This window comes from Salarias fasciatus, chromosome 3 (genome assembly GCF_902148845.1).
Source record: "Salarias fasciatus chromosome 3, fSalaFa1.1, whole genome shotgun sequence".
NCBI classification, from domain to species: domain Eukaryota; kingdom Metazoa; phylum Chordata; class Actinopteri; order Blenniiformes; family Blenniidae; genus Salarias; species Salarias fasciatus.
In genome coordinates this window covers 4,658,452-4,714,017 of record NC_043747.1, presented here as the reverse complement: position 1 = coordinate 4,714,017, position 55,566 = coordinate 4,658,452, and the positions used below count along the sequence as shown (strand labels likewise).

Sequence of the window (55,566 nt, the reverse complement as noted above, 5' to 3'; positions counted from 1 at the left end):
ACAGAAATCAGAACCAAGAGAGAGCCTGTCAGGTAGAAATGTACTTAAAGTAGGGCTGTCAAGACTATTTTAAATCTCACTAAATTGCATTTTTTTTAGTGTTGTTTTGCATTTGAAGTCAGTTGTCAACCCAGAAAATAAAGCATCCATCAGTCCAAACCATCAGTTAAGAAGTTGAATTTAAAGTCGTCGTTGAGGTTTCAGAATCAAACAACTCCCTTTTTCACCTTGTTGGATTTTCTTTGAAAATAAATCACCATGTAGACCAACTTAATACAATGTCTGTTAAAAATACAGCTTTCAAACCAAAAAAATACCCCTAAGCCTAATTATATGATTAATTGAGATTAACTCTGGCAGCCTGAATTTAATTTTTTTCCATTAGTTTTAGATTTAAAACTTGAAAAACGTTTCAAATCTTCTGAAATTATCAAGTAGTTTAACATTGAGACCCTGTAGGTTTTCTTCTGTTCTGAATTCCGTTGTCTCGATGTGATGAGTGTCCTCGGCGGTGGCCGAGAGGATCCTGGGAGGAGTGAGGTGAATCAGAGCGGCTCTGAACGAGTGGCCGGACCTGCAGGAGAGCTCGGTCGCTTCGCTACACGAAGCCGACCGACAGAACAGTCAAGTAGCTTCTCTTACACAGGATTTCTGATGGAATTGAAGTAATTACAATACTTTGAATTGTACTGAAGTTTTTTGAAGTTCTGCCCTGCATGAATAAACTGTTTAAACACCGCTCTCCTCATTGGATTGATTTTTTTTGTCTCAGCTGTTTAAAATCTGAAATGTTTTTGTAACGATGAAAATGGAAGCCTTCTGTTCAGTGGGCCGAATTGGACGCTCTGGAGGCCCAGTTTCAGGTGGAGAACCATATGTTGGACACCAACGGCATGCTTCCATTTCCTGTACTGTAGATTCCAGCTTTAATTGACAGAAAATCTAAATCTGCAGCTCATAAGTTATTACTTTGTGAAAGAAATCTATTATTATCTCATTTATTCCTAATCTTAACTGATAATGGATTAAATTTTCTTTTGATATCTGCAATAATTTATTCCAGTGTAAGCATAACAAATCCAAAATAAAAGATAGTTTCACAGTTGGATTAAATGGTGGTAAAAATAAATATGAAGCATCGTTTTTATGATCATTTGTCCCATTTTTAAAGAAGTGAATGTGTGTCATGATGGACTAAGCAGGGACTGACTGTGTGAAAAAAAATTAAATATAGATTACAAATCTTTTTAAAAGAATATTCAACTTATTCAAATGTTATTTTAGTGTTTGGTGACGTTACTGCGTTAGATGCAGTACCAAGCTACACCAGCAGGGGGAGCCATTAGTTCTTCAGCTTCCTTCACTGTAAAACTGCATCCAGCAGGGATTATAGAGAACTGACATGTTTCATGTCAGGAATAGCTAATGTTTTGTTTTGGTTTAATTTTTCAATCTAGAAGAACCATAATTTTGTAAATATAAAAAGTTTTCTGAGTGACTGATGGCTCATCAGCGCGCGACACTTCCCTCAACATCTCAGGATGGATTTCAGCAGAAGAAGAGAAGAAAAGCTCCCTGCAGTCAAAGGAATCCGCAGGTGTTTGTTGTGTGCGCCGTGACTTCCTGTGGTTTGAAGACAGTCGAGCCTCACTCGTTCACTCTTTACCGTCATGTTTCATGCTGCTCTCCGGGCCTCAGCGGCCGGTCTTGACGAAGTTCATAGTTCACTTCACAGAATTTTGAAGTGGCCCAGTTCAGCTCATAGCCTATCATTCAAAATTCTGAACTGAGTTCACAGTTCCAAAAATGAAATAGCACAACCACTTCCAGCCCTTCATGGTCCCTCAGGAGGGAAACGAAACATAAACTTCTTATTTCCAGCTGATTTAGTGGTCCCAAAAGCATTTTACTATCATTTAGATCTAAATGACCACAAGAAAGTAGTAATTTTAGAAAGATTTACTTCACAAATAAGCAATGTATGAACTGTGAAAATGCAACTTCTCAATCTAATCTCCAATGAAAAAGAGAAATAAGCCAAAGAGATTCTTATTTGTTGCCACCAAGCAGAGCTGCTGCTCGCCATCTGGGGTGCCTGTGCCACTCTGTCCCACTCTGTCTCACTCTGTCTCACTCTGTCATTAGTGTAAAACATGTCCAAGTTCAAAATACACTGGTAAAAAAAATAAATAAAAATACGTAGTTTGTCTAAAAATCCAATGCAGGTAGTTGGGTGGCTATTTTCCCGCCCAGTGCCCCCGTTAGGCTGAGTGTGTAGCAGCGCCCCCCTGTGGCCGCATGGAAGCAACATGGCGGCTGGCGAGTGTCTGTAGTCTGCAGTGTGAATGGAGGGAGGAGGGCTGTCGACTGAGAACCCTGGACTGAACTACAGAACGGGTTCAGGAGGAAATGAGAATTTTATGAAGGGTATAGAGAGCCAGGAAGTAGTGAAATGCTGGTGTGTGTCATGTAGTGTGTGTGTGTGTGTGTGTGTGTGTGTGTGTGTGTGTGTGTGTGCTAAGTCACAAACAGATACTGCAGAAAGCTATTGAGCCAGATTTGAGCTAAACCAGGACACACCTGCAGCAGCTCAGACATTGATTTTACAGAACTTTTAGAAGAAAAGGTGAAACAATACACTGACATCTGCATCATGCTCGCTTCATGTGGTTATGTTTTCATGAATATCACAAGTCATAAAGTATTGGAGTGAGACAGTCACTGACGAGTCTCAAAGTTATTGCTTTGTCTCATGTTGAGGTTTTCCTTTGTGGCAGTTACACTTTCATAGTGGCAGCTTAGTCAAGTCTTCTTTCAAATCTTTGTTTGTCATTGGCTAACTTTGATTTTTTTTTTTTTGTCTCTGCTTGGATTGGTTTCTGAGACACATGGTTTTGCATTTGAATGAGTAATTTTACAGTTGCAGAAAGTTGTGAAAACAACTGCGGGTCACACTTTGGACTCTGGTATCACAGTTTGACCATTTCTACTTTTGAACAATCAGAACTGTGGCTTGCATTTCCATTGATGGGATATTATCTCAACTCTTGACAATGACACAGCTCCAGGCGGCTGAGAAGAGTGACTTCTGCCTTTACCTGGACGAGGTGTGAGGATCTCAGTCTCCATCAGTACTGAACCCGATCCAGGGAAACCTCCACCTCTCTGGTGCCGCTCGCTGTCATCGTCCCCGGTCCCCGTGCCTGAAGTGCCAGACCCGAGCTGGGCCACCAGCCTGGCAGGACCAGACAGTTTTTATAGAGGAGCCTTTCAACCTGTCTCTGCATGTGGCTGTAATAAAGCTGGTTTGGAAGACTCACCAGCGCCTCTTCTTCCTCAGAAGACGGAGTAGCATTGGATTTGGAGGAACTGTCCCGTCCTACTTCTACAGGTCCTCTGGATGTTTATTCTGTATTCTTACCAGCTGTCAGAGCTGTCTGCTAGGCAATGAGGAAAAACAGGAACAACACAAGTTTGTTGGAAACAAAAAATTTTTTTATTCAAAAAAACAAAAACAAAACAAAAACAAAATACAAACAGTTTTTTACGCGATGAAAGAACGTCTTTCATTGTAGAAATGAGTGCACACCATTCAAACAGCGGAAGAACGTTGGGGGTGGGGGTCTGGAAACTCAGGAATGCAGCAGTCTTTAGCTTGGACATCATCGTGCAGGCTGCATGTTATTTAACTTCCCCCGGTGTCAGACGATGGTTAAAAACAGCAGCCTGATCTTTCTGCATCAGTTCCTCATGAGGTTTGAAGCTTCAGGTGCTTCCTGAGCCCGTCTGGGGGCTGAATAGATCACACTCAGATCGGTGTCTCTGTCTGGTGACGGGCTGCTGTCGTTTTCCGTTTTTGGACGAATCGTCAGAGCTGCGTAGTCCAGATCATCTTCGCCTCGTCCCTGTGAATCAGGACATTCACGTCAGCACAGACACTATGCCATGCTCGCCATTGCTGCACAGAGTTAACGCACCAGAGAGAGAATAGAGATGAAAGAATGAAGCAGAGAAAAGCAGCCGAAATACCTGGTGGTGTGGATTCGGGCTTGATTCGCCACGACCTGCCGTGAATAAGAAGTATTCAATATCATGTAGTAATGTTGGCACTGGTGAATTTTCCTGCTATTATTTTCTATGAAAACATGTTTGAAAAACAAAAGCACCTTTTTGGAGTCTTTTCATCTTAACAACCAGATAAATGATGGCCATCATGAGGAGAACAGTCACAGCACTCAGGATCCCAACCGGCAAGTACTTTAATGTGCTGAACCCTTAAAGAAAACAGCTTTTTAGCACAACATTCAATGCTGTTTCTGGTTGAATCATGACATAAGTTAAAAAAGGAAGAGGATCTGATGAATGGAACATGTAAAACCTGGATTTGTGTCATTATTAGGGTCTGCAAAATGAAATGAGGATTCTTACCGTGAACTTCTAAATGTGTTGCTTCAGTAATTACAGGACTCCTTGAAATGTAGTATCCACAGAAGTACAGTCCAGAGTCCGATACGTTGACTGTCTTGATGGTCAGAAATACCACAGACATGTTGGAGCTCATTACAAATTTCTCTTTTGGAAATCCTTCACCGTTCTTCATGTCCTTTTGTGATTCGAACATGGAGGCGATATCGTAGAGATGTGATGTATTGGTCACTCTAAACCAGGTTATTCGTACAGGAATAGTGGAAAAGTTGGAGCACAGCAGTTTGACGTCTTCACCAGGCTGCGCCTCCACAGACCGAATCTTTAATCCCGAGACAAGGCTCCTGTCTGAAACATCAAGATAAACTTCACACATGGAAGCAAAAACTGTCAAAACTGTGTGTTTGTTCATTTCCATCACTTACCGAGGAAACAGAGAAGCAAAGACGCCGTCAAGATCACGCTCCTCATTGTGCAGGTGACACTGAGTCTGTGATGGTTGCAGCTGTGAGTTTCAGAAGAAGGAAGTGAGGGAAGGAAGTGACGATTGTATTTTCACTAACCTGCTGCAGTAACAATGCTCTGATAGTAAACATGCTACGTCTTGGTGTAGCATACGATGTGCTATCATGCTAGGATAACTCCAATGCTCCACAGACATGCTGCACTGTGTTTTCGTTTCAACTTGTAGTGATCCCACACTTTGCGTCCCAAAATGCTTACTATTATTATTATTATGGTAGAAAACATTCACCCGCTTGCCCCGTGTGGCAGATAACCCCGCTATTTACTCGCCAAACAGAAAATTCATCTGCTGTTTGCGGCTGTTAATTTCAGACGTTGGTGGTAATTGTAACTTTTTTGCGCTATTCCCCTATCAGTTGATGATTTCGTGGAGCACCCAACCTTACCATCTAAAATAACTCTTATAGGTAACACAAAATAAACACAGGACACTGAAAAGTTCTAACTTACCGCTTGTAAACCAGTGCCGTGCAAAATGCCGTCGGCAGACAAAGACTGGAGTATTTGTCTTCTTCTGACCCGGAAAAAGAAATACTTTCCACTGCTGCCTGGCCGATTTCATCTTCAGGAAGCCAAATACAACTGCCTTTCCAGGACATCCAAATAAATATTTTCTGGGAGCCATGTTCTCTGGATCTAACACCAACACACTCACACCAGGCACAGAGAAGGCAGGGCCGAGGCTGAGCATGACCATATAAGGAAGCCCGGATCACATCTACGTCACAACGGTCCCGGCTTGAAAAAAACAGAGCGTTCACAGCCAGTCAGAACATTTTTCAGGGCTTGCGGGCAAAGACATGAACCGCATTACTTGACACTTTGGTGTCGTTTCACATTGGTATCAGACTAATTAATAGTGTTTACAGGTTTAAAAAAGAGGTCCACTGATCAACGTCCCCTTTAAAAAAATTGATCATGTGATACTATGTGGTTATATTTCAGCAGCATTTCAATTCGAGCACGCATACCAACAACATCACTTGTGACCCCTGTGTGACCCCAGAAGGTAATAAGTTCTGATATCAACACAGGCTCAGCTCCTCTTTTCTTCTCATGTCCGTTCCTCATACAGCTGAGTCCAGCTTGAAGATTACGGGACTGGCCTGTAGGACATCGTGCTGCGTCACTGACAGCCTTGCGACCATGTTGGTCGGAGGAGCTATGTTCGCCCTCCAAAGGTTGCGATGTCTCGATTCTAAAATTGAGTTGATGCCACTGTAGTGTCTCCTCTAGTCGAGGGACTCACTCTTAACCTCCCGCCGGTCAGTAAGGTTGCTGAATATCTTCTCTTGATTGAGTGTCAGAGGTGCAGTGGCCTCGCTGTCCTCCTCCGAGAATCATTCGAACATCAGATCTACTAGCGTGCGGTATGGCGGTATGGCCTGTTTTGTATCAATTGCCCAGTAGCCGAGTGTTTGCCGGGTTGCTCAGCTCTCGGATAATGAGCCAGATCCCCTGTTGGGAGGCCACGCCCACTGTTGGAAATATTATGTTTGATTGTCATTGCTAAATGCTTTCATTGTTCAATGTTGTCTTGAACTGCACAGGAAGCTTAAATTAACTTAGCAGGATGATCGATTTGCCTGCAGTCCGCTAAATGCTGACTGGCGCGTCTTATCTATGCTGACTGAGTTGCATCTGTTGCATTGTTTCCATTCAAGCAGGATACTGAAACCAATGTTATCCCAAGAAACATATGTAAGTCCCATTCTTTCTCTGTGAATAAAAGCCGAGAGACAAACTTTCATAGGCAGAGAAAAAGGAAGCTACCATACGGTGAGCTGTTTCTCCCCTTGCAGGTTCTTTTTGCAAGTAATTTTGACTCTGCCTGATTCATTCTGCTCCCTTCCCCTGGCTTGTTGACATGCCAGCCCTGGCTGTTTTTTGCTATGTGGTTTATGCTAGCTTGCCACTGTGATGGAGGCACTATTCACTTCCCTCAGCTTATGACGCATAAGCGGTGGCATATTAGGTGTAAGAAGAAGATTCTTACTGTTGCGCTGCCAGTGGTGCTCTCCTCCAGGATGAAGAGAGTTCGCGGGCCTCCATGGTGTCAGAATCACGACTGGGCGGAGGTTGACTTGTAGGAACCGGCCCACTGTTCACTTGGTTTTCCATGAGGGGAACCATCATCCTCTGGGCCAAGTCACGCTGACCCACCCTTGGCCAGAGAGCCTCCCTTACACCACGCCACAGACACGCCAGGAGAGCCATTTGCTGTTGCTGGTGGTCCCCTTTCTGGCCAGCTCGGGCATAGTTCCCGGGCTGTCTTGACTCTCCCGCATTGAACCCTGCCCGTTGTCTGAGGTCAGGTCTAGCAATCCAATCCTCACAGACTCTGCCTATACGTTGGGAGGCCTGTCTCGGTGCGGAGCTGCTGTACGGAGCCTGTCAGATGGGCCATCCTGAATGCCAGAGCGCTGTCCACCCAGCTGCAGCATGACAGTAGGTGGATAGTTGTTAGGTGGTGCAGCATCCACAGCGAGGACCCGGTGCTTTGCCCGGTCCCCATGGTCTTGGATTCCTACAGGCTTCTCTGGAGGGAAGTCGCCCTCCATCGACCTGGAAGGTGTCAGTGGCAGCACTAACAACATTTCATGATGGAGCTGTGAATGGCACAGCAAGGGGCCACAACCGTTGGCTTTCTCAAGGGGGCTGTGAGACTCCCGCCTTCTGGCGATCAGGAAGGGTGAAGTAGAATTACAGTTATGAATGTAACTGCGTTTCTATGAATCCCGAATGACTGCCAGAGGGCTCTGTCACTCAGAATCCTCATGATCACACGACAAGATTCTGGAGGAGCCAGACCTGTGTTTGCACCGGAACTTATTACCGTTTTAGGGTGACCCAGGGGTCCCAGGTGACATTGGTGGTATGCATACTTGAACTGTGCATGCGCAAAGGGAACATTCAGTGCTTTCAGCTCCACCTTCTAGCGGTCATTCAGGATTCATAGAACCGTAGTTTCATTCATGACTTTAGTTTTCATCAATGTAAATGAAATATCTAAATGAACATTAGTTACAGAAGTTGACCTGGCCTGCAGAATGATAATCTACAATTCCACTTGAACATTTCTTTGTGTGCTCTGTAATATGATGAATATGGACCCTCCTCTCACTGATTTCTGACTGTCAGTGTAACCTGTAGTGTTAGTTTCTGTAACTGTTAAACAGAGAGCTGGTGTGAAGCTCTGTACTTGAAGTCTTGAACTGAACTTCTCACCTACCTGTGGTCGATGTCTTTCACACCAACCTCCTGCAGAATGGTAGCTTCATGCAAATGTGTGCAACTGTCACACAGCACCCTCCCAAACACAGCATTTATCAGCTACAAAGACGAGTGTAGGAAAGACAAACCAACATGCACATTCATCTATGTAGTTGTATAACTTTAGCTACTAACCAACAAACAGAAATGAAAAAAAAACAAAAAGGTTACAGTGGCACCACAACCAAAGAATTTGCAGATTGAATTAAAGATACAAAACTAGACTAAATGACACATTATATGTTTTAATGTGCTAAAATTGGTAATATGTAGTACTTCCTCAGTTTGATGAAACATCCACTTTGAAAGCATTATTGTCATCCTCTCTGGTGAAATGTAACCAAGCTTTCAGGCGTTAGTGCTGCTGTGTGTGACCACAGTGGAAAATGTTTCTGTGGGTAGAGTGTGGTTCATTTATATTTAGCATGCAAATGTACACAGACACGTGAAATAATATATGCACAAAACATCCAGATGTAAATGGACATGCATTTGTGGGATGAGCCGCAGAATTGATGCATGATTTGCTCAATGTTCTCTGACAAAGTCGAAAAGCTTTGATAAGACTTATGGCCGGAAAGCAGAGTTGCAATGAGAAATAATCTGGAAAAGTCAGATATTCTCTCTGTGTTTGATTTAAATCAACAACAATGAAAACAGTTAAAATCAACATTTTCTTTATTAAAAGGTTACATATTGTTTTGGAGACAGGACTACAGAGCAAACCTCCACCAACAGGTAAGATTTTCTCTCTGAACTTGCTGCTCTGGTGGCTTCATGGCTTTATCTTGTAGCAGCGTACACCACATTTGGCTCCAGCTCTCTCTCAGCTGTTCTCCTTCTTCCACGGTTTGTCTGGAAACTCACTGCTGCATAGTTCAGGCCTTCAGACTCCTGACTCTGTGAATGAAAGCATTTGCAGTTGCTCACCTGATATAAGATCACTCATCATACGCTCCAGTGTAAATCAAATTACCTGAGTGTTCTGAGAAATCAGTGTCTTATCTTGAGCTGAAAGACCAACGGTACATCTCTGAGATTTGGACTGAATTCTGGCACTAAAAGTTAGAATGAAAACAAGAGAAGTACCTGTGTGAAAGCTTCTGATTTTGAAAACCAAGGCAATGATGACCACGATCAGGAAAACGATTAAACCTCCCAGGAGCATGGAGGTTGAGTTCAGTGAATCAGGAAGTGTTTCTACAACAAAGACATCAAGACCAACAGGCTTTTGTTCAGAATTCAGCTTGAAAATGATTTAACAGTGTAGACCAGGGGTCGGCAACCTTTTTGTCATGGAGTGCCAGTTTAAAATGTTCTCATCAGTGTGTGTGCCATTATCAACTAAAACGCAAGTTAACACAAAATACAAAAAGTTTTCCAACATACCTGGAAATGTATTCCATTCAGATAAAGCAGATACAAATATATCTTTAAAGATATTTTTTCTGTTACTCCAAAAAGTGCTTTCATAAACTTTGTGTTTTGTGCTCTGCATGCTCATGTTTCGAATTAACTGGTGCCCGTGTTAACATGTGACCAACAGATGAATGAGACTTGAAGTCGATCTAGCGAACGTCGGTTTTCTACAGTTACAGTGAGTGTATAAGTTAAAAGTCTTTTCTGAGTCTTACTTTAACAGCTGCTGTTATCAGCATGTGTTTACACAGAAGTCCGCCGTCACTCGTTAACACGGGAACCAGTTAATCCATAACACCGGCGGGGCGATCGCTCGTTTTTTGCTATGGAGCTCTTTAAACAACTCGCTGTAGAGCGATTTGCTTCCATTTCTTCTCTCCAGTGTTTTTTCTCTCGGGGTTTTTATTAAAAAGATGTTTTTCTGCTTGTTTTTGACAGTCCTGTTTCCTGTTTACTGCGCACGTCGTCACGTCACTACATACGGGGGCGCGCATGCGGAACAAATAATCCCCCGTTTTTTTCGCTCCGCTGTCAGGCAGCTTTTATTTGAGACACGGAGCGGGTTATCGATCGGTCTACACCACCTCGTACAATCGGCTCCGAAATACAATCCGCTCAGAGTGAAGCAGATCCACTCGGACGTCTACATGACACATCCGCTTTGCCTTATAAGCCATTATATGGGTGGCATGTAAACGTGCCCAGTGTTAGTGGGTGGCACGCGTGCCAAGGGTTGCCGACCTCTGGTGTAGAGGATTCTCACCTTGCATCTTTAAATAGGTGCGATCAAAGATGACCATGTCGCTGTTCATTTTATGTCCACAGAAGTACAGGCCAGCGTCTGATAAATCCACTGGTTTGATGTTCAGGAAGACGTGACTGTTGTTAGAAGTCATTGTGAATCTTCCATTTTGAAATCCAGCAAAGAGCGTTGCGTTGCCATCAGAACTGAGCATAGATGAGATGGAACTGATGTTGTATTCAGTGTTGGCCAACCTGTACCAGAAAATGTGAGTGATCATGTTGATGAGGTTGGAGCACAGCATTGTGGCTTCTTCACCAGGCAGAACCTCGACGGTATGAAAATCACCAACAGAGGAAGAGATCCAACCTGGAACAAACAAGTTTTGCTGTTGAAAAGCTCAGTAAGTTCATTCTGTGGACTTTTTCTGTGGAGAAGGAAAGTTTGAAGTTTTCTGTATTTGGCTGAAGTCAATAAAAGTGGATGTACTCACAGAACATAGAAAGTAAAGCTGAGATCAGGGTCAGGGTCTCCATCGCTCCTACACTGAGATATTTGTAGCTGATCTGACTGAAGTCTCTCTGACAGTGACTTCCGTATGAAGAGGTGGGGTCGTCTCTGGGTGTCAGGTTGTCTGGGCACTTCTACGGAAATTAAGACCCTAAAAGAAAAGGATAGAATAATCATGTCTGATAACTCTTCTGAGAAACTAAAAAAACGTTTTCACCAAAAGATGAGTTGCAAAAGATAAATTCCTGCCAGACCATCCTGAAGAAATCCTAAAGCAACTTACCTGACAGGTGCTGATGGAGTTATTGTCTGGAAAGTTTGGATGTGCATCACAGCACAGCTGGATCTGAAGCTGAACCCGCTGCTGTGAGCTGACATGGTTTAAGATGTGCAGCTTCCAGAGCAACATGCTGGAGACATGAACTCTGTTTACCAGTGTTTGGCTTCACTGTGATGCTTTCAATCAGTCAGTAAATGTCCTTCCTTCATGGTGATCTGGGAAACTCCATTAAACAAAAAGATATTGTGACTCCAGAGAATCCAGGAGACTGAAACAGAGAGCAGAGTCACTGACTTCACTCTGCCTTCCTGCTTCAAGGCAGCAAAAACTTCGCAGAAGTGTTGTTCTGTCAGATGTGTCAAGAAGGCATCGTGATGACAACAGGAAACACAGCAAATTCTCACCAGTATTGAAAAAAAAAACTGGACACCGGCTGTATGCATGAGGAAATAGCTGTAGTTGTAGTAAAGTTGTGTGGCTTAACACAAATATAGTTGTTTGCATTAGGAAAAACATTTAACATGCTGACTGCCAATAAATAAAAACTATTTCGTATGGGATTTTAAAAGACAGGAGAGAAACGTGTGAATTGTGCAGCTCGAGTTGCATGTGGTTGGACTGCAGACACCTTTCTGTGGCTTCTGCTGTGTCTGACAGGTTGTTCTCACCACAGAGGAAAATGATGGAGGAAGAGGGAGAATTACACTGTGTTGGTCATTCACATTGACATGTAAATATAAAGGAAGGGAAGACATACTTGCATCTTTAGCAGAAGTTTTAATTTTTCAAGACTTGTAGTTAAGAAGTTTCTTTAAAAAGTCTTAAGAATCAAATCATGTGACGTTTGTGGTTGTTGACACTTTGGTTTGTCATTGCGTTATCTACTCAGACACTTGTCGGCTGATCACAGCTTGCTGCAGCATAAGAATTTGTTCTCATACCACCTCGTGCAGCTACTTCCTGTATCTTCCTCCCTGACAGACTGGTTCATTCTTCCTGTTTGTGTTTGTCTGTCCAAACATCTAAGCAGGGCCACTGTTGGAGGTCCCCCGTGGCCCTCCAACATGGTGTGGAGGTCCCACGGGCGAACCACATGTCTAGTGGGAGGCCTCAGCCTGCAAGCACCCCTTAGAAAGCGCTCACCAGCGTGTGACTGCGTGCCGAGAAGCGCCCAAAGCCCTCGTGGCCCGTCATGATGGCCGGTACAAACACCGCAAGGGTGGAAGAAGAGCGGCCGCTATCCAAAAGTCCTTGTAAAAACTCCAGAACCCCGCTGACGGTGCAGGAGCCAGGGTCCAGTCCCTTCTCTGAACACCACGACGCAAAGAGGTGCCACCAAGACCTGTAGGCCTTGACAGTGGAGGGGGCCCTGGCACTCTGGATAGTGGACATCACTGGGGGAGATCTGGCCCGGCTCGTCTCACCCCTTCAGCACCCAAACCAGGAGTCTCATGCCCAACACAGGGCGGGACCGAAGGGCGCCCCCCCATGGAAGCAGAGCATCGGGCTCATCAGGGATCGACCAGGGATCCCCGACCGCCATTTATACCAAGTGCGGGTACCACCTGGCGCTTGGGTTGTCTGAGACTTCCACCAGAATGTGAAGGCCCTGCAACTTCACCCTGTGCAGCAAGGGAATCAGGAGGCGGGTCGGAGGGAAGGCTTATAGAAGGCCCGAAGGCCAAATGTCTACCCTGAGAGGGGGTCGATCTGACGACGTGAGCGAGAACCAGAGTGGGCAGTGTGCGTTCTCTGCACTGGCGAAAAGGTTAGCCACGGGGTGGCCGAACCTGCACCAGATCCTGGTTGTCAATCGGGGTGATAGGCACCACTCGTCGGGCAGTGGGCCTCCCCGAGACATGCTGTCAGCACCAACATTGCGAGCCCCGGGCACGTGTCGCGCTCTCAGAGAGGTCAGTGCGGGTGAAGGGGGTGTGGTCCCGAGCAGCGTCGAGCCATCAAACCTGCCTTTAACCCTGGGCAGCGGGAAGACAGCACCAGACAGTCCCACTGTGCGGGAGCTGTAATTCACGGTCCTGGCACTGTCAAACTCCCCCCGACTCTGGTGCGGCCAGGCAGCGCACGCAGGGGGGCATCACACATTCCAGTGGGGGCCAGCCTGAGACGCTTAACAACGGTCGCAGCAATACCAGCGGCGCCCCTTTTCTGCGCTTCACAAATGCCGGCGGTCGAGCGCACCACAGCCGGTGTTGATGTGAGAGAGCTCGTGCTAAGCGCGGCCCACCTCCGCCGCGTAAACGCGCTGTGTGCAGCTGTGAACGGCACCGAGGGGGGCCGCTCTGTGCACCTGGAAGGGAGAACGAGCGGGGAGCCGCGTCATGCCAAAGTTGATTTGAGCCTGGGATGCTTGGGCGCGGCTGCAGCGTCCCCGGCTGCCCTGGAGCGTTGCCTCTCATGACGGCAGGTGACCCCACGGGGAATGGCCATAGAGAGAGGGGAGAGGCCACAGCTGTGCTCAGCACACCCCTGCAGAGTGAGCTCGGGGTAATGACAGGAATGTGCTCTTTAGAGATTCAGCGGGGCTGACGGCCTTTATTGACATTTTTAGAAGCAGAGGATCGAGTGAGAGGAGCCCTCCATGCTGCTGAGGTCTCGTTCCATCTCGGCTGGTCAGCGCCCCGGGAAGCAGCTCCCGAACGGCAGTCGGCTGGACGTCTGGCCAGGCACCACGGGATCCCAGGGGCGGACCTCCTCCGGCCTGTGAGCCATCGGTGCGGGTCTCTCTGTCTGCGCCAAGGCTGGAGGTGGGGGCAAGCTGCAGTGAGCCTCTGGCCGCCACCTCCAGGTGGTTGATGATGACCTGGATGTCGGGACCGAAGAGGGAGGCTGTAGAAAGAGGCAAGCCCAAAACGCCCCTCTGGTCCCGCTCTGCGAGGGAGGCGAGGCCAAGCCACAGGTGTCTCATACCAAGCTGAGCGCTGGCCATGGCACGTCCTCCGTCGATCGCAACAGCCCGGCACATTCTCATCAGGATCTCCGCTGTATTCTGGACCTCTGCGATGTCCTCTGGTGACAACTCTGAACACTCATGGCAAAGCTTGTCAATGGAGCCCAGGAGGAAGGTCATGTTGTTAGCCAATGCAAACACGTGATTGCCAAAGGAGATTACCAATAGCGAAGCCCATAGGTGGGCTAAGCACCCCATGAAGTAGAACCAGTAATGTTAATTACTCTAACAGTTAGAGTGTAACTGTTAAACAGAGATCTGGTGTGAATCTCTGTACTTGAAGTCTTGAACTGAACTTCTCACCTGGCTGTGGTCTCTGTCTTTCACACCAACCTCCTGCAGAATTATAGCTTCATGCAAATGTGTGCAACTGTCACACAGCACCCCTCAAACACAGCATTTATGAGCTACAAAGAAAAGTGGACTGTATCTTGAGATTCACTTCTGTGAGGATTGAAAATGTCACATTCATTCAAAGTTAAGTTTGATGAAACATCCATTTTGAAAGCATTATTGTCGTCCTCTCTGGTGAAATGTAACCAAGCTTTCAGGCGTTTGTGCTGCTGTGTGTGTGTTACCACAGTGGAAAATGTTTCTGTGGGTAGAGTGTGGTTCAGTTATATTTACCATGCAAATGTACACGTTAAAGAATGTATGCACAAAACATCCTGATGTAAATGGACATGCATTTGTGGAATGAGCAGCAGAATCGATGAATGATTTGCTCAATGTTCTCTGCCATAGTCTTAAAGCTTTGATAAAACTTATAGCCAGAAAGCACTGTTGCAATGAGAAATAATTAGGACACTCAGATATTCTCTCTGCTTGATTTAAATCACCAACAATGAACAGGAACTACACAGTTAAAATCAACATTTTCTTTATTGACAGGTTACATATTGTTTTGGAGACAGGACTACAGAGCAAACCTCCACCAACAGGTAAGATTTTCTCTCTGAACTTGATGCACTGCTGGCTTCATGGCTTTATCTTGTAGCAGCATACACCACATGTGTCTCCAACTCTCTCATGGCTGTTCGTCTTCTTCCACGGTTTGTTCTGTGCTGGAAACTCACTGCTGCATAGTTCAAGCCATCAGACTCCTGACTCTGTGAATGAAAGCATTGGCAGTTGCTCATCTGATATAAGATCACTCATCATAAGCTCCAGTGTGAATCAAATTACCTGAGTGTTCTGAGAAGTCAGTGTCTTATCTTGAGCTGAAAGACCAACGGTACATCTCTGAGATTTGGACTGAATTCTGGCACTACAAGTTAGAATGAAAACAAGAGAAGTACCTGTGTGAAAGCTTCTGATTTTGAAAACCAAGGCAACGATGACCACGATCAGGAAAACGATTAAACCTCCTTGGAGCATGTAGGTTGAGTTCAGTGAATCAGGAAGCCTTTCTACAACAAAGACATCAAGACCGACATGCTTTTGTTCAGAATTCAGCTTGAAAATGATTTAACACTGCAGAGGATTCTCACCTTGCATCTTTAAATAGGTGCGATTAAAGATGTCCATGCTGTTGTTTATGTTACATCCACAGAAGTACAGGCCGACGTCTGATAAATCCACTTGTTTGATGTTCAGGAAGATGTGACTGTTGTTGGAAGTCATTGTGAATCTTCTATTTTGAAATCCAGCACAGAGCGTTGCGTTGTCGTCAGAGCTGAGCATAGCTGAGATGCGACTGATGTTGTGTTCAGAGTTTGCCAACCTGTACCAGACAACCTGAATGAGCTGATTGGTGAAGTTGGAGCACAGCATTGTGACGTCTTCACCAGGCAGAACCTCAACAGTGCGAAAATCACCAACGGAGGAAGAGATCCAACCTGCAACAAACAAGTTTTGCTTTTGAAAATCTCAGTAAGTTCATTCTGTGGACTTCTTTTTTGGAGAAGGAAAGTTTGAAGTTTTCTGTATTTGGTTGAAGTCAATAAAAGTGGATGTACTCACAGAACATAGAAAGTAAAGCTGAGATCAGGGTCAGGGTCTCCATCGTTCCTACACTGAGATGTTTGTAGCTGATCTGACTGAAGTCTCTCTGACAGTGACTTCCGTAGCAAGAGGTGGGGTCGTCTCTGGGTGTCAGGTTGTCTGGGCGCTTCTACGGAAATTAAGACCCTGAAAGAACAGGACAGAATAATCATGTCTGATAATTCTTCTGAGAAACTAAAGAAACGTTTTCACCAAAAGATGAGTTGCAAAAGATAAATTCCTGCCAGACCATCCTGAAGAAATCCTAAAGCAACTTACCTGACAGGTTCTAATGAAGTTATTGTCTGGAAAGTTTGGATGTGCATCACAGCACAGCTGGATCTGAAGCTGAACCCGCTGCTGTGAGCTGACATGGTTTAAGATGTGCAGCTTCCAGAGCAACATGCTGGAGACATGAACTCTTTTCATCAGTGTTTGGCTTCACTGTGATGCTTTCAATCAGTCAGTAAATATTCTTCCTTCATGGTGACCTGGGAAACTCCATCAAACAAAAGATATTGTGACTCCAGAGAATCCAGGTGACTGAAACAGAGAGCAGAGTCACTGACTTCACTCTGCCTTCCTGCTTCAAGGCAGCAAAAACTCAGCAGAAGTGTTGTTCTGTCAGATGTGTCATGAAGGCATCGCGATGACAACAGGAAACAGCAAATTTTCACTGCATTTAAAACAAAACTGGACACCGGCTGTATGCATGAGGAAATAGCTGTAGTTGTAGTAAAGTTGTGTGGCTTAACAAAACTATAGTTGTTTGCATTAGGAAAAGCATGCAACATGCTGACAGCCAATAAATAAAAACTATTTCGTATGGGATTTTAAAAGACAGGAGAGAAACGTGTGAATTTTGCAGCTTGAGTTGCATGCACTCGGACTGCAGAGACCTTTCTGTGGCTTCTGCTGTGTCTGACAGGTTGTACTCACCACAGAGGAAAATGATGGAGGAAGAGGGAATATTACACTGTGTTGGTCATTCACATTGACATGTAAATATAAAGGAAGAGAAGACATACTTGTATCTTTAGCAGAAGTTTTAATTTGTCAAGGCTTTTAGTTGAGGGTTTCTTTAAAAAGTCTAAAGAGGGGAATCACGTGACGTTTGTGGTTGTTGACACTTTGGTTTGTCATTGCGTTATCTACTCAGACACTTGTCGGCTGATCACAGCTTGCTGCAGCATGAGAATTTGTTCTCATACCACCTCGTGCAGCTACTTCCTGTATCTTCCTCCCTGACAGACTGGTTCATTCTTCCTGTTTGTGTTTGTCTGTCCAAACATCTAAGCAGGGCCACTGTAGGAGGTTCCCCCGTGGCCCTCCAACATGGTGTGGAGGTCCCACGGGCGAACCACATGTCTAGTGGGAGGCCTCAGCCTGCAAGCACCCCTTAGAAAGCGCTCACCAGCGTGTGGCTGCGTGCCGAGAAGCGCCCAAAGCCCTTGTGGCCCGTCATGATGGCCGGTACAAACACCGCAAGGGTGGAAGAAGAGCGGCCGCTATCCAAAAGTCCTTGTAAAAACTCCAGGACCCCGCTGACGGTGCAGGAGCCAGGGTCCAGTCCCTTCTCTGAACACCATGACGCAAAGAGGTGCCACCAAGACCTGTAGGCCTTGACAGTGGAGGGGGCCCTGGCACTCTGGATAGTGGACACCACTGGGGGAGATCTGGCCCGGCTCGTCTCACCCCTTCAGCACCCAAACCAGGAGTCTCCTGCCCAAGACAGGGCGGGACCGAAGGGCGCCCCCCCATGGAAGCAGAGCATCGGGCTCATCAGGGATCGACCAGGGATCCCCGACCGCCATTTATACCAAGTGCGGGTACCACCTGGCGCTTGGGTTGTCTGAGACTACCACCAGAATGTGAAGGCCCTGCAACTTCACCCTGTGCAGCAAGGGAATCAGGAGGCGGGTCGGAGGGAAGGCTTACAGAAGGCCCGAAGGCCAAACGTCTACCCTGAGAGGGGGTCGATCTGACGACGTGAGCGAGAACCAGAGTGGGCAGTGTGCGTTCTCTGCACTGGCGAAAAGGTTAGCCACGGGGTGGCCGAACCTGCACCAGATCCGGGTTGTCAATCGGGGTGATAGGCACCACTCGTCGGGCAGTGGGCCTCCCCGAGACATGCTGTTGGCACCAACATTGCGAGCCCCGGGCACGTGTCGCGCTCTCAGAGAGGTCAGTGCGGGTGAAGGGGGTGTGGTCCCGAGCAGCGTCGAGCCATCAAACCTGCCTTTAACCTTGGGCAGCGGGAAGACAGCACCAGACAGTCCCACTGTGCGGGAGCTGTCATTCACGGTCCTGGCGCTGTCAAACTCCCCCCCACTCTGGTGCGGCCAGGCAGCGCACGCAGGGGGGCATCACACATTCCAGTGGGGGCCAGCCTGAGACGCTTAACAACGGTCGCAGCAATACCAGCGGCGCCCCTCTTCTGCGCTTCACAAATGCCGGCGGTCGAGCGCACCACAGCCGGTGTTGATGTGAGAGAGCTCGTGCTAAGCGCGGCCCACCTCCGCGGCATAAACGTGCTGTGTGCAGCTGTGAACGGCACCGAGGGGGGCCGCTCTGTGCACCTGGAAGGGAGAACGAGCGGGGAGCCGCGTCATGCCAAAGTTGATTTGAGCCTGGGATGCTTGGGCGCGGCTGCAGCGTCCCCGGCTGCCCTGGAGCGTCGCCTCACATGACGGCAGGTGACCCCACGGGGAATGGCCATAGAGAGAGGGGAGAGGCCACAGCTGTGCTCAGCACACCCCAGCAGAGTGAGCTCGGGGTAATGACAGGAATGTGCTCTTTAGAGGTGCAGCGGGGCTGACGGCCTTTATTGACATTTTTAGAAGCAGAGGATCGAGTGAGAGGAGCCCTCCATGCTGCTTAGGTCTCATTCCATCTCGGCTGGTCAGCGCCCCGGGAAGCAGCTCCCGAACGGCAGTCGGCTGGACGTCTCTGGCCAGGCACCGCGGGATCCCAGGGGCGGACCTCCTCCGGGCTGTGAGCCATCGGTGCGGGTCTCTCTGTCTGCGCCAAGGCTGGAGGTGGGGGCAAGCTGCAGTGAGCCTCTGGCCACCACCTCCAGGTGGTTGATGATGACCTGGATGTCGGGACCGAAGAGGGAGGCTGTAGAAAGAGGCAACCCCAAAACGCCCCTCTGGTCCCGCTCTGCGAGGGAGGCGAGGCCAAGCCACAGGTGTCTCATACCGAGCTGAGCGCTGGCCATGGCACGTCCTCCGTCGATCGCAACAGCCCGGCACATTCTCATCAGGATCTCCGCTGTATTCTGGACCTCTGCGATGTCCTCTGGTGACAACTCTGAACACTCATGGCAAAGCTTGTCAATGGAGCCCAGGAGGAAGGTCATGTTGTTAGCCAATGCAAACACGTGATTTGCAAAGGAGATTAGCAATAGCGAAGCCCATAGGTGGGCTAAGCACCCCATGAAGTAGAACCAGAAATGTTAATTTTCTAACAGTTAGAGTGTAACTGTTAAACAGAGATCTGGTGGGCATCTCTGTACTTGAAGTCTTGAACTGAACTTCTCACCTGGCTGTGGTCTCTGTCTTTCACACCAACCTCCTGCAGAATTATAGCTTCATGCAAATGTGTGCAACTGTCACACAGCACCCCTCAAACACAGCATTTATGAGCTACAAAGAAAAGTGGACTGTATCTTGAGATTCACTTCAGTGAGGATTAAAAATGTCACATTCATTCAAAGTTAAGTTTGATGAAACATCCACTTTGAAAGCATTATTGTCGTCCTCTCTGGTGAAATGTAACCAAGCTTTCAGGCGTTTGTGCTGCTGTGTGTGTGACCACAGTGGGAAATGTTTCTGTGGGTAGAGTGTGGTTCATTTATATTTAGCATGCAAATGTAGTCAAAAAAGTGCAACAATATATGCACAAAACATCCAGATGTAAATGGACATGCATTTGTGGGATGAGCAGCAGAATTGATGCATTATTTGATTTAAATCACCAACAATAAACAGGAGTTACACAGTGAAAATCAACATTTTCTTTATTAAAAGGTTACATATTGTTTTGGAGACAGGACTACAGAGCAAACCTCCACCAACAGGTAAGATTTTCTCTCTGAACTTGCTGCTCTGCTGGCTTCATGGCTTTATCTTGTAGCAGCATACACCACATGTGTCTCCAACTCTCTCATGGCTGTTCGCCTTCTTCCACGGTTTGTTCTGTGCTGGAAACTCACTGCTGCATAGTTCAGGCCATCAGACTCCTGACTCTGTGAATGAAAGCATTGGCAGTTGCTCACCTGATATAAGATCACTCATCATAAGCTCCAGTGTGAATCAAATTACCTGAGTGTTGTGAGAAATCAGTGTCTTATCTTGAGCTGAAAGACCAACGGTACATCTCTCAAAGATTTGGACTGAATTCTGGCACTACAAGTTAGAATGAAAACAAGAGAAGTACCTGTGTGAAAGCTTCTGATTTTGAAAACCAAGGCAACGATGACCACGATCAGGAAAATGATCAAACCTCCCAGGAGCATGTAGGTTGAGTTCAGTGAATCAGGAAGCGTTTCTACAACAAAGACATCAAGACCGACATGCTTTTGTTCAGAATTCACCTTGACAATGATCTTACACTGTAGAGGATTCTCACCTTGCATCTTTAAATAGGTGCGATCAAAGATGACCATGTCGCTGTTTATTTTATGTCCACAGAAGTACAGGCCAAAGTCTGATAAATCCACTGGTTTGATGTTCAGGAAGACGTGACTGTTGTTGGAAGTCACTGTGAATCTTCCATTTTGAAATCCAGCAAAGAGCGTTGCGTTGTCATCAGAGATGAGCATAAATGAAATGCGACTGATGTTGTATTCAGTGTTGATCAGCCTGTACCAGACAACAGGAATGTGCCGATTGGTGAAGTTGGAGCACAGCATTGTGACTTCTCCACCAGGCAGAACCTCGATGGTGTGAAAATCACCAACAGAGAAAGAGATCCAACCTGCAACAAACAAGTTTAGCTGTTGAAAAGCTCAGTAAGTTCATTCTGTGGACAAACAGAAGGAAAGTTTGAAGTTTGTTGTATTTAGTTGAAGTCAATAAAAGTGGATGAACTCACAGAATATAGAAAGTAAAGCTGAGATCAGGGTCAGGGTCTCCATCGTTCCTACACTGAGATGTTTGTGACTGATCTGACTGAAGTCTCTCTGACAGTGACTTCCGTATGAAGAGGTGGGGTCGTCTCTGGGTGTCAGGTTGTGTGGGCGCTTCTACGGAAATGGAGACTCTAAAAGAACAGGACAGAATTATGACTCATAAAACTAAAAAAATTTTTTCTCCAAAAGATCAGTTGTGTGTCTACAGAAGGTGTATTGGTCTGACTTTCTACATCTGTCATGAGGAACTCCATCATATGTTCAAATACTGAAACATGGACAGATATACTGTCGACTTTATGGAGAGATAAATGTTTTTTGACCAGTGTAGGTGACACTAACTCTGTGACGCTCACCTCATTTAGTTTTCCAGCGGAGCAACACATCTTGACACAGCCATTTCAGTCAGATCAATGTAAATCCTTCCAGATCATCCTGAAGAAATCCTAAAGCAACTTACCTCACCTGACAGGTGCTAATGGAGTTATTGTCAAGAAAGTTTGGATGTGCATCACAGCACAGCTGGATCTGAAGCTGAACCCGCTGCTGTGAGCTGACATGGTTTAAGATGTGCAGCTTCCAGAGCAACATGCTGGAGACATGAACTCTGTTTACCAGTGTTTGGCTTCACTGTGATGCTTTCAATCAGACAGTAAATGTTCTTCCTTCATGGTGATCTGGGAAACTCCATTAAACAAAAAGATATTGTGACTTCAGAGAACCCAGGAGACTGAAACAGAGAGCAGAGTCACTGACTTCACTCTGCCTTCCTGCTTCAAGGCAACAAAAACTCAGCAGAAGTGTTGTTCTGTCAGATGTGTCATGAAGGCATCGCGATGACAACAGGAAACAGCAAATTTTCACCAGCAATTAAAACAAAACTGGACACCAGCTGTATGCATGAGGATATAGCTGTAGTTGCAGTAAAGTTGTGTGGCTTAACACAAATATAGTTGTTTGCATTAGGAAAAACATTTAACATGCTGGCTGCCACTAAATAAAAACTATTTTGTATGGGATTTTAAAAGACAGGAGAGAAACGTGTGAATGTTGCAGCTTGAGTTGCATGTGGTCGAACTGCAGACACCTTTCTGTGGCTTCTGCTGTGTCTGATAGGTTGTTCTCACCACAGAGGGAAATGATGGAGGAGGAGGGAGAATTACACTGTGTTGGTCATTCACATTGACATGTAAATATAAAGGAAGAGAAGACATACTTGTATCTTTAGCAGAAGTTGAGAGTTTCTTTAAAAAGTCTAAAGAGGGGAATCACGTGATGTTTGTGGTTGTTGACACTTTGGTTTGTCATTGCGTTATCTCCTCAGACACTTGTCGGCTGATCACAGCTTGCTGCAGCATAAGAATTTGTTCTCATACCACCTCGTGCAGCTACTTCCTGTATCTTCCTCCCTGACAGACTGGTTCATTCTTCCTGTTTGTGTTTGTCTGTCCAAACATCTAAGCAGGGCCACTGCAAGTCATTTAAGGCCTCAGCACAACTGCTTTGTGGGCCCCCCCCCTTACAAAGTGGGAATCCAGAGTCAGTTTGATTGGTTAATGTCACTGGGCCTACAGCGGCCTACGGTACGGGGTGTTGCTTCAACTGTGGGATTGTAAGCATGAACCACTTTCTGGAGGTGCTCTTTCCACTTTGACTTCTGAGTCTCTTGAAGTGTGTGCAGCAGACCAAGCCAAAGTTCTACTGAAGCGTTCTGCTGGATTTGCTTGAGGGTAGAAGGGAGAGGTACCTGAGTGGTGGATGCCAGAGTAACTTTGGAGCTTGAGAAATGGCTGTTTTCAAAGTCTTTTCCTTGATCGTGGTGGATCTTTGGGAACCCAAAATGCATAATAATGTCATCAACGATGTTGTTTGCTGCTGTTTTCCCAGATTTAATCCTGGTTGCATATACTTGGACATATTTTGTAAAATGCTCCACGATTACAAGTATGTATCGTTTCTCTCCTCATGATCCCATCTTCATCGATCTGCAGCCGAGGCCATTCCCTGAGGAGTTCTCTGACCTTGTCAGGTTCTTCTGGCTTCTGTTTGTGACGCAAGTGTGTGTTTTCTCTTCAGGGTCAAGACTCTGCTTATGACTGGGTCTGATGTTTCTGTTTAATATCCTCTTTTGTCAGTGCTTTAATCGGCACAGAGGTGTTGCCTCTTCAGGTGAAGCGTCTGGCTGCAGGTGACAGCAGAGATCCAGTTGATTTCTCCTCTCTCTTCATCTCCTACACTCAGCATGGCTGATTGATTCCAGGACTTCCTGCTGACACTCCTTCATACAGTCTTGCATGAGTTCTTCAATGAGCCTTGGTCTCCTGGACAGAAAATCGGCATCCCTGTTGGACGTTCCAGGTCTGTATTTGAGAGTGAATCTGTTATCTGCCTATTCTGCCCCCCAGTGGTGCCCTCTGACATATGTCAGTGAATTCTTGTCACTGTACACTGTGAAGTGAGGTTTGTGAAACAGATATTCTCAAAAATGATCTGTTATGATCCATTTCTTTAGGTGTAACTTCACATCACACTGCTTTTGATGCTGCAAGACTTGCTGTATACATTCTCTATCGGCGCTTTTCCACGACACTTGAGTTTTTATACAACAAACAGAAACTGTTTCTCCAGCAGTGTATTGACAAGCAAAATGAAACCATGAAGCATTTATCAGCATTAAAAAAAATGTTGATTTGGCTCAAAGTATGTACAGTAGTAACTACACCTCCCCCAGGACAGAGGAAAGCACAGAGCAAGGGTATGGGTCACACACCAAACACACACCTCCTGCTCCACCGCACAACCAAGAGCACCAAAGAGTGTTTGGTTGAAGGAGGTATTCTGGCTGGTCTTCTTCCTCAGCAGGGCAGCGGTGATGCTGGGGACCAGCAGGAATGCTCTAGCAACAAGCAAAACGCAAATGGATAAAGGAGTTAGCATCTATGGTTAATCAGCTAGCTCTGCCTGCACACACAGGAGACCACGACATTACTTACAAATGATCTTGTTTGGGCTCTGTGAGCTTACCACCAGCTACTCCAATAACCGTAAAAAAAAATGTTTTAAGTATCAAACACTCACCAGCTCAACACAGCGGCGTTCCAGTCCACGCCTCTCTCCCTCCCGTTGCTCGCCTGTCTGCAGCTGCAGATGGCTAAACCAGCTCCACCGGAGGCTTCAAGGTCCGTGGAGAGCTGGATCAGCTGGTCTCTAACAGTCAGTTCTGCAGGCCCTGGTGCATCCTGATTTGGTTCCAACATCACATGTGGTCCCCCGAGCACTCGCTTATTCATTTGTCCCCATTCCATCTTCATTGCTTTGTTTCTTGGGATAGTGACAGGTCATGTTCTAGCGATGTGATTGCTGCTCTCAGATTTTGAATTTTTTAAAGGGAGACAAAACTGCTCTTGCTGTCTTGCTGAACAGTCTTTCTACCATGTGACCTGAGGGGACAGTGCCTTTGGATGTATCTCTCTGTGCCAGTAGTTTCTGTCATTGACTCAGTGGGTCTGGGGTCTGGGTGCATGGCTGAGACCAGAAGGTCAGACTCTGGATAGCTTCACATGTGGCTTTGTTACCTTGGTCCACATTTTCCATCAATCTATCACGCTTTTGTCTTTCCTTCTATTTGGCTTTATTTTTCATGTGCCACTCTCCACGTCATCCGTCTCATTCACTTCACTGACAGCTGCCACTTTCAATGTCTGTGTTTTTGCATTTGTTGCCAACTTGTTGTTTTGCTCCATTTCTAAAGTGTAGATAGATTGCTATTCTCACAGAGTTTCATCTGCAATGTTTAGGTCTTGTAAATATGGTTTCAGATCTGTTCGAATGTTGTCATCATGAATGACAGTCAGGACTGTCTGAAGGAATTGATTTTGGATCAGTTAAGGGCTGTACTTCAAACCTGACTCCACTCTCTCAGAAGCAAAGACAATTTGTTGCCTTAGATCCATGGCACGCACCAGAAACTGAATTGGGGCTTATTTGTGGTCCTGCACTGCATGAGTAAGGAAGTGGTACAGCTCTGTGGCATCCTTTTCAGAGTCCTGAGAATCTGTGTCAGTCCTTGTAAATACTCTGCTTTCCTGGGACGATGGCCTGTGCAACAGCTCCCACAATCTCCCACTCATCATACCCCTTTTTAATGCTCTTTGTCTTTCTAAGCCAGCTTGTCCTTCTGGATTGGTTCTCCAATTTGTCCAGTAATTTTCAGATGTCTTTTGTTGACTGGGTAAACAACTGCAGGATTTCTAATGGGGGTAATATTTAGCCCCTTTCCCACTGGCCAAAAAACCTGTTTAAACCCGCTAACAATCGGCTCCTTATGGCAGTGGGAAAGGGTTTAATTGGCATTTAGACCTGGGTCGTTCGACCCTGCAATCGACCGGGGAATTTATCGGGTCGCTGCTACCGGTTTTTAGTGGGAGGGATACATCCGGGAACTTATGTGATGACATCGACGCAGCGCGGCTACGTTAACGCGCTGCTTCTTGTTTCTGGACACAGCATGAGATTTCCTTCGTCAACATGACCCAGCATTGGCAAGACAGCGAGACCAGAGAGCTTCTCCTGATCCGTGGGGAAGAGGAGATTCGTCTACAGGTAACAGGGGCTGTGTTCCGCTGATTTGTTTACTTTAGTTTTGCTCCGTCGCGCTGATGATGTCATCATCGTGGGACACCATCAGCGTGGGAAAACGCAGCGACGCGGCTCGCCAGCAGGCGGCTAGACCCGGGTCTGCAGGCGGTGGGAAAGGAGTCTTAAGCCGATCGTTAGCGGGTCGAAAACACAAGTCGACCTGCTAGTTGCAGTGGGAAAGGGGTATTTGTTTCCATGTCCAATGATAACTGCTTTCTTTCAGGGTTTCGTTTCTGTCGGTGTGGTGCCAATCTTATTCACTGTGTGGTGCTGTGACTCGGGATCAATACTGACAAGTCTTTGAATTTTAACTGATCAATTTGATCATTTACCTCCAGCAACAGAGAACGTCCGTCATCCGAGTGTAGTAACCAGAGGTGGGACCAAGTCCTTGTTTTGCAAGTCAAAGTCGAGTCTCAAGTCTTTGCACTCGAGTCCCGAGTCGAGTCCCGAGTCGAGTCCAAGTCCTAAACTTTTTTCCTCGAGTCCTAAACAAGTCATTAAAAAAAAAAAAAAACAACTGGTGAGGCACTGTTAAGGAAAGTTTTGACTGAGACTCTTTTTGAGAAACGAGCTTGTAGATTGGGTATTTTCACCATATCTGTCAAACACAACATAAAGGTGCTGTGCTCCACCCGCCCCCAATGACCAGTCACCACTGCTTTTGAGAAGTGCTTGAGATGATGACTATAACTGATTTTACTTTTGGTGTGGCTGCCTTCAGATGCTTAGAATTATTTCACATTGTAGGTGATTGTCATGTTTTTTATAAAATCCTCTGGCCTCAAACTTTTATATGAGTGAAAAACCCAACAATGCTGAACTTCATGTTGAAATCAGCTACATGTCAGATATATCATCTACTTGTCAACACGATTTACAGCTCAGGGACAGCACAGAAACAAACCACTGAACTCTATTCATCACAAATAGGAATAAGGTCAAAGCATTTCCAGAATAAAAGAATAAACCTCGGGAGGACAGCTGGAGTTACTTTAGACCACATGCTGTTACCAGAACATTATATCTGTGACTGGACGAATCTTGGCTTCAAGCCTAACTATCCATTTCCACACAAATAGAACATTTTACACAAAGCAACTCCAGGAGTAAATGGAAAAATAACAAAAACACAGTTAGGCAGCCCACAACAGAAACACCAATGATCAGTCTGTCTGATGACTCTGTCAACTTTGTCACAAAAACCTGGTGAATCAGCAGCAGAACAACAAGAAGCCTTATTGTCTTACCTTTGTTGTTGGGAGGCTGGAAACATTTATTAGCATCATTATTATTATTATTAGCTTTAATTATTGGAGCAAAACTCTGCCATGAGTGGATATTCCAGGTTATGGCATGACCTCTTCCTCTCCTGCTCTCTGGTGTTTCATGGAAGTTTTAATTTTGCTGTGCTGTTTACTGCCTCCTGTACAACCTGCGTACGACCAGTCATTCTGTTTCCTTCTTTCATTCATAAAATCTGAGGAAAGACCTAATCACAAATCAACATTTCAAAACGAAAAGCAACCAACATCAGAGGAGGCAGTCTGTTAATCCACAGAATCACCATCAGACGTCCTCAGATAGCTTTAGACTGATCAAGCTAATGTACCAACTCCACACATACTGACATGTCGTCGTCCTGGTAAAGATGGTCTGGCACCATGAAAGAAATATATTAAAATACTAACTGCACCATCGACACAAGAAAAAACATTACTGAACATCCAAGGTGTGTTAGACACAGAGAACCATCAGTCTCAGGAGTGTTTCCATTAGTTTATGTGTCCAGGAGCAGAGATCAACAGAAATGAACAAAGCTGCAGAACAGGTGACTGAGAATGAAGAGGTGACGTCTGCACAAAGAAAGAAAGAAAGAAAGAAACAATAAAATAATAGTACGGTTATCTCCCAGGTTACATATTACTAGTTACAATGGAAGTGCAACGTGTACTAATTTGATCAGGAGACCCTGGTTCGGCTCAGAGTGGAGACCCTGGTGCTGGAGGTCCCAGTGGAGACCCTGGTCCGGCTCCCGCTGGTGGTTCAGTGTTTTCTTGTGAAGCAGAGAGAAGCCTCAGGCTCTGCGGCGTCTGAAAACGAGGCTCTGCTCCACGATGTCCCAGAAGAGGTTCAGCAGTGTGACTGTCTGCCATGTCCACAGAGACAAGCTGGGAGGACGGACAAGAAGGACATATGTAATGTCTTCATTAGCACTTCAGAATGGCAGGACAATGTTTTTGGGCACTTTTAAAAATGGTGATGTTACCTTGTAGCCTACAAATCTGGACCTGTAGGACTTCCAGTCCTCACAGCTGCAGTTCTGTTGGGGACAAAAGACAGTGTCTGAGTATGTTTAGCTCTGTTTTCTATGTTCAGCGTTAAATGTCCAGTGAGATTTCAACCAAGGGGCAGATTTAAAAAAAAAAAAAAAAGTCTGCACTAAAGTGTGCACATTTAAACCTATCTTAAAATAAATTGTGTTTCCTTAAAGGGGCACCACGCAGTTTTAAATATTAAATTATCAATTATTCACACCCACACACGTTTGTACCTTTGCCTGATGGGCAGCAAGAGCTATTTTTGCAAGATCGCAGTCGCTCCTATTTTCCTGTGCAGCGCACTGAAGGCACAGCAATATGAGTGATTCGGGTTCGAATCGCTCTGAGCCTGACGTAATGCGCGCTCCCGCTGAATCCGTGTATCATTCGTTCAATTGATATTCAATTAAGAATCAAAAAACAAAATATTGAAAAATGAGTTGTTTTTCCTTTTTTTGTTTTTAAAATGAAAACAAATAAATGAAAATTGGTTTGTTTTTCAATATCCCGTTTGTTAAGACAGATCAAATAAAGGAAAGTTGAAATACGGCCACAGAGCAGACTTTAATGTGATTTTTCAATTTCTTCGATCTCCGTGACCCGGAAGTTCTATCGTCTGTGTTTTGGTTTTTGCTGGCGGAAAACGTGGGCGGGTCACGTCAACCTGTAGTCCAGCACACACTACAGAAGGATCAGGCCGAATTTTGCCCCGATTTTCTCCTCTCGACCGAAGACAAGGTCCGGGAGTATGCTAATGATTCGGGTCCGATCTTCGTGTAGTGTGCGGTGTGTTCAGAGAGATTTTTTTCCGGTCGGAGCCTCTCGGGAGGCGTCGGAAGGGGAGATCGTAGATAATGAACATGTTGAATATTTCTGATCGCAAATCCTGTGGAGTAAGGAGCTCTGAGAGGCACTGATCAGCTGAGAGCTGACCTGTCCACACCCTCGAAATAAAGCTTCCTGATTGGCTGGTGCTGCTGCTTCAAAAAAAATAATCCCCTCTCAGCTGTCAGAGATGGAGACATATGTGAAATATATTCACTATATGACAGTGAAAGAGAAAAGTCAGAACTCCTAAACCCAGCAGTGCAGAAAGTGAGAGGTTAATCCTCAATAACTGGATCGCTCCTGGATGAACTGTATTTCCTCCATTCAGACCCAAACTCCGATCTGCATCGCAAGTCCTACATTAACCATCACGGAAGAATGAGGAAAAAAATAAATGAAAAAAAAAACAACAACTTTCCGTGCCTTCAGAGAGAAGAAGCGACGCATAATGAAATTTACCTAATCAAAGCTCAAAGAGATTTTATTCTGGTATAAACTATCCAATCCGGGGACAAAAAGAATGATTTAAGAAATTTGGTGATTCAAAAAAGTACCACAGACTGCTACTAATAACTTTATTCTACTGCTCCACAAGTAAAAAAAAAAAAAACAACAAAAAAAAAACACACATATTTTAAATCATTCCTTTTGTCCCCAGATTGGATAGTTTACACCAGAATAAAAACTCCTTGAGCTTTGATTAGGTAAGTTTAATTATTCGTTTCTCCTCTCTCTGAAGGCGGTGAAAGTTTTTTTTTTCTTTTTTTTCCCATGATGATTAATAGTGGAGATGAATTCAAACATTGGGATTATTGCAGGACTGGTGATGCAGATGAATGAGCAGATCGGAGTTTGGGTCTGAATGGAGGAAATACAGTTTATCCAGGAGCGATCCAGTTATTGAGGATTAACCTCTCTCTTTCTGCACTGCTGAGTTTAGGAGTTCTGACTTTTCTCTTTCACTGTCATATAGTGAATATATTTCACATATGTCTCCATCTCTGACAGCTGAGAGGGGATTTTTTTGAAGCAGCAGCACCAGCCAATCAGGAAGCTTTATTTCGAGGGTGTGGACAGGTCAGCTCTGAGCTGATCGGCGCCTCTCAGAGACCCACACACTACAGGATTTGCGATCAGAAATATTCAACATGTTCATTATCTACGATCCCCCTTTCCGACGCCTCCCGAGAGGCTCCGACTGGAAAAAATCTCTCTGAACCCCCCCCCCGCACACTACACGAAGATCGGACCCGAACTCATTATCATACTCCCAACAGTCGGACCTTGTCTGCTTCGTTGGGAGGAGAAGATCGGGGCAAAATTCGGCCTGATCATCCTGTAGTGTGTGCTGGACTTAAACTGGCCCACAGGGTCCCGTGACCCGCCCACGTTTCCCGCCGGGCAAAAACCAAAACACAGACCATAGACATATACACTAGACCCCTCACGACTGGCCTGTACGTACGTCAGTCTGTCCGCCATCTTGGGACTGGCATTTCTGAGCAATTCAGGAACGATGCCGCATCACTGCTCGGCTTGGGGTTGTACAAACCGACAAAATAAAGACTGTAAACTGCGTGGAATTACCTTCCACAGGTAAGAGAAAGTGTGTTTGTTGTTGTGTTTAGCTCACATAATATTTGCTTTGGAGATAGCATTTTTTACACGGTTCCACTTGACTTATTTATTCCGTTGCTAAAGCTATGCTAACCCGCGGTTTAAACTAACGGATTCTATTTATGTTACAGTGCTTGGAGTATTACATTTTGAAATAAATTATTTGCTTTCAATGAAATGGTCATATATGACGGCTATTTAATCACTTTTTCGCATTTGAAGGTTTCCCACCAACAAATTTGTGAGGAAGCAGTGGGAAGCAGCTCTCCGGAGAGAGGCTTTCATTGCGACTTCGTACTCGAGGCTCTGCAGCGAGCACTTTGAGGAGAAGGACTTCGACAGGACAGGTCAGACTGTCCGGATCAGGGATGGAGTATTACCATCTGTATTCAACTTCCCAGCTCATCTCAAAAGAGTAAGTGCATCACTAGGTGATGAAGTTAAAACAAGACCACACTGTTTTGAGAATTATTTTGTGTGAATGTTGGTGGTGGTCAGGAGGGCTGATGACGCGAATTAGAAGCTTCCCTTCTGTCAGTCTGCCCCAGGGCAGCTGTCGCTACAATAGTAGTTTACCACCACCAAGTATGGGGTGAATGAATAATGCACATTGTAAAAAGCGTCTTTGAGCAAGCGTCTTGAGTGTATGGAAAAGTGATATATAAAATCAATGCATTGTTATTAGTATTTTGTTAAGCCATTTGATCAACTCTTAAGAATTAGTTCTATGACATTGTGTTGTAACTAGATACAGCTTTCCAAGTGTGATTGCTTTCATTTCAGACCGTGGCAACCAGGACAAGCTGGACATCACAGCAGGCAGCCACTGCAACACTTCAGAACCAATTAGTGGAGTGTTCTCCACCTGTTGCCGAAGGAGAACCTCAGCCCGACCCCAGTCTGGTGAGTAGAAACTATTGTGTCTGGCTGGGCTTCAAACAGCTGTGAGCAACATGTCACAAATCACTCCTTTAAGACATGTGCACATGTGGCACTGAGTAATTTCAGAGGAACCAAAAGTGTTTTTATAGAGCTAACTGATAGAAAAGGACTTGAATAAAAATAAAACATCCTGCCCCCCCCCATTAACTCCCCAAAAAATATGAATTAATGGAACCAGTCAAAAGGACTCAAAACATGAACAAATTATTATGCGCCGTCACAGAAACGTTATTGTTATATTCTGTCGCTGATGTTTCAGGTAAGGAAAATTGGAACCATAACTATAAGTAAATAAAAGTAAAATAACATGATCAAGCCTTTGATTGTGACTGAGATCTGAAATTGTTAGGATCGTGATTGTGAATATAAATGAGTGAGCCCGTAGTAAACAGTTAACAGCTCCAACCGGCACCATATCACCAGCAATATTGCAAAGAAACTGTCTTCTAAAGGGGTTTAGATTGGCAACTGTGGGCAGGGAGGAGGGCTCCAGCTGATGACTGGGTTGTAAGGAGGTGGAGCTTTACGTGAATGAATGAATAAAGGGACAAACGATAACATTCATAAGGCCCGCCCCCATTGCAGGTCTAACCAATAGTACTGTAGTTTCCAGTGGGTTGAGTGAATACGGCTGAAGATGATTTGTCTAACGATCTGTTACATTGTAAGAAGAATGAGTCAAATTGAAAACATGATCTCAGTTGTCGATTTCATTATTATTATTTTGAACATAGAGAAGGACAGAGACAACAATAAATATTAGTTATTAAAATACAGTTCTAGGTTAAGTTTAAAAAGGTGAAACAGTTCATTGGGGAATAAGTTAGGTTAAAAAGAAATTCATTGATTGTAAATACCTTTTTTTGTAAATTGTTCACTGGATGTATTGTTGTATGATCATATGCTCGTAATTTGAATGTTCTTGATGTATATAAGCATTAATATGTGTTTTGAGGAGCCTGTGGTCACTGTAGAGTGAGCCGTCAGCTGCGCCGCCACAGAAATGTTATTATTATATTCTGGCGCTGTTGTTTCAGGGAAAATAAATTTGTGTTACACCAAAGATCGACTCCATCGGTTTTTAAAAGTGTAACACACAAGCATTGTATTATATGCTATATTATATATATGGATTCGGATTGCAGATCAGTTGATTGCATGTTGCACAAGCAATAAATTAATGTGATAACACAGGACTCTGAACATGTAAATACTTTTTTTTTTCCACTAGGACCACTCCTATGCACTACCCACATGTCCTGGTGCTTTGAAAGCCAGACTCAGCAAAGCCATGGCCAAGGTAGAAAGTCTGGAAAGAGAAAAGAGGAACGCCAGAGATCGAGAACGGAGGGCAAAGAGCACAGTGTGTGGTCTTCTGGAGGAACTGAGAGCCAAAAACCTAATAAATGAAGAGCTGAAAGAGAAGCTGGACTTGTACTCAGGTAAAATTACTACAAAATTTTTGAAAAGATTTCACAAATAAAATGTAAAACATTTCCATCTGTGTTTGAAGTTCCTAGTTTTTATTTTGACGGGCGCTTGCTTTTTTGTCTGTGGTAATTCAATTTCAGATCTTCCGGTTCAGCTACTGTCAAAACAGAGCCAGGAATACACTAAAGATCAGAGGGAGTTTGCCCTCACTCTCCACCTACATGGCCCTAAAGCATACACATATCTGCGGGAGTCCCTTCACTTGAATCTCCCACATCCACATACATTGCAAAGGTATTTATGTCATTTTTAACTCTACTGTCTATACAAGCAGTGTATATAATTTTATTGGTATATGAAATTACTAGATGAAAGAAGGACTTAGCCACACATCAATATGGATCCTGGAAATTCTGATTGAGCATTCACACTAATTCCTTTTTTGTTTCACCAAGGTGGATGAGTTCTGTGGATGCCAAACCGGGCCTTAATAAAATGATGCTGGACATGTTAAGAAAGAAGCAGGAGGAGGATCCCACTAAATATGGACGTGTGTGTCTCATGTTGGACTCCATGTCTATAAGAAAACATGTCCAGTATGATCCTCATAGACAGAAAATGTCTGGCTTTGTTGATATGGGGGATGGAGTGAATGAGACAGATGTTGCTACCGAGGCTCTGGTTTTCATGGTGGTAGGCTTACAAGGCCACTGGAAGGCCCCAGTTGCCTATTACTTGACCCATTCTTTGTCACCTGTGACCCAGAAGGTACTGCTTGTTCATGCATTGGAAGAACTACATGAGGCTGGCATTCAAGTGGTGTGTGTCACTATGGACGGGCACGCTTCAAATATCAATATGTGCAACCAACTTGGGTGCCAGCTAAAGGCCAACTCCACTGAGCCCTTACAGACATTTTTTCTGCATCCAGCTACTGGAGAAAGGGTGTATGTAATGTTGGATGCCTGCCACATGTTAAAACTGACACGCAACATGATGCAAGCTTACAGCCCAATAATGAGCAGCACTGGCCAGATCGACTGGGGGTACATTGTTCAACTGAACAATGTTCAAGCCAAAGAAGGACTACATGCTGCGAATAAAGTGACGGACAAACATGTAAACTTTGACTCCCAGAAGATGAAGGTGTCCCTGGCTGCTCAGACACTGAGTCGCTCTGTGACAGCAGCTTTACGCACACTGAGGGACATCGGATATTCAGAGTTTCGGCTCTGTGAGGCAACAGCTGAATTCACTGAGGTAATATTACATTAAAAGAAACTGCAACGTACCCATTTTGTGCCCATGCTCTTAAAATGATTCCCTTTTTCATTTCTAAAAGACGGTTACCAAGTCATGGAGAAATGTTATTTATTTTGGTCATGATTCTGATACTGTTATTAACCAGACTTTTTCTCTTAAGCTCATTGACAGGCTCTTTGACATAATGAACAGTCGTAATCCCCGTGCTGATGGTTTTAAAGCCCCCCTTGGTGCTCTTAACTGGTCAGAGAGAGTAGAGTTCTTGGTGAGAGCCAGGAATTACTTGATGGCTCTGACGATGAAAGATGGCACCCCCCTTCACCAATCAAAGAGGTTTTTGGAAATATGAGGCCTATGTTCACACAATAAGTTCAGAAATGTCTAGTTCAGGACATTCTCTCGACCGGGCAATAAGAACAAAAACGCATATTGCGTTGAGTTGGACCAATTACCTCTATTGCTGCTGCAAGCATCCTGTAAGGATGACGATTGGTGGTTTCAAACATGATATGGATATAATATCTATATATTGCCCGGTCTCCTTCTCTTCTCTTGTTCTGCATCAAGTTCATGTGATGCTGTGTTCACTGGTTCCCATCTTTTTCTAGTGTGTTGCTTCTTGCTTTATGCCATTGTTCCACGTGGCATTACTGTCATAAAATTAGGTTAAAAAAAAAAGGTTCTGCAGCTATGGCTTGTGTCTTATCATGATTTTTTTTTTGTAGGTACCTGTCTGTCATGGGGTTCATCATTAACATTGATACCCTTATATTTATGATCCCGGAGCTGCTTCAAAATCAGCGATACATCTGCACCTATCGCTTCAGCCAGGATCACTTGGAGCTCCTCTTTAACTCCATCAGGGCATCTGGTAGGGATTTCAGAAATGTTCTTTCTTTCTCCTTATGACTGAGAGGTGTGATGGTCTACTAAGGGGGGATAAAAATATATACTGTACATGCAAAGAAAAACTTTAGTGTTGAAGCTGATTATTCTGCAGAAGCTACATTGTTGTCAGCTGCAAAGCTTAATTAGTTTTGCTATCATTTTTAAGATCTGATAAGAGTAAATGCCCAGAGTTTAAACCACAGTACATCGATGTTAATGTGTTTTTGTTGTTTCTCTCAGGGGGCTGGAACAACAATCCCTCGGCAGGCCAATTCCAGGCTATTTTCCGCCGCCTCATGGTCAACTGTGGTGTGTCTCCTGGAAAGTCTGGAAACGTGGCAGCAGTAAATGACACTGTGTCCCTGTCTGCTGTTGATCTGTCTTCAGCTCCAGCAGCAGAAGAATCTGATGACCTCCCATCCCTGTTTGTCAACATCCCTGCTCTCGTGTGTGACCACAACTATTTGCCCACACGTTTTGGTGGCCTTGTGGACAATGCTCTCACATATATATCAGGGTTTGTTGTGAGACGCGTTCTGAGGATGCTGTCTTGTGATGTGTGTCGTGGTAGCCTGGTGACAGATGCTGCACCTGCATCTTTTGATCGGAGCTACCACTTGCTGACCCTCAGGAACAGGGGAGGGCTCATGATTCCTTCTGAGGGGACCGTGAAGGTCGTTACATCAGCAGAGCGCTTCATCCGCCAGTCAGAACCAGGGCAAAATATGAGTGTGTCCTCTCTCAACAGGCTTGTCCGTGCACACATTGGTTCACAGGACATATTTTTTCTGAAGGGTCACATTGAGGACACACAGTATGGCATTGAAAACCATCACTTTGGGCTCATGTCAGTGGTAGTGTCTGTTTTCCACAAGCTGAGATACCACCACATTGCAAAAATGAGAACACTAAAGCTCCAAATTGGCAATTCACGGAAGAGGCTGTGTAAGACAGTACTCTTCCAAGGTTACTAAATTGTGAAAATAGAGCAACCTCAAAAATCAATTTGAGCAGTTGCTGTCATCTCTCTGTAAATATATGTAAATATAATGAAATATATAATTGGTGAATAAGCAACCAGAAATGTGTAATGTGATGGGTTAGTTTGTAAGAATGAATATGTAAGCAATTGTAAGGGAGTAACTGAAACTCAGCAGTAGGTGGCGATGTAGCACTGCAAGTTGTTCTGCTGAAACAAGCAAATTCTAACAGTTTGTCCTTTCCAGGACACCATAATTTGTAAGCATTCTGTAGGGGGCGCCATGTTTCTTTATTCTTTTTGTTTCTACTGTTGATGGTAAGCAGTGCTACTGGCAGCTCACCTGTTTTACGAAATATATTAAGTTACAGTTAAACAATTAGTGTTTTAAAATATGTTAATATGTTGTGTTAAGCACTGTCTGACTACACTGTGTGTGGATGTTAAAGAAAGATAAACATAAGAATGATGATTATTCTTTTTGTTTCTACTGTTGAAGGCTGTGTATGTTTGAGCTGTTGGCAAGAAATACAGTCTCCATCACAACCTTGAACCCTGCTGTCTGGTCATCTTCTCTCTACACGTCACCCTGCACCTATATAGTACAAGAAACACAATGCAGAGCTAAGCAGGTTTAGTGGAGAGGCGCCTCACATAGAGCGGACACTCAGAACAACTGGGTTACACTGTGGAGGATGAATAATGTGCACCACAACACACACACAAAAATAAATAAAGAAGGTAAATAGGTTAGTGTGTGTAAATATGTTAAAATATCTACATTTGTCTTCAAAAAATGTTATATCTTGTGCCCTAATGTACATGTTTATTGTACATAAATGTCACATTTTGTGTAAATAAACGTTTTTGAACATTTTTGTCATGGGCTACATCAAATTAATGCACATCGCAAATTTCTTCCTTTTCCTCTCAATTCTTCTTATAGGTAGGCTACATCCTTAATTATAAAATCAATAAAAAATAAAGTAATAAAAACTCCTCAGTCACGTGATTGTATATTTACGTGGTTTTTTTCAGAAAATGCGTCGCTGTCACATCGACTTAAATGGGTTGGCAGGGCAGACTTGCCGCTCACAATATGGCGGCCGCTCTGACGTGTCGAAGCGCTGGGCTGACACAGGCTTCGCGGTGTCTAGTGTATATGTCTATGAACACAGACGATAGAACTTCCGGGTCACGGAGATCGAAGAAATTGAAAAATCACATTAAAGTCTGCTCTGTGGCCGTATTTCAACTTTCCTTTATTTGATCTGTCTTAACAAACGGGATATTGAAAAACAAACCAATTTTCATTTATTTGTTTTTATTTTAAAAACAAAAAAAGGAAAAACGACTCATTTTTCAATATTTTGTTTTTTGATTCTTAATTGAATATCAATTGAACGAATGATACACGGATTCCGCTGGCCTGGTAATCCTTAAGTTTCGATTTGTCTGCCATTACTCCGCCAGACGCTTAGCAGCAACAACTGAGCAGTTCTGAGGATGGAGCTTCCAGAAAGTAAGAAAAGACCGGCTTCTAGCACTGCCACAACTCCAGCACAGGCCCCACCAGGCAAAAGAAACTTACATTTTACTTGAGCGCTGCTAAAAGAGCGAGGAAGGAGGAGGTTCCCCTCTTCTGTGCACATACATGGGCACAAGCCACAGACACGAACTTTTCACAAAGCTACAGTTACGCCCAAGGCCTGCAGGGGTCGGTGTTTCGCATAAAACGAGCAAACTGCGCTGTGCTCCTTTAATGAAATAAAGCATCTTTGATGCATTCTTCTTCATTACAGTTCAAATACAAAAATATGAAACTCATCCCTATTCACATCTTTCAATAAAAATCACATTTCTTTTTAATCAAAAGCAACAGGTCCCCCAGGGACGAAAACTATATTGATGATGAACATCAGCTGAGACTAGAATGAGGCCAAACAGCCTCAAAATGTTGCCGTTAGCATGTTGAGAGTAAAGTTCTTCAGGGCATATCCACCTTTCAAAACAGACTACCGCTGTTACGGGGCACGGATCCGAGGCTCAAGTGCGGGAAAGCAAGCAGAGGCAGGTTGCAGGTTAGGATGACGTTTATTTACAGAGATCTTGAGAGTAGCAGTTCCACTCCAACAGGAGTAATCCAACTGAAGAGCTTCAGAGTTTGCAGTGGAGCAGCAGAGGGGAGGAAGGTCCCCACAAGGCGTCGAGCGGAGTGGTGGGCGGTCAGGGTGGGTCTTGGAAGCGGTCTGGAGAGGCTGGCTGAGATGTGGCGAAAAGACAGTCCGGCATAGAGTGGCACCAACCGCCAGGTTAAATAGGGGAAGACCAGGTGTAGGCAATCAGGCCACTCTGCCACAGGTGAGGCTCATCAGCTGATTGCACTGGCCCAGCCGCTCCTGCCCACACGCACCAAGACACACGCCCACCTGAGGAACAGAAAGGGAGGGGAAAGGAGGAAAACAGCAATGCTGCTCCTACGTGATGGCCGAGGCGGAGGACATGACAACCGCCTCTTGCATAAAGTTTATAATATGGGATAATCACAGGGTTAAACTAGCAACCAAGTTTTCAAACTCACCACAGGTGTTGCAGAAGAAAGAGCTGCTCTGTCGGAGCTTCCACTGGAACAGACGCACATTTAGAACAGCTGCACTTTTTTGTTTTGTTTTTTTAATCCTCGTGAATGTCTGTTTGCGTCTCTGATGCTTGCGGATGGTGCGTTCAAGAGCATCGGAATGTTATATATTACTGAAAATAACCGGGGTTAAAATGGCTACACGTGAAGGATTTGTGTAGTGGAGAAAAAAACACCCCTGGCAAAAAGTCTCCCCCTAAACTGACGCCTATGCGCGAATTCCAGGCCGCCAGTGTTGAAACGGGTTTGTTAAAAACAATCGTGGCCGACCTGTTATGTTGTTTGGAATGCGCCTGGAATGCGCGGGTGTTCAAAACGAGCGCTCCCGTCAATGCGAAAGTGAATGAACCCCGCCCGTCGCACGCGGCGCACCTCGCCACTACAATCCCATGAAATGAAGCGATAAAAAATAAAAATGATTCATATTTCGCACTTTTAAAATTACTAGTATGACTTGACATGATTCGTCGAGTCAAAGGGTTCGAGTCAAGTCCAAGTCTAGAGTCACTGAGCTTAGAGTCCAAGCAAGTCCAAGTCTTTTTTTGATTTCATCAAGTCGAGTCAAAAGTCATAAAATCGTGACTCGAGTCCAAGTCGAGTCTGAGTCTCGAGTCCAAGTCACCCATCTCTGGTAGTAACCTCTTCTAAGTACTGCAAGATCCACCGTCTCAGCTTCCGAGGTGAGTTTCTGTCAAACTCTTCCACAGTCAAACCTTAAGACTTTAATCAGGTCTGTTACAGACAATATTAACTTCTCCTCTGACTCCTCCAACACATTCTCTCAATTATATTGCTTATATTGTGTGTGTTGGCCATTATTGAAAACAAATACCTTCAGATGACGTCTCTTTGGATTGCGTGGCGTTCTTCTTTATTCTGGCAGATTCCTGATGTCCACTTCTGGGTGAAAGAAAAGAAAACGCCAAGTCTGTGTTGCACCCCAGAAAAAAAAAAAAAAAGTGACCCCTTTTCTTCTGTTTGCCAACTTTATTCTGACCGAAGATGTACATTAAATATTTCCACAGCATTCCACACAGGTTCCATTCAGTCCAAGTTTTTTCTCAACCACTTATGACTGCCGTAAAACAGATTAGTGTCGTTCTTCCAGTCAAAAGAACATATTTCATGGCAATCAGTGTCCGATCATACAGTGTTTCACACCTGAACCCTCTGAACAGCGGATGCTGTGAGTCAAACTCAGAGTAATGTCGGTCCTTCTAAACATCAAAATGGTCCTGCTGTCTGCCACTCCATGGTGTCTGTTCATCACTACTGCCTGTTGTTTATCACTGATGTCTCGTTGCTAAAATATCATTGTCATGCGACAATCTCACGAAACAAAATCACGGTTTGGTAACGCAGTAACGCAGTCTGCTTTCAATAATAATTTAAATACTCTATTCACAATTGTAATCCCTTGCTTTATTTGTTACTTGAAAAAGTAATGAGATTACAGTAATGCATCAGTTCTTTCGCCCATTTCAACACTTTAGAGAGTGTTGTGAATAACAGACAATCCTGCCTGTATTCATTGCAAAGTGGGACAGTGTGTTATATATATGTTCATGTTAAAATATAGGAGGCAAAATATGTAGCAGATATCTCAATTTTTCATGAAACAAGGAGATCATGTGATGTGTGGTTTTTATTTATGTAAATGAAATGAGTAAAGAGAAGTTACAGAAGTCGACCTGGGTTCATTCATTCATTCATTTTCCCACTGCTTATCCGGGGCCGGGTCGTGGGGGCAGCAGTCTCAGCAGGGATGTCCAGACTTCCCTGTCCCCAGACACTTCCTCCAACTCCTCTGGGAGGATCCCAAGGCATTACCAGACCAGCCGAGAGACATAGTCTTTCCAGCGTGTCCTGGGTCTTCCCCGGGGTCTCCTCCCGGTGGGACATGTCCGAAACACCTCCCCAGGGAGGCGTCCTAAAGAGGTGCCCGAGCCTCCTCAGCTGGTTCCTCTCCATGTGGAGGAGTAGCGGCTCTACTCCGAGCTCCTCCCTGGTGACTGAGCTTCTCCCCCTGTCTCTAAGGGAGCACCCAGCCACCCTACGGAGGAAACTAATTTCAGCCGCTTGCATCCGGGATCTTGTCCTTTCAGTCATGACCCAAAGCTCATGACCATAGGTGAGGGTGGGAACGTAGATTGACCGGTAAATTGAGAGCTTTGCCTTTCGACTCAGTTCCTTCTTCACCACAACGGACCGATACAACGACCGCATCACTGCACCGATCCGCCTGTCAATCTCACCTCCATCCGTCCCTCACTCGTGAACAAGGCCCCAAGATACTTAAACTCCTCCACTTGAGTCTCTCCACTGACCTGGAGGGGGCAAGCCACCTTGTTCCGGTCGAGGCCCATGGCCGCGGATTTGGAGATGCTGATCCTCATCCCTGTCACTTCACACTCGACTGCGAACCGCCGCAGTGCACGATGGTCCGGGTTCGATGAAGCCAACAGGGCAACATCATCTGCAAAAAGCAAAGATGAAATCCTGTGGTTCACGAACTGGACCCCCTCCGGCCCCTGGCTGCACCTAGAAATTCTCTCCAGAAAGATTATGAACAGAACCGGTGACAAAGGGCAGCCCTGCCGGAGTCCAACATGCACCGGGAACAGGTCCGACTTACTGCCGGCAATGCGGACCAGACTCCTACTCCGGTCATACAGAGACTGGACGGCCCTTAACAAGGGGACCCGGACTCCGTTTTCCGGGAGCACCCCCCACAAGACACCACGAGGGACACGGTCGAACGCCTTCTCCAAGTCCACAAAACACCTGTGAACTGGTTGGGCGAACTTCCACGAGCCCTCGAGCACCCTATGCAGGTTCTAGAGCTGGTCCACTGTTATACGACCAGGACGAAAACCACATTGTTCCTCCGAAATCCGAGGTTCAACTAACGGTCGAATCCTCCTCTCCAGTACCCCAGAATAGATTTTCCCAGCGAGGTTGAGGAGTGTGATCCCCCTATAGTTGGAGCACACCCTCCGGTCCCCCTTTTTAAACAGGGGGACCACCACCCTGGTCTGCCAATCCAGAGGCACCGTCCCCGACTGCCACGTGATGTTGCAGAGACGTGTCAACCAAGACAGTCCCTGCACATCCAGAGACTTAAGATACTCCGGGCGAATCTCGTCCACCCCCGGTGCCTTGCCACCGAGGAGCTTGCCAACCACCTCGGTGACTTCAGCTTGGGTGATGGACGAGTCCACCTCTGACCTCAGTCCACCTCTGAGACCTTAGCCTCTGCTTCCTCCACGGAAGATGTGTCGACGGGATTGAGGAGGTCCTGGAAGTATTCCTTCCAATGTCCAACAATATCCCCAGTTGAAGTCAGCAGCTCCTCCTCCACTGTAAACAGTGTTAGTGGAGACCTGCTTTCCCCTCCTGAGGGCCCGGACGGTTTGCCAGAATCTCTTCGAGGCCGACCGGTAGTCCTCCTCCATGGCCTCCCCGAACTCCTCCCAGACCCCAGATTTTGCCTTCACAACCACTGGGACTGCATTTCGTTTCGCCTGCCGGTTCCTGTCAGCTGCTTCTGGAGTCCCACGAGCCAACAAGGCTCGGGAGGACTCCTTCTTCAGCTTGACGGCAGCCCTTCCAGTTTCCACCACCAGGTTCGGGGGTTGCCGCCACGACAGGCACCGGAGACCTTACGACCACAGCTCCGAGCAGCTGCTTCGACAATGGAGGTAGAGAACGTGGTCCACTCGGACTCAATGTCCCCAACCTCCCTTGGGACATGAGAGAAGCTCTCCTGGAGGTGGGAGTTGAAAACCCTGCTGACAGAAGGTTCCACCAGATGTTCCCAGCAGAACCTCACAAAACGTTTGGGTCTGCCAGGACTGTCCAGTTTCCTCCTCCGCCGTCGTGACACAGGTTAGTATCACCCTACTGATCATGTGTTGTTGCAATAGTAATCCTAACAACACAACAAAAAGAAATCAAAAAAATAACAATGTTACAGTAGCACCACAATCAAAGAATTTGCAGATTGAATTAAAGATACAATACTAGACGACATGTTTAGTCATGTTTTAATGTGTTAACGTTGGTAATATTGGTAATATTTCCTCAGTAACATGAAACATCCACTTTGAAAGCATTATTGTCATCCTTTCTGGTGAAATGTAACCAAGCTTTCAGGCGTTAGTGCTGCTGTGTGTGACCACAGTGGAAAATGTTTCTGTGGGGAGAGTGTGCTTCATTTATATTTAGTAGGGATGGGACGAGACACAAATTTCACGGGACGAGATGTCTCGCGAGATTGAGTCCACGAGATCGAGACGACACGAGACTGGGGGGGGGGGGGGGGGGGGGGGGGTGTTTGGTGCCGAGGTGTGGGGGCCAGCGCGGTACTCACGTGCAGCGTCGGAGCATGGAGTGTCGGGTCGGAGTGCCCCTTGTACGACCACGTTGCCCTCCGCTCTACACTGCGCCTGAGGCGGCCGCCTCGTTCGCCTATTCCCATTCAAACCGCGGCGCACAGACGACGCCATGACTGCTTTTGCACTTCATGCCACTAGGTGCGCTGTTTGCATGTTCAACCTTATTTTACACAGACACCACAGAGAAAGAAGGGCGCCGCAGCCGCTGCAGGCCATAGATATATATAGAAACACTAGATGGCTCATGGCGGCCATCTTGGTACAGGGCCGCTCACTCACTCATCACATTAATGTCAATTGAGCGTCAACTTTGAAATAGCTATAGATTGCTCAATTTTCAAAAGATTTTCAAACGACTTGGTTTGTTATAAACGTCAGACATGAAGGCATTTAACTGCATGCAAAAAGAAAAGTTGTGATATTAAAATTTAGTCTGCATCATAGCAACATAACTTTAGTAATAAATCAAACTGTCTGTAAATCCATGAAGAATTCAGTGAGTTGAGTATTTTAATTAGTGTAAATCACTCACCTTCCCTTAGATTACACAGAGCGCCCCAGAGTGGTCCACTGTACAAAGATGGCCGCCAGTGAACGACGTGGCTGACTCCGCCTTAAGGCATCTAGTTTTTATATGATATCTATGCTGCAGGCTCTCTCTGCATGTTGTTAGAAAAAGAGTGTAAGCCGGCAAGACGTGGTAAAATGTGCATTGATGCGATGCACCGTTTTTTCAATAAAAGAGAAGAACTGAACGATCGTTTCCGCACATTTTCTTTACGTCGTAGCAATTAAACTGTATCACAAGTAGTTTGTGTACTCAAAAGACCAAGATTCCTTGCGGATAGAACATGTGCAGAACAGTATTTCATGTCCCTTTCGACCGGGTTTTTAAATATGAATATGAGCACATTCAGGGTTTTGCACGTGTTTATATGGCTGTGCGCCATGTAATGTATCATTCCGTCAATATTCCAGTTAATAAAGAGTTTTTGCCTTAATATAAACGTACTTAATCTCGCGGCATTCAATCTCGCGAGATCTCGCGGCATTGCGATCTCGCGAGATCTCGTGACACGAGATCTCGTCCCATCCCTAATATTTAGCATGCAAATGTAGACAAACAAGTGCAACAATTTATGCACAAAACATCCAGATGTAAATGGACATGTATTTGTGGAATGAGCAGCAGAATCGATGAATGATTTGCTCAATGTTCTCTGCCATAGTCTGAAAGCTTTGATAAAACTTATAGCCACAAAGCAGAGTTGCAATGAGATATAATCGAGAAAACTCAGATATTCTCTCTGTGTTTGATTTAAATCACCTACAACGAACAGGAGCTGCACAGTTAAGATGAACATTTTCTTCATTAACAGGTTACATATTGTTTTGGAGACAGGACTACAGAGCAAACCTCCACCAACAGGTAAGATTTTCTCTCTGAACTTGCTGCTCTGCTGGCTTCATGGCTTTATCTTGTAGCAGCATACACCACATTCGGCTCCAGCTCTCTCTCAGCTGTTTGCCTTCTTCCACGGTTTGTTCTGGGCTGGAAACTCACTGCTGCATAGTTCAGGCCATCAGACTCCTGACTCTGTGAATGAAAGCATTGGCAGTTGCTCACCTGATATAAGATCACTCATCATCAGCTCCAGTGTAAATCAAATTACTTGAGTGTTCTGAGAAGTCAGTGTGTTATTTTGAGCTGAAAGACCAACGGTACACCTCTCTGAGATTTGGACTGAATTCTGGCACTACAAGTTAGAATGAAAACAACAGAAGTACCTGTGTGAAAGCTTCTGATTTTGAAAACCAAGGCAATGATGACCATGATCAGGAAGATGATTAAACCTCCCAGGAGCATGTAGGTTGAGTTGTGTGAATCAGGAAGTGTTTCTACAACAAAGACATCAAACCGACATGTTTCTGTTCAGAATTCAGCTTCAGAATGATTTGACACTGTAGAGGATTCTCACCTTGCATCTTTAAATAGGTGTGATTGAAGATGTCCATGCCGCTGTATATGTTATGTCCACAGAAGTACATGCCGGCGTCTGATAAATCCACTGGTTTGATGTTCAGGAAGATGTGACTGTTGTTGGAAGTCATTGTGAATCTTCCATTTTGAAATCCAGTATAGAGCGTTGCGTTGTCGTCAGAGCTGAACATAGCTGAAATGGAACTGATTTTGGATTCAGAGTTTGCCAACCTGTACCAGACAACCTGCATGAGCTGATCGGTGAGGTTGGAGCACAGCATTGTGACGTCTTCACCAGGCAGAACCTCGATGGTGCGAAAATCACCAACAGAGGAAGAGATCCAACCTGCAACAAACAAGTTTTGCTGTTGAAAATCTCAGTAAGTTCATTCTGTGGACACACAGAAGGAAAGTTTGAAGTTTGTTGTGTGTAGTTGAAGTCAATAAAAGTGGATGTACTCACAGAACATAGAAAGTAAAGCTGAGATCAGGGTCAGGGTCTCCATCGTTCCTACACTGAGATGTTTGTAATTAATCTGACCGAAGTCTCTCTGACAGTGACTTCCGTATCAAGAGGTGGGGCCGTCTCTGGATATCAGGTTGTGTGGGCGCTTCTACGGAAATGAAGACCCTAAAAGAACAGGACAGAATTATCATGTCTGATAATTCTTCTGAGAAACTAAAAAAATCTTTTCACCAAAAGATAAGTTGTGTCTCTGTCTATTTTAACGTAGCAACACATCTTGACACAACCATTTCAGTCAGATCAATATAAATCCTGCCAAACCATCCTAAAGAAATCCTAAAATAACTTACCTGACAGGTGCTGATGGAGTTATTGTCAGGAAAGTTTGGATGTGCATCACAGCACAGCTGGATCTGAAGCTGAACCAGCTGCTGTGAGCTGAAATGGTTTAAAATGTGCAGCTTCCAGAGCAACATGCTGGATACATGAACTCTTCTCACCAGTGTTTGGCTTCACTGTGATGCTTTCAATCAGTCAGTAAATGTTCTTCCTTCATGGTGATCCGGGAAACTCCATTAAACAAAAGATATTGTGACTCCAGAGAATCCAGGAGACTGAAACAGAGAGCAGAGTCACTGACTTCACTCTGCCTTTCTGCTTCAAGGCAGCAAAAACTCAGCAGAAGTGTTGTTCTGTCAGATGTGTCACGAAGGCATCGCGATGACAACAGGAAACAACAAATTTTCACCAGCATTTCAAAAAAACTGACCAGACACTATTGTGCGGCTTATCAAATACAATTTTTTGCATCAGGAAAAGTATGTACCATGTTGATTCCTAGTAAATAAAAACCATTTCTTTTAGGATTTTAAAAGACTGGAGAGAAACTGTTGTGTGAATGTTGCTGCTTGAGTTGCATGTGGTCGGCCTGAAGAGACCTTTCTGTGGCTTCTGCTGTGTCTGATAGGTTGTTCTCACCACAGAGGAAATGATGGAGGAGGAGGGAGCAAGAATTACACTGTGTTGGTCATTCACATTGACATGTAAACATGAAAGAAGAGAAGATAAACCTGTAAGTTTAGCAGAAGTTGTTACCATTTTTCAAGACTTGTAGTTGAGAGTTTTGGTAACACTTTAATTTAAGCACCCGGTATAACACATTATAAGTAGTTATAAACACTCATACATGATCACAGTGGTTTATAACTCACTATACAGCATAGGATTAGGGTTAAGGTTAGGGTTAGGTCCTGGCATTGTGATCATCTATGAATGTTTATAACTATAGCTACATGTATTATAATGGCACTATAATGCTTTATAAATGTACTTATAATGTGTTATACAGGGGGGCTTCAAACAAAGTGTTACCAGAGCTTCTTCAAAAAGTCTAAAGAGCGGAATCACGTGTCGGCTGATCAAAGCTTGCTGCAGCATGAGAATTTGTTCTCAGATCACCTCGTGCAGCCACTTCCTGTATCTTCCTCCCTGACAGGCCGATTCGTCCTTTCTGTTCGTGTTTGTCTGTTCAAACATCCAAACAGAGCCACTGCATGTCATTTGCAGGCCCTCAGCACAACTATTTCGTGACACCCCCCCCCCCCCCCCCCCCCCCCCCCCCCCCCCCACAAAAAAGGAGGCCAGAGTCAGTTTGATTAGCTAAACTCGCTGGGCCTACAACAGCCTACAGTACGGGGTGGTTTCCCCGCAACGCACACACACACACACACACACACACACACACACACACACACACACACGCACAGTCTTGTATTTCTATCCTTGTGGGGACCGTCCATTGACTCCCATTCATGTCTAGCCCCTAACCCTAACCCTAACCCACACCAAAACAAAGCGTAGCCCTAAAGAAATGTTTTTGCACTTTTACTTTTTCCAGTAACTACAACATGGCCAAGAAAACACTGTTTCCCCCCATGGGGACCCAAAAAATGTCCCAACGAGGTAGGTCGTGCCAGGTTTTCCTATCCTTGTGGGGACATTTGGTCCCCACAAGGACAGAAATACCCGTACACCTAGACACAGACACACAGACACACACACACACAGACACACACACACACACACACACACACACACACACACACACACACACACACACACACACACACACACACACACACACAAACCATCACCACCACCACCTCACAGGGATCAGAACTGAGTTGTGGGAGCTCCTGAACTATCAGCAGGAACAACTTAACCAGATGTCACAGACTGTAGCTTCTTTACAGTCCCCCTCGTAGGTTTTTGGCCCAGTCGTAGGGGCTCTGATCTGTCAAAGGTGCCAGCAATCAGGTCATGATGGAGTGTGATGGAGAAACGTTTCCCTCTTCCACTCTTTGGGCTGGGTCTTCTCATCCCTCTGCTCAGTCGGAAAACTGAAGCCCACCGATCTGCTGAGCCTCAGCTCCGGTGGGGAGTCAACAGGCACACGGAAAAGGACTGTAGGGAAGTTCATGTCACCTACCAAGCTGGATTATTGATCAGGCCACAGCGAAAATGCCATCAGGGCATTGAAGGGATGAACGAGCTGTTGCAGAAGTGTGGTTCCTGGCCTGGAATGTGCTCTGACATAAAGCAGTGGGTTTCAGAATGCGACCTGAATGCTGTCAGTTTGCTCAAGATTCAGGGCCAAGGTCACACAGCTTATTGGTCCAACTGCTTGCATCTCGGCCAAATGAGATCGTATTTGAGTATTCGATTTCACCATGTTAGAGCCCTATGGCTAGAAAATATCCTAGTGCTGACAGATGTATTCAGTAAATACACCGTGACTGTCCCAACTTGGGCTCAGCGTACCTCTACTGTGGCTCAGTTTCTGCTGAACGATTACTTTTTCAGGTTTGGTGTTCTGAGTTGTATTCACTTGGATCATTGTCAGAATTTTGGATGCTCGTTGATCCAACAGCTCTGTTGCTTTTATACAGTTGAGAAATCTTGCACCGCTCCATACTACTTTGCTAGTCATGGACAGTGCAAGAGGTTCAGTCAGACTATTCACAACCACGCACACTGCCAACATCACGAAAACAGGATTGGGCCTCCTGTCTTCCACAAGTACTGTTCTGCTGTAATACCATGCAGCATCAGGCCACAGGTGAAGGTACATTCTTTCTGATGTTTGTTACGGAGCCGGGGCTTCTGATTGACTTTTTATTGTGCTGAGTTCGGGACTCCTTTCTGGGGAATGTGCACGACTGAGTAGCTGAGCATCAGGAAAGACTTAAGTTGATTTTTGCGGGCGCACATGAACGACTGTTGGCGGCCGCTCACTTGCGTAAACAATGCCATGACCTGCGGGTGCATGAGGCACCACTGCAGGTGGGTCAGTTGGTTAGGGTTAGGCTACCTTCAAGACCATAGTGCTTGGGGTCTGCACAAAATCCAGGACATGTGGAGTTCTGTGGTCTGCCAGGTACTGAGAGCCCTATGAATTACTTGAGCAAAATATGTCATATGCACTGTGACATGCTGAAGGGCCACGTTGGGCCCTTTTTTACTGCCCCTCCTGCTCCAGCTCCGGCACTAGAACCAGCTCCCTTGGGTAGTTCATCTAGTTGTGGTTGCTGGTTCCTGAAGCTCCCTTGCCACCTGCTGTAGCTACAACTTCCTGTCTTGCAGAGTCTGTTTCAGTGACTCCAGCTGGTAACATGCTTCTTCCAGCTACCCCAAGCCAGACTGCACTCAAGCCAGACTGCACTCAGCAGATGCTCCACAGTCACCTGCAGGCCCACCAGTACCAGCTTGCCAGCCATGCAATGGATGGGGCCAACCACAGCTGGGCAACATTCAAATGTCCATTGTCTTCCGATGATTACTTCTTCAAGAATGTAATCTCGGGACTTAACGATTTCCTACTTTCAACATCATTAGTTACTTTATAATTACTTGTTTTTTAAAAGCATGATGCTCAACCTGAATACACTTTAAAGCAAGAGAGCTTTCAATCTTATTCTGTTCTTTCTGCATATTCCATCATATAAAATTGAATCAAATGAAAACTTCCTTATTAAACTTTATTCGATTTCAATCTTATAACTTCATGCATATTACATCCACCATGTTTTCATAAAGTTATATTTCTGCATGTTCCAGCAGGAATAAATACAATTTTGTCCTTGGATACTCCTTCAATTAAACAAAATTTACTTTGTAAATTCTCACATTTCACATTTGTATCCTATTTATATTTCTTTTCTTTTGCTGCTGTAACACTGCAATTTCCCCCTGTGGGACAAATAAAGGACTTTCAAGTTCAATTTCAATTTAAATTTCACATTCAATAAACTTTGTATTGAGACTTTGCAGGGAGTATCTATTTTTTCCGGTTTCAAAAAGGTGAAGACATCCTTAATCCACCTGGTGTGGGAGGGTGAGTGGGGGCTCTTCCAATGTATCAAGATTGCACGTCTTTCTATCAAGGTGAGGAAGACTATAAAATCAGCAAAATGGGAGGGCAGTATCTGGTCAGAAGGTCAGACCCCAAACAGGCCAAATAGTGGAGAGGGAAGAATGGTGACAGGTGTGACGGCAGAGAGTAAAGCAAATCCAGATTCCCAATACTGGAACAGTGCTGGGCAGGTCCAAAACGTGTGTGCAAGACTAGCTGGTCCTGTGTGGCATCGATTACCGTTAGGATCGATACCAGGATGTATGTGAGCTCATTTACTTTTAGACCAATTGGCTCTATGAAGTACTTTTCATTGTAAGACTCTATGGCAGCACAAATGGAGGAAGTATGAAGACATTTCAGAGCTGACTGCCACTGTACATACATAGGAGGAAATAGCCTCGCCTCCAGCTCATTAACAGAAATTCAAACCTAAGTAATTTTACACTTAAAGAGGACATATGATGCTATTATTCAGTCACGACATATAGGTCTCAGAAGCCCAAAAACATAGTATTAAAGTTTGCTTGCCCCAAATTAATCCTTTGTTCAGAGTTTCAGCAGTCTAAAAAGTTGCTCTGACGAGCCCTCCTCAGAACAGGCTGTTTCTGAGCCTGCTTCCCAGTATGCACTTGAACGCATCTGGCCACGCCCACTCTCTCACAAACACACATGCTGGGACTGAATAAATCACACTCAGATCGGTGTCTCCGTGTGGTGACGGTCTTCTGTCACAGCTGCATCATCCAGATCATCCTCGTCTCGTCCCTGTGAATCAGGACATTCACGTCAGCACAGACACTACGCCATGCTCGCCATTGCTGCACAGAGTTAACGCACCAGAGATACACTTGAATTGGTAGAGATGAAAGAAAAAAAGCAGAGAAAAGCAGCCTGAATACCTGGTGATGTGGATTCTGGTACGAATCGCCACGACCTGCCGTGAATAAAAAATATTTAATATCATGTTGGTACTGGTGAATTTTCCTGCTGTTGTTTTCTATGGAAACATGTTTCATTTGAAAAAAAAACACCTTTTTGGAGTCTTTTCATCCCAACAACCAGATAAATGATGGCCATCATGATGAGAACAGTAACAGCAATCCGGATCCCAATCGGCAAGTAAAATCGGCACCAGGATTTTAAAGTGGACACGGAACAGAACAGGGAGCCAGTGGAGGGATTTTAAAACAGGTGTGATATGGGACCTCCTGTTGGTGCTGGTCAGTCGTCTCGCAGCTGAATTTTGGACGTACTGGAGACGAGCAGCCCTTTCTTGTTGAGGCAGGTGAACAGGCTGTTGCAGTAGTCCAGTCGCGAGGATATGAATGCATGTATGATCATTTTGAGCTCGTTTTTTGACACCATGTGTCTGAGCTTAGCAATATTGCGGAGCTGGAAGAAACAGTTTCTTACCAGCTGCCTCAAGTGGTGGTCTAATGACATGGAGCCGTCAAAGATCACCCCGAGATTCCTCAGTTCAGTTTTGATTGAGGGGCTCAGGTCACCAAGGTGCTGCTTGATGGCGGGGATGGCACTGTCCGGGGCGATGATAAGGGTCTCCGTTTTTCCTGGGTTTAGTTGGAGGCTGTTGTCGCTGAGCCACTGCTTGATTTGTGACAGGCAGTTCATTAGCGAGCTCAGTTTGTGTGTTTCTGAGGGCTTGAAGGTGCAGTACAGCTGGAGGTCGTCAGCAAAAAGGTGGTACGAGACATCACTGAATTGCTGGATTATCTGGCCCAGGGGAAGGACGTACAGCAGGAACAAGAGGGGTCCCAGAACTGAGCCCTGAGGCACACCACACTGCAGGTTGGCTGGTTCAGACATGATGTGGTTGGTTAACACACTAAAACTCCTACCAGCCAGGTAGGAGGAGAACCACTGGAGCACTGGAACTGACAAGCCAATCAGGTCCTGCAGCCTGTTCATAAGGATCTGGTGGTCAACTGTCGAAGGCTGAAGACCAGTCCACCAGGACCAGAACTGCGTGTCTCCCCGAGTCGGCAGACATTAGGATGTCGCTAGACACTTTTTGTAGAGCAGTTTCTGCAGAGTGGTGTGTACAAAACCCTGGCTGAAACGTGTTGTAGAGGTCATGCGTTTGTAAAAAAGACGTAAGTTGAGTCGCCACCACCTTTTCTAACATTTTGGGCAAAAAAGGCAGTTTAGATATGGGCCTGTAGTTCTTAAGATCATGTTGGTCCAAGTTAGGTTCTACGACTGCATGCTTGAAGGTGGAGGGAAACACACCAGAAGAGAATGACAGGTTGAACATTTTGGTCACCCATGGTCCGACTGTCAAAAACACTCACAAGGAGCTTAGGTGGAAACATATCTACAGAACTGGAGGAGGGTTTTGTTTCGGCCATCATTGCTGTGACGTCTTCAAGACATACAGGAGTAAAAGAGGACCAGGCATGTAAAGGTGGTTTGGCCAGACCTGGACTGCACATGGAAGGTGCTGGGATTTTGTCTTTTATGTCTCTGATTTTGTCAACAAAGAAGGTCAGAAGATCACTGCTGTCAGCCTTACCGGAACAGGAGCAGCCAGCGAAGCAAGAGACGCCATGGAGCTTATGGTGTCAAACAACCCTTTGGGATTTTTCTTATTAGATGTTATCAAGGCAGCAAAGTATTTGGATCTTGGATCCTTAATGGTTTTATTTAAGGAGGACATTAAATCCCTGAGGTGTAGTCTGTGAATCTCAAGCTTCGTGGATTTCCAGAGGCGCTCAGTTTTCCGACACAGTCTTTTTTGGCTCAGGATGTTGTCATTTAACCAGGGAGATGACTGCTTTCTGGAGACATTGCTAGATTTTAGTGGAGCCACAGAGTGAGTTAAAACAGCACATAAAGCCATCAGCATCAGTGCAGTGGGTCACGTCACGAGTGTCAAACAGGGCACAGAATCTCTCAGCTGTGGTTTCAGTAATGATCCTCCTTTCTCCCTTTGCAGAGGCAGGCTGAGGTTCAGGTGGAATAATCAGTTCAAAAACACACAACTGTGGTCACTCAGATGAACATCCTCCACACACACACTTCTAACACGGAGGCCTTGAGAGAAGACCAGGTCTAGAGTGTGACCTTTGCTGTGGGTGGGGCCTGACACATGCTGTTGGAAATTGAAAGATTCAGTCAGTAATAAGAGCTCAGCTGCAGAGATACATGAACCATCATCAATGTGCAGATTGAAATCTCCAAGGACCAAAACTTCATCCAGTTTTATGATGGATGATAAAAAGTAATTGAAGTCATTTAGGAAGGCACCAGCAGGGCCAGGAGGGCGATAGACCAGAAAACAGTGAAATGAGGTAGAGGAGCCAATTTTCATCATTTGGGACTCAAAAGAAGTGTAGTGGTCAGTGTTCATTGTTCTGCAGGTGTAGCTGTCCCAGTACACAGCAGCAAGACCACCTCCATGGCGACAGGGGCGGGGCCAACCGAGAACTGAGCAACCAGCAGGACACAGCTCCTTCAGGTGGATGAACTCCCTGTCTCTCTGCCAGGTCTCCGTGAGGAACAGGAAGTCCAGGTTTTCACTGGTAAACAGTTCGTTCAGTGAGAAGGATTTGTTTGCAATAGAGCGAGCGTTCAGGAGACCAATACTACTACCTGGTGATGACGTCACTGCGCTCGTGTCGGCTGTGTCTAATGGGATCGGCCGAAGCCACCTCCTGCGATCACGTGATGTTTGGTTCCTTCGGCGGGCGTAGGCCGGCTGTTTCTCCGCTGGTGTAAACATGGAAGTCGAGGATAATCCTGATAACCCGGCGGCGAAGTCCGATGGGCAGTGCTGCAGCCTCAGGACGTCCGGGAGCAGCGGCGACGGTGGTCAAATGTAGTACTCCGCTGGCGGATGGAGACAGCAGGCGTCCGAGCGAGCAGGAGCAACGGGCTGGACGAATCGCGGACGCCGTGGTCGCCATGACAGACAGGATTCTATGGCAGGATAAAGGCCGCTCCAGCAGCTGGACCATCTCAGAGCCTACAGTTTCACCAGGGTTCCAGCTCTTTTTCCACGTCTCCTTGGACGTTTCCTCCGTGGGATGATGGCGGGTGTGCGCAGGAGGTAAGCTGGCACAGACCGCAGGTGAGGAGGAAGAGCCCATGTTTGGTCGTCCAGATGAAGCTTCTGGCGTGCTTCTTGGTATGACTTACAGCTGAGGAGCGATTGGCAATCATATACCAACACAGCAGCGGAGTCTTAGCAGAGTAGGCAGAGTAGTGCAACGGCAAGGAGCAGGTACAGCAGGGCAGGCAGACGGCAAGCCGCACAGGCTGGCGCCATCTTGTGCGTGGCTCTGTCGGAACACCACTGCCAAATTCTTGAAAAAAAAGAGCTTTTCAGCAGAACATTTAATGCTGTTTGTCCAGTGCCGGTGTTTGAATTATGACAGAAGTTAAAAAAGGAAGAGGATCTGATGAATGGAACATGTAAAACCTGGATTTGTGTCATTATTAGGGTCTGCAAAATGAAATGAGGATTCTTACCATGAACTTCGAAATGTGTTGCTTCAATAATTATAGGACTCCTTGAAACGTAGTATCCACAGAAGTACAGTAAAGAGTCCGATACGTTCACTGTCTTGATGGTCAGAAATACCACAGACACGTTGGAGCTCATTACAAATTTCTCTTTTGGAAATCCTTTATCGTTTTTAATGTCCTTTTGTGATTCGAACATGGAGGCGATATGGTAGAGATGTGATGTATTGGTCACTCTAAACCAGGTTATTAGTTGAGGAATAGTGGAAAAGTTGGAGCACAGCAGTTTGACGTCTTCACCAGGCTGCACCTCCACAGACCGAATCTTTAATCCTGAGACAAAGCTCCTGTCTGAAAGATCAAGACACACCTTCACACATGGAAGTAAAAACTGGTCCAAAAAGGTTCATTGGTCTTCCAAGTTATAATCCAAAACAAAGGTTCTTTTCCAAAGACCAGGGAGGTATTTTGTTATTTACCTGATGGTTTCGGCAGCTGTCAGCTGTCAACATCACGTGACACTCTGAAGAAGACAGCTGACAGCTGCCGAAACCGTCAGGTAAATAACAAAATACCTCCCTGGTCTTTGGAAAAGAACCTTTGTTTTGGAAGTAAAAACTGTCAAAACTGTGTGTTTGTTCATTTCCATCACTTACCGAGGAAACAGAGAAGCAAAGACGCCGTCAAGATCACGCTCCTCATTGTGCAGGTGACACTGAGTCTGTGATGGTTGCAGCTGTGAGTTTCAGAAGAAGGAAGTGGGTCGTTTTCTACTTGGTGTGTTTTTAAATGAACACTTAACAGTAGTAATCTGGTGAGAGGAGGTCCAAACCAAACATGGTGAGTTAGAGACGCTGTGGGACTCAGTGAGGTCTCTGAACCAGGGGATGAGCAGGCTGTTGAGGAAAACAAGAGGATGAGGGAGTTCAATTCAGTTTAATTTGATTTTATTTTCAAAGTGTTTTCGAGACACTTTTACAGAGGAAACCCAACAACCCACCCCCAGCGTCTCTAGAGGGAGG

General features: G+C 45.4%; 3 protein-coding genes and 2 long non-coding RNA genes across 5 annotated transcripts; all 5 read right to left on the bottom strand.

Annotated features, from left to right (window-relative positions):
* Positions 1–3,479: 3,479 nt before the first annotated feature.
* On the bottom strand, positions 3,480–4,935 carry LOC115385858 (uncharacterized). The gene is made up of 5 exons (XM_030087943.1): positions 4,851–4,935; positions 4,429–4,773; positions 4,167–4,274; positions 4,030–4,064; positions 3,480–3,905 (listed from the first exon to the last, which is right to left on the bottom strand). Exons 1-5 carry the CDS (start codon positions 4,894–4,896, stop codon positions 3,741–3,743), a joined length of 699 nt encoding a protein of 232 aa, XP_029943803.1. The 5' UTR covers positions 4,897–4,935; the 3' UTR covers positions 3,480–3,740.
* Positions 4,936–8,884: 3,949 nt separating this feature from the next.
* On the bottom strand, positions 8,885–11,452 carry LOC115383381 (uncharacterized). Its single transcript, XM_030085566.1, has 5 exons — positions 11,178–11,452; positions 10,878–11,045; positions 10,406–10,753; positions 9,200–9,423; positions 8,885–9,123 (listed from the first exon to the last, which is right to left on the bottom strand). The coding sequence occupies exons 2-5, from the start codon at positions 10,918–10,920 to the stop codon at positions 9,007–9,009; spliced, it is 732 nt and encodes a 243-aa protein (XP_029941426.1). The 5' UTR covers positions 10,921–11,045; positions 11,178–11,452; the 3' UTR covers positions 8,885–9,006.
* A 3,582-nt stretch (positions 11,453–15,034) lies between these two features.
* LOC115383371 (uncharacterized) lies at positions 15,035–46,871 on the bottom strand (the record flags this gene model as incomplete). The annotated part of the gene is made up of 5 exons (XM_030085558.1): positions 15,035–15,251; positions 15,328–15,362; positions 44,990–45,100; positions 45,181–45,528; positions 46,856–46,871. Coding segments are annotated over 5 exons (633 nt in total), but the record flags the coding sequence as incomplete, so codon positions are not given.
* Positions 20,234–21,324, bottom strand: LOC115383392 (uncharacterized). The gene is made up of 5 exons (XR_003930666.1): positions 21,223–21,324; positions 20,758–21,105; positions 20,566–20,676; positions 20,451–20,485; positions 20,234–20,374 (listed from the first exon to the last, which is right to left on the bottom strand). It is a non-coding gene; the product is annotated as an uncharacterized LOC115383392 (long non-coding RNA).
* A 2,943-nt stretch (positions 46,872–49,814) lies between the features above and the next one.
* LOC115383411 (uncharacterized) lies at positions 49,815–54,755 on the bottom strand. Its single transcript, XR_003930669.1, has 3 exons — positions 54,551–54,755; positions 50,962–50,996; positions 49,815–50,827 (listed from the first exon to the last, which is right to left on the bottom strand). It is a non-coding gene; the product is annotated as an uncharacterized LOC115383411 (long non-coding RNA).
* Between the last annotated feature and the right edge of the window lie 811 nt (positions 54,756–55,566).

Excerpts from the sequence above, each read along its gene's own strand:
- LOC115383381 (XM_030085566.1), bottom strand. The coding sequence starts at position 10,920 with ATGGAGACCCTGACCCTGATCTCAGCTTTACTTTCTATGTTCT. Across the intron at positions 9,424-10,405 it reads CACCTATTTAAAGATGCAAG|AAACACTTCCTGATTCACTG; the intron begins GTGAGAATCCTC and ends TCTTTGTTGTAG. Across the intron at positions 9,124-9,199 it reads TGATTTCTCAGAACACTCAG|AGTCAGGAGTCTGAAGGCCT; the intron begins GTAATTTGATTT and ends TTTCATTCACAG.
- LOC115385858 (XM_030087943.1), bottom strand. The coding sequence starts at position 4,896 with ATGAGGAGCGTGATCTTGACGGCGTCTTTGCTTCTCTGTTTCCTCG. Across the intron at positions 4,774-4,850 it reads TTTGCTTCTCTGTTTCCTCG|ACAGGAGCCTTGTCTCGGGA; the intron begins GTAAGTGATGGA and ends TTGATGTTTCAG. Across the intron at positions 3,906-4,029 it reads GCCCGAATCCACACCACCAG|GGACGAGGCGAAGATGATCT; the intron begins GTATTTCGGCTG and ends CCTGATTCACAG.